Source organism: Neovison vison, chromosome 2 (assembly GCF_020171115.1).
Source record: "Neovison vison isolate M4711 chromosome 2, ASM_NN_V1, whole genome shotgun sequence".
In the NCBI taxonomy this organism is placed as follows: Eukaryota; Metazoa; Chordata; class Mammalia; order Carnivora; family Mustelidae; genus Neogale; species Neogale vison.
In genome coordinates this window covers 112,654,568-112,726,656 of record NC_058092.1, presented here as the reverse complement: position 1 = coordinate 112,726,656, position 72,089 = coordinate 112,654,568, and positions in this window count along the sequence as shown.

The following is a 72,089-nucleotide window of genomic DNA, read 5'->3' as shown; positions in this document are numbered from 1 at the left end:
TCTCACCGGCTGGTGAGAGTCTAGTCTGAGGGACAAGAGTGGAAGTAATTTGCACAGAATACCTGATGGCACATTGAATCAGTGGGTCTGCAATGGTTGGGGGATGCTCCCTGATCAGCAAGTATTCAGGTTATTGGCCTGTGGTTGTGAGACACTGCTGAGCTTTCTGCTAAGTAGTTAATAAAAATTTTTGTGACCCAGGTGTGTTTGTAGGGGGCAGCTAAGGATATGGTTTTGGGCTCAGTGCAGACCCAGCAAGTCCAGGGTCAACCAAACCACAAGTTATGTCATATTCCTGGGGGTGGTAGCCTGGGCCTTGAGAGACTGGGGAAAGACAGAGCTGTGTGTACAAGGGGAATAGACTGAGGACTAAATTATGAAGGCTTGAGTAGAATTCTGGAGGGAAGCTGACCTGAAAATTTATACCTTAACCTGTGGCCAGGGCCCTTCACAATCCACTACAAAGAAGCAGAGACTCTCATTGCTTGGATGAAAGAGCAGGGCACATCAAACTATACACCTTCATTTAAGAGAGAAGACTTGGCTTCCTTCTAATACATAAGAGGGGGAATGTTGGATAATATGGTCATTCTTTTCTCTTTGAAGATATTATTTATTTATTTAAGAGAAAGACAGTGAGAGAGAGCATGAAAGGGGAGAAGGTCAGAGGGAGAAGCATAATCCCCATGGAGCTGGGAGCCCAATGCAGGACTCGATCCTGGGACTCTGGGATCATGACCTGAGCTGAAGACAGTTGCTTAGTCAATTGAACCATCCAGGTGCCCACGACATGGTCATTTTATTTCTATTTTTTTTCAAAGTATTTTCTATCCCCAACGTGGGGCTTAACCTCATGAACCTGAGATGAAATGTCACTATTCTAACTGAGCCAGGCAGGTGCCCCTATGAGGATTTTTTTTTTTTTTGCAAAAACTTGATACTATTTTCCATAGTAGCTGCACCCATTTACAGTCCCAACAACAGAGCACAGTTCCCTTTCCTCCACATTTTGGCCAACGCTTGTTATTTCTGGTCTTCTGGATATTAACCATTCTGACAAGTGTCAGGTGACATCACTTTGGGCTTTGATTTGCATTTCCCTGGTGATGATTGGTGGTAAACATATCTTCTTGTGTTTGCTGCTTCTCTGTGTGTTTTCTTTCGAAAAATATTCTGAACTCTGCTGATTTTATAACTGCTATTTTTTTGAGGCATTGAGTTGTATAAGTTCTTTAATATTTTGGATATGAAACCTTTATCAATTAGGTAGTTTGCTAAACCTTTATCAGTTAGGTAGTTTGCTAGTTTCCTCTTCAGTATGTTGTATTTTCGATGTGTTGATGATTGGACATTTCCTTTGCTGTGTAGAGGCTTTTAGTTTGATGTAGTCCCAGCTGTTTATTTTTTAATATACACTATGCTTCTGATAACAAATTCAAAATATCAGAGTCAAGAATGATCTTGGGTGCCTGGGTGGCTCAGGTGATTAAGAAACTTCCTTGAGCTCATGTGATGATACTGGAGTCCCAGAATCGAATTCCCTATTGGGCTCCCTGCTCAGTGGGGAGTCTGCTTCTTGCTCTTACCCTCTACCCTCTCATACTCTCTTTCTTTTGCATTCTCTCTCTCAATATAAATAAATATAATCTTAAAAAAAAGAATGATTTCAAGAAACATTCTTCCAAAAAAATTGGGTTAAGTGGGTTAAATGAATAGATCTATTCTGATATTTCTGTGCTCCATAGTTTTAAAGGGTTCTTGAATGGCTCAGTCAGCAAAGCATCTATCTCTTGATCTCAGAATCTTGAGTTAAAATTTTGGTCATGGAGATTATTAAAAAAAAGTCGTTGTGTTAATAGCATTCTGTCCAGTTTTCATCTAGGTATTTTATGTGTGTAGCTGTTTTGTTGAAGTCTTTGCTGCATGTTTACTCTGTTTTTGTGGATGGTGTTGGATAGACATTCAGTTGCATTGCTTTACTTGAGGTTGCCCAGAGTCTTGTTTCCAAAGCCACTTATTGTGGAGGCTGTTGCTTCCCCATTTTATATTCTTGGAGCTTTTGTTGGAAATTAATTGACATATATGTCAGTTTCTTCCTAGTCTTTGTACTGTGTTCCATTCATCTGTGTGTCTGTCTGGATATCAATAGTATACTATTTTGATTTCTACAGCTTTGTAATACACGTTGAATTCAGAAAGCATGACACCTCCAGTCTTCTTCTTTCTCCAGATGGCTTTGGCTATTCAGGGCCTTCCATGGTATTATTCATTTTGTATGATTGTTGTTCTTATTTCTGGAAATACTATTAAATGTTGATGGGGTTTGTACTGAACGTTTAGACTGCTTTTTGCAGTATGTACTTTTGAATTACATATATTCTTGGGATCCTTTAATATGGGATGTCTAAAGACTTCATTCTGTCTTCTTCAAATTATTTAATGATTTATGGTTTTCAATATGCAGGCATTTCTCTTATTGATGAAAATACTTTGTAAGTATTTTATTCTTTTTAAGTGATTATCAATTAAAAACTACTTTCTTACTTTCTCTCAGTGATAACTTGTTATTCATGTATAGACATAAAACTCATTTTCATATATTGAATCTGTGTCTTTAAGTTTGACTTAATCCATCTGTTCTTTGAGGATTTTTGTAGAATCATTTTGGGTTCCATATACCATATCATATTCTCTGAATAAGTAAAATAACTGGGAATAAAGGTTGCTGTAATCTAAATTTGAAAAAAAAGAATACAAGTATGCTGAGGTATTGTTTACAAATTGTCTAAAATATTTTGTGTTGAATGTAAGCAAAGGAATCCATGAATGTGGCCTGTTTCTATTTACTGTTTTCTTTCAACCGCATATACAGAGCTGTGGCTTAGACCAGTTATTCCTACACACTTTCCCACCCTACAAGCTGTGCCTCTTGGGAGGCATCCACCATTCTCCCTACTTCCTGTCCTTTGACCTAGGACCTGACTCAGCTGCTCATAAAATACTTCTCAAAATAGCGCACTTGATTTATTCTTCTCCTACCCCCTTAACCCCCCATGTTGCATCTCCACTTCCTCGTATCAGGGAGATCATATGATAGTTGTCTTTCTCTGATTGACTTATTTCGCTAAGCATGATACCCTCTAGTTCCATCCATGTCGTCGCAAATGGCAAGATTTCATTTCTTTTGATGGCTTCATAGTATTCCATTGTGTATATATACCACATCTTCTTTATCCATTCATCTGTTGATGGGATTGGGAGGGAGACAAACCATAAGTGACTCTTAATCTCACAAAACAAACTGAGAGTTCCTGGGGGGAGGGGTTTGGAAGAGGGGGTGGGGTTATGGACATTGGAGAGGGTATGCGCTATGGTGAGTGCTGTGAAGTGTGTAAACCTGGTGATTCACAGACCTGTACCCCTGGGGATAAAATATATATTATAAGTTTATAAAAAATAAAAAAAAATAAAATTTTAAAAAATAGTGCGCTTGAGAAGAAGTCTATTTTTTCATAGACTTCCTAGAAGACATCCCCCAAAACACTGAATTTTACAGAATTGCTTTTGATCTCTCTGGGATCCTTGAAGATATTGAATGTGGCTTGTTTTGCAGACGGGTCAGGGAGCCCTGTGGTACTCCTGCAATATCTCCTGTGGCCACCAGAGGGGGGTGTATGCTCTTATGGAAGACCGGTCTCCACCTCTCCTTAGGTACTTCCATCACAATCTTAGACAACTGCTTCAAAGAGTATTTACTGTAAAGATTATTTGGGATCTACTGACAATTCACTGCAAGTGATAACCTAAGGTATTGGAGTGACTAAACTGTGTCCCTTCGTGCACATGCAGATACACAATTATAAATGACTGAATGAAGGTGGACCCTCCCCTCACATGAGACACAAAATTAATGCCAAATGAGTCACAGACCTAAATGTAAGAGCTATAACTATAAACCTCAGAGAAAAGCCTGAGAAGAAATATTCCTGGCCTTAGATTAAGCATCAGTTTCTTAAAGATGATGCCAGAATCAACAAGTGGAAGAAATGATATATGGGTAAATCTGTCACCAACACCACTGCCTTTCCTCTGGGCCTCACGTGCTCCCAGGCACCAAGTAGGAACTGTAGGAGTCATTTCTTTCTACATCTTACTCATCAGTACCCATTACTATCTCTAATTTAGGGATGTTGTCTGTAGCTTCAGATCCCTGCCTGGGGTCACCCAGCTTCAAAGAGGCTGAGTAGGGGCTAGAACTGCTGTCTCTCTGCACTGGACTCTGTGCTCCATTCACACGGTCCCAACATGGAACTCACAGTTGTGCAAAGCTCCACATACAAACACCCAGTTCTGGAGATCTCAATGAACTCAGGGGACAGTGATACCACTCTGGAGCTTGGCCTGGGTCTGTTGTCTGAGAATGGCAGGTCTTGGCACTGAGGACTCTCCCAGTTCCATCCAGCCTTTTTCTGGGCAGGATGAGGTTTCTCCCTGGGGACCAGACACAAAGGTTCATGTAAACTCAGAGTCGAGAAGTCCCTTCTGAAACATCTGGAATGCAGCCTTCCTGTTATGTGGGGCCAACAAGGGTAGGCAAGGCCTGGGTTCAAATTCTGCCTCTGCCTCAATGTGAAGTATGGGGAGGAGCAGTTTAATAAAGCCTTGGTTTCCATAGTCGTCAAACAGAGACAGAATTTCTACCTTCCTCATGGAATTGTTATAGAGATTGATTGACGTGATTCATGTTCTCAAAGGACATTCAGTCATACCAACCTCTACCTCCTTAGATTACCACTGTGAACCCACTGCTTCCATGGGCTCTGGGCCTCTACCTTACTCTGTCCATTTTGCCTGGCAAGCCTGACACCCCTGACTCAATTGTCTTTCTAGAAAACCTTCATCCGCTCCAGTATGGGTGACCTGTCCTTCAGCTGGGATCCCACCACACTGGTCCTCATCCATCAAATCCAGGCCAGCCCTGCTTAAGGATCTCACCCAGAGCTTGTGTCCTGGATATGAACAATACTTGGTGTGCAGACTGTTGGTCTGAAGGTTCCTAAATTGTCATCTGGTTTTGGAACAAATGCTGGGGTGCCTTGTGATGGGGCTCTTCCCCTGAAAAGCAGGCAAATGAGCTGCCCTCATTTCTATCACGACTGTCTCCTATCTCATCCTATCATATAATTATTGGTACATAGCATCTTAGGCTTCCTTGTTTTCCAGAATGCCAGAACCTTTTGATGGTCAGAGTTCAAAGTATTTTCTGGAGGTGAATTTGGCTTTTGATGGACCTGTTGGTAGGGTGAATCCAGATCACTCCCTACAAACCTACACAGAGCCTGTGCCCCTGACAAATAGGGCAGTGTCCCAGCCCATGGAAGCACTTCCCCTAGTTCTCAGGGCTCTCCTTTCTCACTGAGTCCCCATTCACTGGTGTTTCTCTCTCTTCCTGCAGAGAGAGCCCCAGATGTCCTCTCTCTGAATATGTACCTTTTGTGCCTGATTAGCTCCATCTTGTGGCAGAGAAGACAGGATTACTACCATGGCTTCTCCAGCAGCTTCAGATTATGTGGATGATCCTTACCCAACATTTCGGGAAGAGGGGGATCTCTTCTTCATCTCACATGGTGTCTAAAGCTGGAAGCACAGCTTCCTCTCTCACAGAAGCTGAATTTGAGGGATACCAAGGTTGGGGAAGGCAGGTGTACGGGACCATGTCTAGTGGAGCCTGAGGGCTGTGGACAAACTCTATCCAGTGCCAAAACCCTTGGTAGAGCCTCTCTCCATCCTGCATCTTCCATGAGCAGCCAATGTTCTTTGTAAGGGTCTCTCTTGTTCACACAATTTCATGTGGCTTGCTGTTGCCACTAAAACTACATTTGGATGAACACAAGTCTGTAACTCACTGACCTGTGCTGTCCTTAGAGTTTCTTCCCTGAGAGGATGTGGTCCAGCCAGGAAATACAGGGAGCAACCTGATGGGACTGGACTGGTCTGCACTCCTCTGCTGGCCTGGAGCAGGGCGTGGTTGCTCAAGTTAGAATCTGAGTTACAGAGCACAAGTGGATGGAGTGGCTGGAGCGTATCACCGGACAGGGCCTGGGTGATATGTATTCCAGGATATGGGGCAGGGATGGTTGTGGGGGATAACACATGAGGGGTGTGTGGGAAAGCTCTTCCCTTCTCTATGGTCACTCCCACTACGAATGGACCTACTGCTGGCTTTTCCTCCTTATGGTTTCAGGTCTCATCTATAGACTCCATATTCCTCCTTTCCCAAGGAAGGCTGTCACTGGATAAAGAGAGCATAGATAGAGAATCCTGCAGCATGTCCTCCAAAAATATGGTTAACATGTGTTGCATAAATGGTGCTTATAGGAATCAGACATAAAGAACAGAGATTTGTGACACAGATGTACTTACTACTTTAATGATGTGAGTCAAACAATTGGAAAAGGCTCAGTTGTTCAACAGATGGTGCTTTGAATGCTGTCACTGAGAATGTCGAAGGGAACAGCAGTGACCGTGCCAATCCACTGTAGGGATATCAGGTAGAACAATAGCTCAAACCTAAAACTCTCCCTGCTGCCCGCACTGTCTTTGTATGCACACACACACATGCGTGCAAGCAAGCACACAATTAATCCAGAGGGAAGAGCATGGAAACAGGACACCATCCATTATGGGTGATTATTTCATGGAAGAAGGAATGTGTCTACTTTTATTTATATTTAAATCATTATTTTACTACATAAATATATTCTGCCTAAACCTAAAGAACGATTTACTTTATTTCCTGACTTGTTAATAAAAAATGGGAAGATGTAAGATGTAATGTTAATATTTTTTATAATATGCCAACTAAAATAGATTAAATGTGGCCTATGCAGGAAAATGAAATAATTTAATGGTGTCTCATGGACCCAGACATTTCCCCAGTTTCTGCTTTTCAAGGTATCCTTATTAAAGGGAACACAATTCCAGAAAATGAAAGTAGTTCATTTTCAAGGCTTCCCATGATCATTGCTGCTTCAGAAACATTCGGTGTAATAAAGTGCTTTTTTAATAAAAAAATAAAAAAAGGTTTTTATATCTTTCCTATTTTCTGTAGCCAGACAGAGAAGGCCATAATGTAGGATACCAGCCACATGAAAATCCCAGATGAAGTAAATTACCGAAAACAGAGAGAAAAGCATCAGTTGCTGGGACTGGGGTGAGGGAATGAGCATTGAGTGATACATAGCCCAGGTTTCACTGTGATGGAAATATTCCTCAAGTAAATGGTTGTGCAATACTCTTAAAGTGCTTAATGTCACCTCCATATTCCATTGAAAAGGATCAGAGTAAAATTTTATGTAAACTCAAATTCTACTTTATTTAATGAACAAAATCCATTAAGCTATTATACAAGTGTACACAAAACACAAGAATTACAAAGAGAGCAATGACAGAGGAAGGGAAACCATTCTTGGGGTTCCAGCCCGAAAGAGCTGCTGCTTTGGGCTGAGGGTGGTTGTTCCACTGAGACAGGTGCTGGCTCAAGCCCTTCTTGACCTCATTAGCAGGGGCTAGACCCTGCTGGACCTCCACGTCAGGAAAAAGAGCTGGTGGCTCTTCCATCTAAGAAGAGTGAGTTAGAGCCCTGTCTACCTGCAACGGTCCTTAATGTGTGAGCTCCAGCACCAGGGAGGGTTAGGGCCACCTTTGTCTCCAAAGATGCAGCAAATGCCAGAGTGTGAGTTGGGGTGAGTTCCTGATGTAGGTTGCTGCTCTGGGCCTGGTTTTGTAACTCCATGAAAAAAAGTATCATCAGCACTATTGAATTCCCATGTCCCTTCTTTTTTTTTTAATATTTAATTTATTTTTTTGACAGAGAGAGATCACAAGTAGGCAGAGAGGCAGGAAGAGAGAGAGCAGAGGAATCAGGCTCCCTGCCAAGGAGAGAGCCCAATGTGATTAAGCCACTGAGTGTGGGGTAATGTGGTCACACAGAACTAGGAGTGGGGTACTGATACTGTTCACCTGCCCCAGGCCTTGGCCGTCCCCTTCCTCCCTCCTCCTCGCTTTAGCTTCTGCCAATCCCCTGGGCCTTGTTTCTAACTCCATTGTAGCAATGTCATATTGTTTAAAATCCTCTGCACCATGGTGCCCTCTGCCAGGCTAAATATGCTCTGATTTGTGCAGGGCTGTCTCCTTCTTTTCCTGCCATAGAATTTCTCAATTTCTTCTCAGCACATCTTTCTCACACCCCTCACATGGTGGAGCTCAGGACCCAGTTATAGTCCCTTACTCTTTTCTTATGGGGTAAATCTCTTTTCATTCACCTTTTTGGTTCATGTCTGTCCATCTTACCCTCTATACCCTGAGCTTCTAGAGAGAGAAACTTGTTACCTGATAAACACTGGCACCATCTGATTGCTCAGGGCCCAGAGGCTGAATGAACAGCCTAGAGCATCCAGCCCGCCTTGAACAGCTCTACTGCCAAAGCCTATTTTATTCTCGTCATGTGTAAGATTTTTTTTTCCAGCCCTAAGGAAACTCTATGTTTCATACTGGGCTCAAACACATGACCCTGAGATCAAGTACCACATGCCCTACTGGCTGAGGAAGCTGGATACTTCTCTGGTCATATTAGGTTCTAGGATGTTAACAAATGAAGTTTACTTGTTGATTTCAACATGTTGTTGGTATATCATTGTTATGCCGAATTACCAAATAACTCCCCAAACATTGGTAGCATAAGACCATAAATTTCCTCACATGAGAGTGCTGTGTGAATATTCAGTTTGGAGACAAATCTCCTTCATGTGGTCTTTCAGGGACCAAGAGTCCCTCCACCATGAGCCCTCTCACTCCATGGGCTGTCCTGCACCTCTGACACCATCATCACCATCAGGGGAATAATGACAAATACACATAGGAGGTTGTTTCCATTCGGGTTTTGAAGGCCTAAATATACACCTTTATGCTCAAACTTTAATTTTTTATTTTATTTATTAAAAAGAAAAGAACACAAGAAGGGAAGAGTTGCAGAGGGAGGATAACCAGAGAGTTTCTGAGGTGAGGGCAAGGGGTTCCTTATATGGACTGGAACAGCTTTGGCCAAACAGAGCAAGTCTCCACCAGCTGTGATAGGCCAGGAGTAATGAGTAAACTCAGATCTCTGTGCCCATGACCAGCGATCAGAAGAGACCTCCCAGGGATTCCTTAATGGTGTCAGACAACAATGGGTGATGGGAAAACTTTCCTTTATTTAGAAGGACACAAAAAGTCAATCATGGTGTGGATACATTCTCTTCATGAAGCTACAGCACCAGCCCCAGAACAAGATCCTGATCCACTTCAAGAGCTACATCCATCTCCTACTGAGTTGCATGCTTCAGCTTCAGAGTTTGAGTGGCATGGGTGGGAATAAGTTTTGTGGGTGATACTGGTGTGGATATAGCAGACGGGAGGAACCTGGGCTAAGAGGGCTGCCACAAAGTTTTTTTTTTTTCCAGTTTATTTATTTTCAGAAAAACAGTATTCATTATTTTTTCATCACACCCAGTGCTCCATGCAAGCCGTGCCCTCTATAATACCCACCACCTGGTACCCCAACCTCCCACCCACCCCCGCCACTTCAAACCCCTCAGATTGTTTTTCAGAGTCCATAGTCTCTCATGGTTCACCTCCCCTTCCAATTTACCCAAAAGCACATACCCTCCCCAATGTCCATAACCCTACCCCCCTTCTCCCAACCCCCCTCCCCCAGCAACCCACAATTTGTTTCGTGAGATTAAGAGTCACTTATGGTTTGTCTCCCTCCCTATCCCATCTTGTTTCATGGATTCTTCTCCTACCCACTTAAGCCCCCATGTTGCATCACCACTTCCTCATATCAGGGAGATCATATGATAGTTGTCTTTCTCCGCTTGACTTATTTCGCTAAGCATGATACACTCTAGTTCCATCCATGTTGTCGCAAATGGCAAGATTTCGTTTCTTTTGATAGCTGCATAGTATTCCATTGTGTATATATACCACATCTTCTTTATCCATTCATCTGTTCATGGACATCTAGGTTCTTTCCATAGTTTGGCTATAGTGTACATTTCTGCTATAAACATTTGGGTGCACGTGCCCCTTTGGATCACTACGTTTGTATCTTTAGGGTAAATTACCAGTAGTGCAATTGCTGGGTCATAGGGCAGTTCTATTTTCAACATTTTGAGGAACCTCCATGCTGTTTTCCAGAGTGGTTTCACCAGCTTGCATTCCCACCAACAGTGTAGGAGGGTTCCCATTTCTCCGCATCCTCGCCAGCATCTGTCATTTTCTGACTTGTTAAATTTAGCCATTGTGATTCTGACATTGTGGTTTTGATTTGTAGTTCCCTGATGCCGAGTGATGTGGAGCACTTTTTCATGTATCTGTTGGCCATCTGGATGTCTTCTTTGCAGAAATATCTGTTCATATCTTCTGCCCATTTCTTTTTTTTTTTTTTCAGGTTTTGTACATTTATTCTTCTAATAACAGAATCATACACAGCCAAGGCAGCTACAGAACCCCACGGGCCCTGGCCAGCGGCTCGCACGCCTCGAGGCTCAGTGTGGACGGGGGGCACGCAGCTGAGCCCCCACCCCCACAGCCGCACAAGGTCTAGGTCATGGGTACAGGGTAGGGGTCCCGGGGGTCCCAGGGCCATGCCTCTGCCCCCGACACGAAGGGGTCCGAGGGCCAGAGAGATGAGTTTCGCCACTGACCCCGGTGCAGACCCGTGTCTTCTGCCCATTTCTTGATTGGATTATCTGTTCTTAGGGTGTTGAGTTTGCTATGTTCTTTATAGATTTTGGACACTAGCCCTTTATCTTATATGTCGTTTGCAAATATCTTCTCCCATTCTGTCAGTGGTCTTTTGGTTTTGTTAACTATTTGTTTTTTTTCCCTGTGCAAAAGGTTTTGATCTTGATGAAATTCCAGTAGTTCTTGGTTGCCCTTGCTTCCCTTGCCTTTGGCGATGTTCCTAGGCAGAAGTTGCTGCTGCTGAGGTCGATGAGGCTGCTGCTTGTGTTGTTCTCAAGGATTTTGATGGATTCCTTTCTCACATTGAGGTCCTTCATTCATTTTGAGTCTATTTTCATGTGTGGTGTAAGGAAATGGTCCAATTTCATTTTTCTGCATGTGGCTGTCCAATTTTCCCAACACTAGTTATTGAAGAGGCTGTCTTTTTTCCATTGGGCATTCTTTCCAGCTTTGTCGAAGATTAGTTGACCATAGAGTTGAGGGTCTATTTCTGGGCTCTCTATTCCGTTCCATTGATCTATGTGTCTGTTTTTGTGCCTGTACCATACTGTCTTGATGATGACAGCTTTGTAATAAAGCTTGAAGTCTGGAATTGTGATGGCACCAAGTTTGGCTTTCTTTTTCAATATTCCTTTGGTTATTTGAGGTCTTTTCTGGTTCCATATAAATTTCAGGATTAGTTGTTCCATTTCTTTGAAAAAAATGGGTGGGTTTATTTTTGTTTGTTTGTTTTGTTTTTAAAGATTTTATTTATTTGAAAGAGATCACAAGCAGGCAGAGAGGCAGACAGAGAGAGAGAGGGATAAGCAGGCTCCCAGCTGAGCAGAGAGCCTGATGTGGGGCTCAATCCCAGGACCCTGAGATCATGACCTGAGCCAAAGGGAGTGGCTTAACCCACTGAGTCACCCAGGTGCCCCAAAGTTTGGGTTTTAATAGGAATTGCATTAAATATGTAGATTGCTTTAGGTAGCATAGACATTTTCACAATATTTGTTCTTCCAATCCAGGAGCTTGGAATTTTTTTTTCCATTTCTTTGTGTCTTTCCCAATTTCCTTCATGAGTACTTTATAGTTTTCTGAGCCTATATAGATTCTTAGCCTCTCTGGTTAGGTTTATTCCTCGGTATCTTATAGTTTTGGGTGCAATTATAAATGGGATTGACTCCTTAATTTCTCTTTCTTCTGTCTTGTTGGTGGTGTACAGAAATGCAACTGATTTCTGTGCATTGATCTTATATCCTGACCCTTTACTAAATTCCTGTACAAGTTGTAGCAGTTTTGGAGTGCAGTCATTTAGGTTTTCCACATATAGTATCATATCATCTGCAAAGAGTGATAGTTTGACTTCTTTGCTTATTTGCATGTCTTTAATTTCTTTTTGTTGTCTGATTGTTGAGGCTTGGACTGCTTGTACTATGTTTAATAGCAGTGGTGATCATGGACATGAACCTAGGGGAAAAGCTTTCAGTTTTTCTCCATTGAGAATGATATATGCGGTGGGTTTTTCATAGATGGCTTTGATAATATTAAGGTATGTGCCTTCTATTCCTATACTTTAAAGAGTTGTGATCAGGAAGGGTTGCTGTACATTGTCAAATGCTTTTTCAGCATCTATTGAGAGTATCATATGGTTCTTGTTCTTTCTTTTATTAATGTGTTGTATCATTGTTTGATTTGCGGATGTTGAACCAAACTTGCAGCCCTGGAATAAATTCCACTTGGTCGTGGTGAATAATCCTTTTAATGCACTGTTGAATCCTATTGGCTAGTATTTTGGTGAGAATTTTAGCATCTGTGTTCATCAAAGATATTGGTGTGTAATTCTCTTTTTTGATGGGATCTTTGTCTGGTTTTGGGAGTAAGGTGATGCTGGCCTCATAAAATGAGTTTGGATGTTTTCCTTCCCTTTCTATTTTTTGGATCAGTTTCAGGAGAATAGGAATTAGTTCTTCTTTAAATATTTGGTAGAATTCCCCCGGGAAGCCCTCTGACCCTGGGCTTTTGTTTGTTTGGAGATTTTTGATGACTGTTTCAATCTCCTTATTGGTTATGGGTCTGTTCAGGTTTCTATTTCTTCCTGGTTTAGTTGTGGTAGTTTATATGTCTCTAGGAATGTATCCCTTTCTTGCAGATTGTCAAATTTATTGGCGTAGGGTTGCTCATAGTATGTTTTTATAATTGTTTGTATTTCTTTGGTGTTGGTTGTGATCTCTCCTCTGTCATTCATGGTATTATTTATTTGGGTCCTTTCTCTTTTCTTTTTGAATAGTCTGGCCAGCAGTTTATCAATCTTACTAATTCGTTCAAAGAACCAACTCCTAGATTCATTGATTTGTTCTATTGTTTTTTGGTTTCTATTTCATTGATTTCTGCTCTGGTCTTTTGATTTCTTTTCTCTTGCTGGGTTTAAGGTTTCTTTCTTGTTCTTTCTCCAGCTCCTTTTTGTGTAGGGTTAGGTTGTGTATTTGAGACCTTTCATGTTTCTTGAGATAGGCTTGTACCACTGTATATTTTCCTCTCAGGACTGCCTTTTCTTTGTTCCACAGATTTTGAACCATTGTGTTTTCATTATCATTTGTTTCCATGAATTTTTTCAATTCTTCTTTAATTTCCTGGTTGACCCGTTCATTCTTTAAAAGGATACTGTTCAGTCTCCCTGTATTTGGGTTCTTCTGAAATTTCCTCTTTTGATTGAGTTCTAGCTTCAGAGCATTGTGGTCTGAAAATATTTGGGGAATGCTCCCAATCTTTGGTATTGGGTGAGACCTGATTTATGACCCAGGATGTGATCTATTCTGGAGAATGTTCCATGGGCACTAGAGAAGAATGCATATTCTGTCCCTTTAGAATGCAAAGTTCTGAATATATCTGTGATGTTTATCAGGTATAGTGTGTCATTTAAGGCCTTTATTTCCTTGTTGATCTTTTTGACAAACTATTCTATGTAGAAAATCCGAAAGACTTCACCCCAAATTTGCTAAAAACCTATACGTCAATTCAGCAAGTCCCAGGATATAAAACCAATGTGCAGAAGTCAGTTGCATATCTGTACACTAACAATGAGCCAGAAAAAGAAAAATGAAGTAATTGATTCCATTTACAATTTCATGAAAAAAACATGATACCTAGGATTGACCCTAACCAAAGAGGTAAAAGACCTCTATTCTGAATATTATTGAACTCTTATGAGAGAAGCTGAGGAAGACACCAAATAATGGACAAATATTTCAAGTTCATGGATTAGAAAAACAAATGATATTAAAATATCTATGCTATGCAAAGAAAGTTACACATTAATTGCAATCTCTATCATAATACCATTAACAGGGGCGACTGGGTGTCTCAGTGGATTAAAGCCTCTGCATTCGGCTCAGGTCATGATCCCAGGGTCCTGGGATCGAGTCCCACATCGGGGTCTCTGCTCAAGTGGAGAGTCTGCTTCCCCATCTCTCTCTCTCTGTCTGCCCCTCTGCCTACTTGTGATCTCTGTCTGTCAAATAAATAAATAAAATTTTAAAAAATACCCTTAACATCTTTCAGAGAGCTAGAGCAAACAATCCTAAAATTTCTGTAAAACCAAAAAACAATCCAAGAGGCCAATGGAATGTTGAAAAGGAGAATGAAAATGGGAGGAATCACAATTCCAGACTTCAAGCTTTGTTTTAAAGTTGTAATTACCAGGACAGTATGGTATTCATACAAAACCAGACACCTATATCCATGGAGCATATTGGAAGACCCAGGAATGGACCCTCAACTCTATTGTCTCCAAGTGGTTGACAAAGGGGTATGATTATCCAATGGGGGAAAAAAAAAGACAGTGTCTTCAACAAATGATGTTGTGAAAATTGGACAGCCACAGGCGGATGCATGAACCTGGACCACTTTCTTATACCATACACAAAAACAAATTCAAAATGGATGAAAGAAATAACTGTGAGGAAGGAATCCATCAAAACCCTAGAGCAAAACACAAGCAACAACATCTTTGACCTTGGCAAGTAAAACTTCTTGCCGGAGGCAAGGGAAACAAAACCCAACATGAACCACTGGGACTTCATCAGGAAAAAAAGCTTTTTCACAGCAAAAGAAACAATCAACAAAGCTGAATTGTAGAATATAGAATGGAAGAAGACATTTGCAGCTGACCTAAATGTCTAGTCTTCAAAATCTAAGAAAAGCTCATCAAACTCAATAATCAACCCCCAAAAATGTCCAATCAAGAAATTGCCAGAAGAAATGAACAGACAAATCTGCAAAGAACACATAAATGGCTTACAGACACATGAAAAAAATCCTCAACATCATTCTTCATCAGAGTAATACAATTCGAAACCATCATGAAACACCACCTCACACCAATCAGATTGCTCAAATGCACAGCACAGCACAGAGAAAGGGGAACCCTCTTACACAGCTGAGGGGAATGTAAACTGGTGCCGCCACTCTGGGAATAGAACAGAGGTTCATCAGAAAGATAAAAATAAACTACAATATGACCCAGCAGCTCACTACTAGGTATTTATCCAGAGGGCATAAATATAGTGATTAGAAGAGGCACATACCCCTAGTATTACTCCAGCAATATCCACAAAACCCAAACCATGGAAAGAGCCTTGATGTCCATTCCTGATGAGTGAATCAAGAAGACTTGGTATACATACTCAATGGAATATTACTCAGCCAACAACAACAACAACAAAAACCAAAAACAAAAAAACAAAAAATGGAAATATTTTCCCTTGCAATAGTGTGGATGGAATTGTAGGATATCATGCTAAGTGAAATAAGTCACTTATAAAAAGACAAATACCATAATATTTCATTCCTATGTGGAATTCAATATACAAAACTGATGAATATAGGGGAAGGGAAAGAAAAATGAAACAAGCTAGAAACAGAAAGACAAAACATGACAGACTCTTAACTAAATAGGGTGTATACTGGGTTGCATGAGGGGAAATGGGTTGGGGGATGGGATAATTGCCTGATCTGCATTGAGGAGGGACCTTGATATTATGAACACTGGGTGCTATATAGAACTCATGAATAACTAAATTCTACCCCCTAATTAACAATACAGTGTATGTTAGTTAGCTAATTTGAATGTTAATAAAACTAAAGTATAAATGTAAAAAAAGGTGAAAAAATGTAAAAAAATAAACATTCTTTGCACTAGCTCCTTAAAAATATGTAACTGGACAATTCTTGGGGAGACAAGATGGCAGAGAAGTAGGAGACACCACCATTTCAAGCTGTCCTCTAAATTGAGCTGATTACCTACTAAGGAACTCTGATTGCCCATGAAATAAGCCTGAGATTAGAATTATCCACGTCTGCATCTCTATGGGGGTAGAAGACAACAGTGAGCATGTAAAGTGGAGTGGGAACATTGGACTGATATCAGAAGATAAATAAAAGGGGGAGAGAGTCACCAGAAGCGACCCATTGGATAGTAATACCCCAATACCCTGTGATTGGGGACCAGCATTAACTTGGAGTCTGGTTGAAAGCACTCAAAAAGAGCAAAGATTGTAGGGGGAAATTGGGGGAATTGGGAGGTTAGGTTTAGGGGCTGAAGCAGCCAACCCACGACACCACTACTGGCACTGAGCCAGAGAGAGTGGAGAGAAGAAGCCATGTCTTGTTCCATGAGCCACTGGGAGCCCGAGAGTGTCTGGGTGGCAGTGCCCATGAGGGTGAGGGCGCCTTGCCAGCCAGCAGGCAGAACCACAGCCTTTTGCACTCTCCACGCTCACACTGTGCAACCAGTGTCTAAGTTGCTCCCTACACGCTCCCCTGAAAGAGGTGCGGGCTGGGGCAGGTTGGTGCTCTCTCATACCCCAGAGAGTCTGAGCACTCCCAGCCTGGGGTAGCAGGAAAATCTCAGTGTGCTCTCTGGGGTTGGGACCTCTCTGGCTGCCTGGAACTGCTCAGAGAGCTGCAGCTAGTATTTCTCGTGGTTTTGGGTACAAGAGGGAGTTCCTGTGACTGCAGAGACCATGACTGGGAACATGATCTCCCAGCAGCTGAGGGGGAATTTATGTGCTCTGGAGGCCCCAGAGGGGAACAGACTGAGGCTTCTCTCTGAGAGGGAGGTCTGGGTGCAATTTGCTTTCCTCTAAACCTCCAAAACCATCAAGAGCTGCCAAGAGGAGAGAAAACAAATGAACAAACAAACAAACAAATCTCCAGAGAGCAAAAGCCTGAAAAACCAGTTTCCTCAGAGCTCACCCCCTTGAGGGGGTCAGTAGGACTTAACTCTAGAAACATCACTGACTGAAAACCCACGTGGCAGACCCCTCCCCCAGAAAGTCAGCACCCCTCCGAAAAATAGACAACAGGACAACCACTGCTACTTCATAGATACAACTTTTATTTTTCATTCATTCCCACTATTCTGGTTCTTTTGATTATATATATATATATATATATATATATATATATATATATATATAACTTTTTAACCTACTTACCATCGCAATGAGATGTTCAGTACATCAAATTCCATACTAACCTTTTAACCTGAACTTTTTGATACATATACCTGTGTTTTTTGTTTGCTTTTCTATTTATAAATTTTTATTTTATTTTATTTTTTTTAATATTTATATAGAGATAAGCTTCAATGTAATCCCCTTTCCCCAATTAATGCTACCCCTATAGGTAAACCACTTTTAATCCTCCTTTATTTTAGGAAAGTTAAGTCCTTTAACAAAGATATCAAGGTACATCCAGGAAAAATCAAAATAACCTTCCTCACCCACACTGAGAATTTATAACCACTCTCCCCTCTTTTTCTTCTGTCAGTGTTTCTGTGTATTTATTTTTTGTCCTGGTAGTTCGTAAATCTTATACTTGGGGTTCTTGTTTACTAGGTTCTTCTTTTAATTTATTTTTCTTCTCTTGTCACCTATTTTTTCTGTCTTTTTGCTTGTCCATTTATGTTTGTATACTTCATAAATCTTACCTTGAGGCCCATTTGGGCTAGTACTTCTCCTTTATATTATCTTTCTTCTTTTTTCCTGTCTCTCTCTCTTTTTTTCTTTCTTTTTGGTGGAGACTCTTGATTGCTCAGAAGTGTTCCAGGGTTCACTTTGACGGCACTATGGTCGATATATTCAGCTACATGTCTGTTCCGCCATCTCTCACCAAAATGATTAGGAGGAGGAATGCCCAACAGAAGAAAAATTCAGAGACTGGGCCTTCCGCATAAGAGATTATTGATACGGACATAGACAGTATATTAGAAGGGGAATTCAGGCTAACAGTTATCCAGGCAATAGCTAGGTTAGAAAAAGCCCTTGATGACACAATGCAATTGACTAGGGCAGAAGTGAAAGCCACCAGTGATGATTTGCATAATGTTCTCAATGAGTTCCAATCTAATCTAAATTCTCTAAAACCTGGAGTAACTGAGGCAGAAGATAGAATTAGTGATCTGGAGGACAAACAGATAGAGGAAAAGGATCAGGAGGAAGCCTGGAACAAATGCCTTAGAAACCACAAAAACAGACTTAGGGAAAGAAATGATGCCATGAAAAGTTCCAACGTCAAAATTAATGGAATCCCTGAAGGGAAAGAGAAAGAAAGAAGACTAAAAGATATAGTTGAATAAATTCTCTTTGAAAAATTTCCCAATCTCGTGAATGGAACCAGCATTCATGTACTAGAGGCATGTATGCCCAAGATCATAGAATCTAAAAAGACCTCGAGACACCTGATAATGAAAACGATGAATCATAACTGTAGACAGGAGCTCTTGAAAGCAGCTAGGGCAAAGAAATTTCTTATGTACGGAGGAAAGCCAGTCAGAATAACGTCAGACCTGTCCACAGAAACCTGAAAGCCATAAAGGGCTGGCACGATGTATTCAGGGCACTAAATGAGAAGAAGATGCAGCCAAGAACAGTTTACCCGGCAAGACTGACATTCAAAATGGATGGAGAGATAGAGTTTCCAAGACTGGCATGGCTTAAAAGACTATGCAACCATCAAGCCGACACTGCAGGAAATATTAAGGGGGGGGTTCTATAAATGTGGAAAAAACCCAAGAATATCATTAAACAGACATATATGGAGACAATCTATAGAAACAAAGACTTCACAGGTAACACGATGTCAATAACAACGTATCTCTCAATAATCACTCTCAATGTGAATAGCCTACATATGCCCATAAAACGACACAGGGTTGCAGATTGGATAAAACGACAGGACCCATCCATATGTTGTCTACAGGAGATCCTTTTTGAACCTAAAGATACATCCAGACTGAAAATGAAGGGACGGAGAAGCATCTTTCATGCCAATGGACCGCAAAAGTAGGCTGGCATAGCAATTCTCATATCAGATAAATTAGATTTTAAACTAAAGACTGTCGTTAGAGATACAGAAGGACACTACATCATTCTTAAAGGGACTATCCACCAAGAAGATCTAACAACTGTAAATATCTATGCCCCCAATATGGGAGCAGCGAATTACTTAAGAAAACTGTTAATCATGATAATGACTCATATTGATATGAATACATTAATAGTAGGAGATCTTAACATACCACTCTCAGTAATAGATCATCCAAGCAGAAAATCAAGAAAGAAACAAGAGAATTGAATGACACATTAGACCAGATGGACCTCAGAACATTACACCCTAAAACAGCAGAATATTCATTCTTATTGAGTATACATGGAACCTTCTCCAAAATAGAACACATACTGGGTCACAAATCAGATCTCAATGGAAACCAAAGATTGATATTATTCCCTGAATAGTCTCAGATCACATTGCTTTGAAACTGGAGCTCAAACAAGGAAAAGTTTGAAAGGTATTCAAATACATGGAAGCTGAAGACCACCTTCTTAAGAGTTTTAAGATCAACCAGGAAATCAAAGAAGAACTTCAACAATTCATGGAAACCAATGAGAATGAAGACATTTAGGTCCAAAATCTATGGGATATAGTAAATGCAGTCCTAAGGAGGAAATACATAGCCATCCAATTCTCCCTCAAAAAAAAAAAAAATAAAAAAGGAAAAATCCAGAATACACCAGCTGTTTCTACATCTTAGAGAACTGGAGAATCAACAACAAATTATTCCAACTCCACACAAAAGAAGGGAAATAATCAAGGTTAGAGCAGAGATCAATGAGATAGAAACTAGAGATACAGTAGAGATACTGCAGAATTCATCAATAAAGCTAGAAGTAGGTTTTTTGAAAGAGCCAATAAGATCGATAAACCATCAGTCAAACTAACCCAAAAGAAAAGTGAGAAAGCCCAAATTAATAAAATTATGAATGAAAAGGGAGAGATTACAAATAACTATGAACTTCCAAAATTGAACCTGGAAGAAACTGACAACCTGAATAGCCGATATATAGTAATGAGATTGAAGCAGTGATCAAAAACCTCCCAAAATACAAGAGCCCAGGGCTTGACAAATTCCCTGGGTGGTGCCAGAAATCCCTCACTGCAGTAACTTCCAGAGGACAGATGGTTCTGTCCACTCAGGAAAATACAAACAGAAGTTCTCCCCTGCACTCAGCGGCCTCTGCAATTCACAACTCTTACACATAGAGGTCCCCAAATGACGAGTACTGACCCATAGGTAAGAACAGCTCTATGCCCCTATTCAGCAGGAAGAAGATACAGAAGATGAGACTTTCCTCCTTCAACAACTTTAATGACTGAAGGGTCTAAACTGTTCAGGGGCACAGGAAGAGGGAGAAGAAGGCTAGCTGAGGACAAAGCAGAAGCTTTCACATGCTGTCACCCCCCAGCATGTGATATCAGTGACATTCCTCATGCACTCTGGCTGCCCTAAAGCCAAGGCAACGAAAAAAAAAAAAAAACAGATTGTCCACATATGGAGATCAAAACACTGCCAGACCTGAGTCTCCCTCAGTTTACGAATGTGCTAGTGATTGCCAAGGAAGAGCATTGCTTGTCAATAGGGTAGCTAACTTCCAGAGACCCATACCTCTGTTTCCTGAAGCCCTAAAATCTCCCTCCCCTCCATGACACTGGAGGGAGGCTGAAGCCAAAGGAAATGCCAAAAAGACAGTGTTTCTATTCAAACCTGCAGTCCCTTGAGAAGGACTTGTGAGAAGAGGAAGGTAACATTCCTCCAGGAAGCTCCCAACCATCTTTCTATTAATGCCTTTTTAGAAGGAAAAACCACCTTCACTTGACAAGAGCAAAGCTTCCTGTATCCTGGGTGTCCTCTGTCCTCCCGCAATGTTCTTGCAAAACCTCCCTTTTGCCTGACTTCCCCCAATGCCATCCCAGAAAGTCAGCCTCCCGTCACGACCCCAGCAAGCAATCCTTTCTACCTATGGGTCATATCCCTGTGCTTTAATAAAAATCAACTTCTGCCAGCAAATCCGTCTTAAGACTTCCTTCTTGACCATCGGCCTTGAACTCGAACATCTTTTCGTTCATCAGTCCTGTCTTTTGTAGGGCTCCTTTAGAAACCACCCTGCAAAATGGGCCCATTTCTGTCAACTCTTCCGACTCCATCCAACTAACCCACTACACATTCCGTGTCCTCTGAAAACGGGACACTTCTGTGATTCTTGAACTTAAATCCTCACATGGCACTTCTTTAAGTCCTCGACGTGGTTGAGTTTGCCCACCTTAAACTCCCCAGGATCCCATCCTCACTTTCTTTTTCTCACGTGTTTATCTGGTCCATAGGTTCTCATCACCAATACCCTATAATATGCTTCTGCTCCTGATTAGAGAACTCCATTTCTTTCCTTTGTCATCAAGCTCAAATCTTAACTCTCATATGTTTGTCTCACAACTTTCAAAAATTTTCTTTCGCCTTATGACTCTACAGTTTCTATTCTCCCTTTTGTCAGCCCACCCTCCCTCCTTCCTTCCTTCCCTGCATTACCTTTTGTTCTTTATATTCCTTCCTCCCTCCCCCTCTTTCTGTCTTTTGTTCTGTTATCTTAGTCAACATAGAGTACTTCAGTAGTTTTTGATGTAGTGTTCCATGACTCATTATTTGCATATAAGACCCAGGAGCTCATGGCAATACGTTCCCTATTAAAAAGGATGGATTGAAACTCACAGAGGTTCATCTCAAAGGTCTGCTTCTCTGCAAGTCAATGGGAAGTTTCACAGTAATGAAACCTGGCCTTCCACACTACAATTGGACATGGGGTACACTAAGCATTCACCACAATCTCCTGTCTTCCAAGACACTGAGGAAACGGGTTTTCCTACCAAATATTTGAATAGTTTCATTTCTTGGCTGAAATGGGCCTCAAGTCAAGCCATAAACATGTAGAAAGATCTATCTGAATTCAGGAAAGGAATATTGCACTCAAACAGAAGTGGCATGCAGAGTTTTACACAGATGCTATACCCGAAGGAGGAGGCTGGAATTACTACAAGTCAGGAAGGGAGAACATGAGTGAGCAATCCTTCCACAGCCCCTCCTGTTCTGGCCATTAGCAGAGGGTTCACACTGCACAGGAACCTGGCCAATGCTGGGGAACAGGAGGGAGATTTCTCACATCCCTCAACTTACTCCATGTTTTTGTGTCCTGGAAAGACAAAACTTGTATTTCCTGACAATGAGGAAGAGCCTTCAGCCATGTGTCCCTGGTGCAACTGACATCAAAGCTTGTTCATCCTGTATCACACCACACACATTTCCCCAGTGTGGGAGAGCATTTTGTCAGGGCTCTTATCCCGGGATACACAAGAGAACTCACCCTTCCGAGGAAAGTAGATATGATATGCATGGGGAGAGGAATTCCAGGGCAGTTCTTACCTCTGTACACAGCAAGACCACCAGAGAGGCACCTTAGGGATGGAACAAAGGTGGGAGACCCTTCATTCAGAGAGCTCTGCTCTTATTCACACACAGGACATCACACGGAGTAGAAGCAATGTTGTGGGATTGCTGCACAAAAGCTTGCAGCAACATGCATCCCTTCGAGGCCATGGGCACATTCCCACAGAGAGAAACTGGTTGAATACCATCTTCAGGGGAAAGCATTTAGTCCTACCACACCCTTATCCAGCATCTGGGGAGCCACACCGGCAGAACCCCAATAAATGTGGTCAATGTGGAAGAGCCATTAGATACAGCTCTCACATTTGGAGACACCAGACAACTCAGAGCAGAGAAACCTGTGACTGTTATCACTGGGGTCGCAGTTCCCAGAGTGCCCACCTTTCTCACCACCACAGAAATCACACAGTACAAACCCCATGTCTCCGATCACTGAAGCATTGGCAGAGGCACTGGGAGAGCCTTTTGCCAGAAGTAGGTCCTTTCCCAACACCAGAGAACTTACACGGGGGGAACCACTAGCGCTGTATCCTGGTGGGAGAAGCTTCAACTAGGGCTCAGGCCTGAGCTTCCACTACCATCTCAGAGTGCGCATCATCCCTCACATGGGAATGAAAGTGCAGGCATCTCCTGGGACCCCCTGTATTATTGCAGCCGCTGAATGTTGACAAAATCCATGTGGGAATCCCATTCCTCACGGAGCCAACATGAGAAGGAACTGGGAGCATTTGCACACAAGAAAATCCCCCCAGTGTGATGAGGAAAGGAATGGGCTCAGGTATCCCTTCTTCCTTAGCCAGCAATGACACCCTGACACCAAAGAATCACTGATCTCAGCGCAATGGGGGGAAATTCTTCCCAGGACACTCCCATCAGAAAATCACTGGGCAAACACCTCCCAAGGAATTTCCTAGGGTGACATTGAGATATAAACTCAGACACTGCAAACACATACAATTGTGTCCCGTTCTGAGGAACGTGGTATGATCTCTTCCAGTAACCAATAGCTAGAAATCAAGCACACCTTCTCTGATCCATCAGTACTTGAATAAAGGCCAGGATCACCGAATAGGTGTGGTCTCACAACCGTGCACACTGTGCCAAATAAGAATGGTGGATTTTTCCTTTACGAACTCTCACAACTGACACAGGTACTCTCTCTTGGTAGGAAGTCAGATCACAGGAAGTAACACTGCCTGGGATCCATGAGAACATCGATTGGAGGGTTAACTCAGAATCTCAGAACACAAGGACATAGATGTATGCTCACAAAAACATTAACCTATCGAAATATGTAGATCACAAGGATGAATGGCCAAAAGATTCAACAAACACATCATCTGTGATCTACCTCTCATGTGTCCTTAATCCTACAAATATTGTCCTCACAAATTGCAAAGGATTTACAAAGTAATTACATGCTTAAAAATATATCCATTTACTTCACTTATTTGAGAGCAACAGAGCTAGAGAGGGAGCAAGAACAGATGGGGTCAGGCAGTGAGGAAGAGTGATAAGGGTGCCCAATACAGGGCTTGATCCCCCAGGATCCAGGGATCCTGACCTTAGCCAAAGGCAGATACTTACCCAACTGTGCCACCCAGGGGCTGGCAAATTAATTTCATCTTATACAAGGGTGCTCTTCTGGAAGACCTGTTGCGACCAGGGCAGGAAAACCTCTACAGTTCAGCATCAGGAAGTGAGGGCTTTCTCCCCATCTTTGAGAACGTGGGGGCCAAGGGGTTTTCTCCACCACCAAGTACAGCTATGTATCTCTGGGCCTGAGATGGTGCATGACCACTGCAGACGTGGAAATACTTCCAGATTCAGAAGACTTTAGAACACGAGGGGGTTTGTATGCTCCCTTCCATTAAGACAAAGCATGTTGGGCGCCTGGGTGGCTCAGTGGGTTAAGCCGCTGCCTTCGGCTCAGGTCATGGTCTCAGGGTCCTGGGATCGAGCCCCACATCGGGCTCTCTGCTCAATAGGGAGCCTGCTTCCTCCTCTCTCTCTGCCTGCCTCTCTGCCTACTTGTGATCTCTCTCTGTCAAATAAATAAATAAAATCTTTAAAAAAAAAAGACAAAGCATGTCAAGGAAAGCCTGTGTGGTTCTTACAGTTAAGAGACCAAGTTTTGGGTTTGGCTAAGGTTATAATGTCAGTGTTATGGGATTGAGCCCTGTGTCAGGCTATGCAAAGCATGTGGAGCCTGCTTAAGGGTTTCCCTCATCCTCTGCAACTCCCACTCCCGCCCCCACCAAAAAAAAAAAAAAAAAAGGAGAGGGAGAGAGAAAGAGAAAGAGAGAGAGAGAGAACATGTGTGGAATCCACTCAGGTATCCATTTGTAAAGAAGCCCGGGATTCTTTGCTCTAGATGAATGGCCCAATAAAGCAAGTGTGGGCAGAAGGTCGATCATAGAGAGAATGTCTGTTCATAATGTCAGCCTGCAATATCTCAGGATTCTGCTACCATAGGCAACCTGGAGTTCAGAAGTTTTGTGTGGGGCAGGGACTTCCAGAACCTTCTCCATATGGGCCACTAAGTAATTTTCCCCAAGCATCAAACTCTAGATGTTCTATTTAAGGGTATATCTCTAATTTAATTGACAAGAAGAGGGTACCTTTCCCTCCAGAAGAAAGACAGAAGCCAGCAAGAAAGACACCCAAGTCAAAGCCTGAACCTCAACCAAGGTGGGAGGTTCAGAACCAAGACAACTTACTACTATGATACACATGCACGAGGAAGATGACAGGGGTCACACTCCTGTATGTGCTGCACTTCAATCTGCACTGAAGTGACAGAGGCCAGATGCTTTGGATGCTGCCCATGAGGCAACGTCTCCTGAGCCTCGAAGCACCACCTGTAAAAACAAGGAGAGCATTTAGTTGAGGTCTCAGGGCCCACACTTGGGGAGACAGAGAGTCATCCATGATGGAAAGTAGGCCCCTCCCTCCCAGCAGTGAGTGCAGGCTCAAGGAGGCCAAAACCACAGGGCCCGGCCATGTGTGATAGACCTAGCTTTGCTGCTGGAAGACATTCCCCTAATGCATGTTTGCCGATTTGGCTGCCAAGAATTCCATGAAGCTGAAATGGGCCTCTGGTCTTTCCTTGGTAAGAGATGCCTCTCATCGACCCTGGAACTCAACAGGAAAAAAAAAAAAAAAAAAAAACTACCTTCCACTTCAACAACACCCTTCCACTTCAGGGTTGTGGCTATGGCAGACTTCACACTGTGTGCATTTTGCTCTGATAAACACCAACCCTCCAATAAAGCACAGAGCATAGAGCTAGGCTACGGCACCCCGGTGACCTGGCAGGCTGCTGTGGCTGCCTGGGTCTGCCTGCTTCCGCCCTCCATGGCTCCAGTCCTTTCCTATGAACATCTGCCTGGGCCCTGTGACTCTGGCTCTGCCCAGGAGCCCCAGGCTTTGGATTCAGGCCAGCAAAAACAGTTGAGTAGCCGTAGATCCAGCTGCCTGGCCCTGTGCTCCTCTCAACTCAACCACCGTGGTGACCAACATGGGCCCAGGAGCCAATCGGTCTGGAGCCACCGCCTTCCTGCTCAAACACAGAGGGCACCTCGGAACCAAGGCACATCATTCCCAAATAACCTGCCCCTTAGCCCCACTCCACTGGCCTGGATAGCCCCTAGGGACAGAAGCCCCAGACGCCAAGACAAGTTCCACTCCAGGCAGCACATTTCACTCATCCTCACATTTTGCAAGGGTTGTCTGATGATTCCAGAAAAATCCAACTAATTTATGGCCCACGTGCTGTTGTGATGTTTGGAACACTTAACCTCCCCAGACTTTAAAAGGCCATCTGACCCATTTTGGGGGGCTAGTCCAGGGAACACGCCCACTTCTTCTGCCAGCCTGGGACTCTGCCTGGAGAAGGAATTCCTATCATTGCTGACCAGAGGCATCACACTCTAACTTCCCCAGCTGACCTGAGCAGGAGCCCCCACAAGCGAGGGGAGAAGAAACAGAGCCCTCGGCTCAGAGATGAACCCACATGGTGCTTGATGAGACATGACATCCCTCTGGGAGCCGCCAAAGAAGGGGCAGATATGACAACAAATTAAGGGGCTTCATCACAAAGGGCTATAAACAGGCTTTCTCAGACCTAAGAAGGGGCTGTGACAAGCAGGTCTGGCTGATGTGGATACCGGGTTGCTGCAGGCCCACCTGGCACTGAGGGCCACTGAGCACAGACTTCTCGGAAGTGGCCAAGGTCCACAGATGCCTAGATTTCCCAGGAGGCAGGGCCTCTCTTGGCAGCAGGTCCTGGGAAGTGGGAGGATGCCTCCAGGTGTGAAATAATCTCTCAGTTTTGAGGGCAAGACTGAAAGCATCTCTCTTTCCATTGGGTTGGCCTAGGCCTCCACAGATCTCCTTGTTCCCAGCAATGACCTGGAACCTAAAGTATCCCCTTCCCAGGGTGCCCTGGAACTATACACTTCAACCAGGGTATGCTGCTAAGACCCTGAGAGAGGCAGGCCAGGACTCCCAAAGGACAGGGTCACCCGGAGCATACTTGTCTCACTCACAAACACCTCCAAGGCACACCAGATGGGCTCACGCCAATGCTCTTGGAGGCCATCAGGATGATTCAGAAGTGCCGGTATTTCTTCCCACCTACAGGTGGAAAGAAACACGGGTCAGGGAGTCCAGAACTACCTCCCACTCTTGGAGCCGCACTGAGCTTCTGCAGGGAAAGCCCTGGGCATCCCCAGAGGGTCTGTGTGGAGCGGCATTCTCCTCCTTCCCTGACCAGGGACTTTCATCCACCCAGCACAACAGCAGACCCACCCAGCTCCTCTGCACTCAGGGTCAAGGGGACAGCAGGCTCTTTTCCAGAGGAAGAGCAGAGGCACCAGAACACAACGTCATGAGTCTTGCCATTTCTCCAGAATCTCTCTGTGAGAACAGATGAGGAAAGACCACAGCATCAGAGCAAGAAATGCACTGTTTGGACTCTTGAGTATTTTAAATTAGAAATTTTCCAATGGCTTCTATTTTGCGTTTCTCCTTGCAGTACTAATGAAAATGTCAAAATAAGTGTTCCTCCAAGAATACAAGTCAACCCTCAGGTCTACCCAGAAATGAGACTCTAAGTACCATCTAGATTGGACGTCCTCATGTCTTCTTGATACTGGGATGCAATCTGAAGGCTCAAGTAGTTTGGATGACCCAGGAACTACGAAACTGCCACCTTCCAGGCACAGAAGGGACCCGAAGCAGGTTGCCAGCACCCCAGACAGTGAAAAGGGACAGTAGTAAATCACACTTGGATCATTGCTGTTTTCCTGTTAGAAAGATGGCAGAAAAGAAATGGACGAGAATTCTCAAGGATGATTCATAGCGATGGAAGCTTTGCTAAGATAGCCCCTCTGAAACTAGAGTGTGAAGGTCAATCAGGAAGGAAACCCTAGGCACATTTCCTGTTTCAAGTGTCTGAGCACAATGAACTTTTGACTTCTGGCCCATGGACATGCTCAGTGGTAGATCCACCACCACCTGGTACACATCCATCTTCTCTGGACTGAAAGAGAGAAAACGCAACACCTGTTAACTGCCAGCACTCATCGTTATCCTTGCAAAACACGTGCCTGTGCTTTTCTTTCATAAACCTGTACTCACTGCTCAAAATTGGGGGCACACCTGATTTCTCTCCACTCAGTGTCTCCCAGATGACCGTCCCTATTTCCCCAAACAGAAGTGTACCATTTTTTTTCTTTCTCAGCACCCACTTCTTGACTGACACAAAGATGTACCAATGCAAAGGGCCATGGTAGGCTATTTATACATCGTCCGGTTATGACAAACATGAGAGGAAACTTTCAAATGCCAAAGTCCACCTCAATGTGATGGCCGGTGTGACAAATCGATCAGTGAGGTTAAGAGCATGGTGAAAAGAAATTAAGAGACAAAGAGATGGGGGCAGGAGCAGCACTGAGGATGATGTCCAACAGTACCGATTTTATTCCACATCTTATAATCATTTATAAGGCAGACCACAACGGGAGGAGTAATACATCAGTATCTAGTCAGATGACCACAAGTTTCTATAACAAGTTTACATTAACTACAAGCAAACCTCGTGATGCCAGGTAGTCTTGGCTAAAGCCATTAGCAAGACTATCAACCAGGGAGTGGGTTATGGGAGACACAGGAATGACAAGAACCAACTACGAACTCATGACCCTGACCACATTGTTCCCTTCTGTAGGGAGAGCGTGTGGGAAGTCACATAGGTGAGCACACAACACATAGCAGAGACCCTTTCTCAGTGTTACTCAAATTTCCCATCCTTAACACCTTGTCAAGATGTCCAGACATTAAAGGAGACACAAGTCAGGGCCTGGTTTGATCCACGACTCCAAGCATATCATAGCGTCCAACATCTCCCCCTTCTTTTTTAAATAAAGCAAGCATGTGAATTTGTCCCTGAGCCTGCAGTCGTTGTTGTCCTGTACGAAACAAGGAAACTCCACATCCTACAATCAATATAGCCAAGACAATGAATATAATGATAAAAATCCAAAAGGAATATTTCATTATATTTCTAGGATTAAACCCATGCAACTCATCCAAAATCTGAGATACTGTAGTAGCATGATTTTGTACATCTAGTTGTGAATGTCCTATATTAGCAATTTCCTTTTGCAACTCTGCAGGATCTAGACTTACATTACTATGAAACCATACTCCCTGCAAATGATGTTTAACAGCATCCCAAGAATAATTCAAGGCTTTCAAGGGAGTGACACATATATGTTGAAATCCTCCATGACATACTGAAGACATTTGAACTCTTAACACTGATAATTGCCCCCCCCCCAAAAAATTCTACTGCTTCTTCCAATCTTTCCAACCGGCTTAAAATTTTTTGGTCTATATGCTCCTGAGTCATACCAGGGATCCTCCACTTCCACCAGGAGGAATAAATATGGAGGTTGCATTATTAATATATCATAATGGGGCGTCCTTTTAGAACAGAAGAAGAAATGGGTATGCAATTAGTTAATACACATTCATTACACTCTATGTGATATGTGAGATATTCTCATTTTGGCCCCTTAAACTCCGAAGGTGAAATTGTACCAGGCCCACAACTAATAAAAAGGGGCAGGGAGCACAAGCTTTCACGGAAAATTCCTCCCAAGCAGTTCCATCCAGAGTCTTGTCTCCTACTCTGTGTGTGGCGGGGCCCAAGGAAGCTACCAGCTTACACAGCTCAGGATGAATCATTTCTTCTGTAGCAAAGAGTCTCGAAGAAAGTGTTGTGTTATGAAAGTATAGATGACCTTTTTGAGAGTCTCTGGAAAGATGAACAAAGGGTCTTTTAATTTGAACTTTAGACGCATTAGACCAGTCAGTAATAGTGAATCCAGGAACGCCTAATAATTATGGCGGAGACATAATCTGCAGCACATCTTGTATACGTTCCTTCCAAATGGGACCTGGAACAGAGAAGACTCCCAGGACAAGGTAAATACCTCTGGGGGCACATACCTAATCCACTAAAGGTAGGGTTTTCCTCTCCAACAATTTCATAAATATTCCATTCCTCCATTCACCTAGCAATGGCCCCTGTATGAGGAATTACTTTGAGAGACAACACTATAAGGGGAACTTCTTCAATCATCATGCAGCCATTCATTAAAATTTGCTCATGAGAGGGGTCTTGAAAACAAAAAGGGACTTGTGCCGAAATTCCAGACCAATTCATATAATGTTTGGCATGCTCTATTCCCTCTGTGACAATACCTCCAAAATGTTCTGGGATATTAGTATGAATTCAGGGCGTGGGATCATCCCAAGTAATTTGGTGCACTGATGGAGGTTAAGGAAATTCAGCCCAGTAATGAGTGGCTTGAACCTTAGGCATATTAACTAAAGCCAATAAAACATATAAGACAACCAGAATGGCCTCATTGGGCCGAGCCTGGTTGAACAGGTTCATGGCTTGAATTATAAGATTTCTCATCTGTCCCACGCGAAAGAGGGGTAAACGTCTCCTTTGTTTTCGTCTTCTCTGACTCCTTTGACCCAGAGCCATCGTTGCTATTCTCTGGCATAGCAGCAAGAAGTCGGCAACATCCTTCTGGGAGCCATCGCAGGGTGTCCTCATCCTGAGGGAAAATACAAACAAACCCTCACCCTTTTTGAAGTACTGGGTATGGACCTTTCCATAATCTGGTCAAAGGATCTTTCCACTGGGCATATGGAAGTGGAGAAAAATCAGGATGCCAGAAGCGCTCAGCCACTGTCTGACTGATACCATCCACATTTAAAAAATTTAGAACATATAGGGTTAAAGTTAAATGCACATGTGCAGAATATTTTACATTCCCCTGTAGTATCTCCTCTTTTTTAATTTTAAAGATTTAAGAGTACTATTTGAGTGTTAAACAATGGCTTGACCCTGAGAATTATATGGAATGCGTGTAGAGTGTGCTATGTTGAAAATGACACAAAAGGTTTGAAAAGCTTGAAATGTATAGGAAGTCCCATGATCCGTCTTTATTGCTTTTGGGGTGCCCAGAGTGGCAAATGCTGAAATCAAATTATCCTGAACATCAGGAAAGCATTCCCCAGAGTGTGCCATAGCATGTAAAAATCCAGAAAAGGTATCAATAGAAACATGGAGATACTTAAGTCTTCCAAAAGGGGAAAAATAGTTACATCCATTTGTCACAAATGATTAGGCATTAAGTCTCGAGGATTCACAGCATAAGTTGGTTGGGGATGATGAACAGAGCAAGTGGAGCAGTTCTTAACTATTTGCCGAGCTTCCTCTCTCCTTACCTGAAATTGTTTATGTAAAGCCGCTGCATTTTGATGAAAATGAGCATGATTTGAGCAGCTTGCTCAAACTTAGTGGTTAAGACAATTGTATGTGAGTTAATGCATCTGTAATAGCATTGACCTCAGTTAAAGGTTCAGGTAAGTTTGTATGTGCTCAAATATGCATGATATAAATAGGATTAGCTCTTTTTTGATGCAAACATTGAGTATTTCTAAAAAGATGAAAATGTTCCTCATCATTAGTAAGAATATAAGCAGTGGTAACAACGGAATGGCATGTGCCACATAATGACTATCACTGTATAAGTTACATGGTTCAGGAAATTTCTCCAGGGCTAAATGTACTACTTTTAATTCAGCTCTCTGGATAGACGTAGTGGCATAAAATGCTCAAAAAGACTCATGACCCGAATGAGAAGATTTATAAATGCCAGTATGTCCTCTTTTATCAGCATCTTCATAAACATTAATAGCAGAAGCAAGGGGACTTGTCTGAACAGGATCATTTATTACAATAGAAATGGTAGAAAATAAATGCAATAACTTATCCACTGCAAATGGTATCGAAGTTCTTCTGGGTAATTAGAAAGAGCTATCTGCCATCAAGGTTAAATTTGAATAATGTCGGGGGGGGCAATATGGCGGGGTACTAGGAAGAGGCGTCCTTTCAGCTGGTACCCCAAAGTGAGCTAACTACCTACCAAAGAACTCCGATCACCCATGAAATCAGCCTGAGATCAGAATTATACACGTCTGGATCTCTACAGGGGCAGAAGACGATAGTGAGCAGGTAAAGCGGAATGGGAACAGCGGACTGATATCAGAAGATAAACCAAAGGGGGAGGGAGCCACCAGAGGCGACCGGTGGGAAAGTAATATCCCATTACGAGCGAGAGTGCCCTGCGCCTGGGGACCAGCATTAACTTGGAGACTGGTTGAAAGCACTCCAAAAGAGCAAAGGATTGAGGGGGAAATTTTGGGAATTGGGGCGGCTAGGGACAGGGGCTTAAGTCCCCGGTCCCAGACGGCCTCCCCGGTGCTGAGGCAGAGAGAGTGCAGCGGAGAAACCAGCTCCTGGTCCCTAAGCCACCAGTACGCCCCAGAGCATGTGGGTTCCGGCTCCTGTGAGGGGATGGGAGCTGCGCCAGTCTGCAGAACGCGTGCTAGCCATACCACAAAACTTGAGATGCGAGCGCATGTCCCTCGAGCTCTCCTGGGTTACTAAGGCCCGGGGGCGCTTCTTGACCTGCGCCATTGTTTCAAAGTCTAAGCCGCGCGCGCTCGAAACTCTTCCCTGGACAGAGGCGCGCAAAAGCCCAGCCTGCGGCTTATGGACCAGCGCCCTGTTCTCAGTGCCCCAGACGCCCGCCTGACCCACAGCCACCTCTGAAAAGAGGTGCGCGCAAGCCGGGCACTCCCAGCCCGGGCCAGCGGCAAAATCTCAGTGTGCGATCCCTGCTTGGAACCTCTCTGGCAGTCAGGAGCTCCCAGACAGCCGCCACTGCCTTGGATTTGGGGATGAGCAAAAGATCCTGTGCCCCCAGGGTCTGCAACTTGGAACCTGCTCTGCCAGCGTCCAAGGGGGAATTTATTCAGCTTCTGCACCCAGACTGAGGCTTCTCTCTGAGACGGAGATCAGGGTGCGGTTTGATTTCTTTTAATACTACAAAAACCATCAAAGGCGGTCAAGGTGAGAGGAAAAAAAAGAGAACAAGCAAAAAAAAAAAAAAAAACCGCCAGAGAACAAAAGCCTGAAAAAAACCAGTTTCCCCAGAGCCCACACCCTTGAGGGGGGCGGGGGACTCAACTCAGGAAACATCATTGACTGATAACCCACGTGGCAGGCCCATCCCCCAGAAAACAAACCAAGAAAGAAATAAAAAAAAAAGGACTACAAGAGAACCACCACTACTTCATAGGAAAACTTGTATTATTCACTTGTTTCCACTATTCCGGTATATATATATATATATATATATATATATATATATATATATATTACACATAGGTAATTTTTCTAACCTATTTACCACCACTGCGAGCTGCACAGTACATCAAATTCCATAATACCTTTCTAACCTGAACTTTTTGATACATACACCTATGTTTTTCTTTTGCATTTTTATTTTTTGAATTCCTTTTTTTAAAATTTTAGTTTAGTTTAGTCTAGTATATTCCTTTTTATTTTTATCCTCTAATATTCATATAGAGTTAACTTCAAAGTAATCCCCTTTCCCCAATCAATACTACCCCTCTAGGTAAACCAATTTTTAATCCCCTTTATCTTAGGAAAGTTGAGTCCTTTAACAAAGATATCAAGATACATCCAGGAAGAATCAAAACAACCTTCCTCGCACACAATGAGAATTTATAAGAACTCTCCCATCTTCTTCCACCTGTGTTTCTGTGTTTTTTGAGTTTGTCCTGATAGCATACAAATTTTACACTTGTGGTACTTTTTGACGAGGTTCTTTCTTTATTTCCATATATATATATATATATATATATATATATATATATATATATATATATATTTTTTTTCTTTTCTTCTTTTCTTGTCATATAATTGCATCAGTCTTTCTATCTCTTTTTGTTTGTCTACTTCATAAATCTTACCTTGGGGCCCATCTGGGCTGAAACTTCTCTTTCATCTTCCCTTTCTTTCCTGTCCCTCTCTCTTTTATCTTTTTTTCTTCTTCTTTTTCTTCTTTTCCTTTTATTCTTTTTCTTTTTCTTTTCTTTTGTCTCTCGTTTGGGTGGGGAATCCTGATTGCTCAGAAGTGTTCCAGGGTGCACCTTGACTGCACCAGAGTTGATACATCCAGCTACATCTGTTCAGTCATCTCCCACCAAAATGACTAGGAGGAGGAATGCCCAACAAAAGAAAAATACAGAGGATGGACCTTCTGCAACAGAGCTAATGGCTATCAACATAGACAATATGTCGGAAAGAGAATTCAGGCTAACAATTTTCCAGGCAATAGCTAGGTTGGAGAAAGCCATGGATGACCAAACAGAATTGATTAGGGCCGAACTGAAAGCGACCAGACAGGATGTTCACAATGTTAGGGTGGAGCTTAAAGCTACCAGGGAGGATGTCCACAATGCTCTCAATGAGTTCCAATCTAATCTAAACTCTCTCAAAGCTAGGGTAACTGAGACAGAAGATAAAATTAGTGATCTGGAAGACAAACAGATAGAGAGAAAGGATCAGGAGGAGGCCTGGAACAAACAGCTTAGATCCCACGAAAGCAGAATCAGGGAAATAAATGATGCCATGAAGCGTTCCAACGTCAGAATTATTGGAATTCCTGAAGGGGAGGAGAAAGAAAGAAATCTACAAGATATCGTGGAACAAGTCCTTCATGAAAATTTTCCGAATCTCGCGAATGAAACCAGCGTTCATGTACTAGAGGCTGCACAATCTCCACCCAAGATTATACACTCCAAAAAAACATCACGACACCTGATAGTCAAATTGAGAAATTATAATTGTAGGTATAATCTCTTGAAAGCCGCCAGGGCAAAGAGGCTCCTTACGTACAGAGGGAAGCCCATCAGAATAACGTCAGACCTGTCCACAGAGACCTGGCAAGCCAGAAACGGCTGGCAAGATAAATTCAGGGCACTAAATGAGAAGAACATGCAGCCAAGAATACTTTATCCAGCAAGACTGACATTCAAAATGGATGGAGAGATAAAGAGTTTCCAAGACCGGCAAGGCTTAAAAGCCTATGCAACCACCAAGCCGACACTGCAAGAAATATTAAGGGGGGTTCTATAAAAGAGGAAAAATCCCAAGAATAGCATTGAAAAGAAATATAGAGACAGTCTACAGAAAGAAAGACTTCAAAGGTAACTCGATGTCAATAAAAACGCATCTATCAATAATCACTCTCAATGTGAATGGCCTAAATGCACCCATAAAACGGCACAGGGTTGCAGATTGGATAAAACAACAGGACCCATCCATATGCTGTCTACAAGAGACCCATTTTGAACCTAAAGATACAAGCAGACTTTTGGGTAAATAGGAAGGGGAGATGAACCATGAGAGACTATGGACTCTGAAAAACAGTCTGAGGGGTTTGAAGTGGCGGGGGGGTGGGAGGTTGGGCTACCAGGTGGTGGGTATTATAGAGGGCACAGCTTGCATGGAGCACTGGGTGTGGTGAAAAAATAATGAATACTGTTTTTCTGAAAATAAATAAATTGGAAAAAAAATGAAAAAAAAAAGATACAAGCAGACTGAAAGTGAAGGGGTGGAGAAGCATCTTTCATGCCAATGGGACTCAAAAGAAGGCTGGGGTAGCGATTCTCATATCAGATAAATTAGACTTCAAACTAAAGACTGTAGTCAGAGATACAGAAGGACACTACATAATCCTTAAAGGGACTATCCACCAAGATGATCTAACAATTGTAAATATCTATGCTCCCAATATGGGAGCAGCCAATTACTTAAGAAAACTGTTAATCAAGATAAAGAGTCATATTGATATGAATACACTAATCGTAGGAGATCTTAACACGCCTCTTTCAGAATTAGACAGATCATCGAAGCAGAAAATCAATAAAGAAACAAGAGCATTGAATGACACATTGGACCAGATGGGCCTCATAGATATATACAGAACATTCCACCCTAAAACAACAGAATACTCATTCTTCTCAAGTGCACACGGAAACTTCTACAGAATAGACCACATACTGGGTCACAAATTAGGACTCAACCGATACCAAAAGACTGAGATTATTCCCTGCATATTCTCAGATCACAATGCTTTGAAACTGGAGCTCAATCACAAGGAAAAGTTCCGAAGGAACTCAAATACCTGGAAGCTAAAGACCACCTTGCTTAAGAATGCTTGGATCAACCAGGAGATCAAAGAAGAACTGAAACAATTCATGGAAACCAATGAGAATGAAGACACTTCGCTCCAAAACCTATGGGATAGAGCAAAGGCGGTCCTAAGGGGAAAATATATAGCCATCCAAGCCTTGCTCAAAATAACTGAAAAATCCAGAACACACCAGCTGTCTCTACTCCTTAAAGAACTGGAGGATCAACAACAAATCAAACCAACTCCACACATAAGAAGGGAAATCATCAAGATTAGATCTGAGATCAATGAGGGAGAAACCAGAGATATAGTAGAACGTATCAATGAAACTAGAAGCTGGTTTTTTGAAAGAATCAATAAGATCGATAAGCCACTGGCTACACTAATCCGAAAGAAAAGAGAGAAATCCCAAATTCATAAAATTATGAGTGGAAAGGGAGAGTTCACAACTAACGCCAAGGAAGTAGAAACAATCATCAGAAGTTATTACGGACAGTTATATGCCAATAAGCATAGCTACCTAGATGAAATGGATGCATTCCTGGAAAATATAAACTACAAAAATTGAACCAGGAAGAAATCGACAACCTGAATAGACTGATATCTAATAACGAGATTGAATCAGTGATCAAAAGCCTCCCAAAAGGGACGCCTGGGTGGCTCAGTGGGTTAAGCCGCTGCCTTCAGCTCAGGTCATGATCTCAGGGTCCTGGGATCGAGCCCCGCATCAGGCTCTCTGCTCAGCAGGGAGCCTGCTTCCCTCTCTCTCTCTCTGCCTGCCTCTCCATCTACTTATGATTTCTCTCTGTAAAATAAATAAATAAAATCTTAAAAAAAAAAAAAAAAAAAAAAAAACCTCCCAAAAACATGAGCCCAGGACCTGACGGATTCCCTGGGGAATTCTACCAAACCTTCAAAGAAGAAATAACACCTATTCTCCTGAAGCTGTTTCAAAAAATTGAAGCAGAAGGAAAACTTCCAGGCTCTTTCTCTGAAGCCAGCATTACCCTGATCCCCAAACCAGGCAAGGACCCTACCAAAAAGGAGAATTTCAGACCAATATCACTGATGAATATGGATGCTAAGATTCTCAACAAGATCCTAGCCAACAGGATCCAACAGCACATTAAAAAGATTATACACCATGATCAGGTGGGATTCATCCCTGGCTACAAGGATGGTTCAACATTCGCAGATCAATCAATGTGATACAACAAATTAATATGAGAAAAGAGAAGAACCACATTGTCCTCTCATTTGATGCAGAAAAAGCATTTGACAAAATCCAACATCCGTTCCTGATTAAAACGCTTCAAAGTATAGGGATAGAGGGAACATTCCTGAACCTCATCAAATCTATCTATGAAAGACCCACAGCAAATATCATCCTCAATGGGAAAAAGCTTGCAGCCTTCCCATTGAGATCAGGAACAAGACAAGGATTCCCACTTTCACCACTCTTGTTCAACATAGTATTAGAAGTCCTAGCAACAGCAATCAGACAACAGAGAGAAATAAAAGGTATCCAAATTGGTAATGAAGAAGTCAAACTCTCTCTCTTCGCAGATGATATGATTCTTTATATGGAAAACCCGAAAGACTCCACCCCCAAACTACTAGAACTCATACAGCAATTCAGCAGCGTGGCAGGATACAAAGTCAATGTGCAGAAATCAGTGGCTTTCTTATACACTAACAATGAAAATACAGAAAGGGAAATTAGAGAATCGATTCCATTTACTATAGCACCAAGAACCATTAGATACCTGGGAATAAACCTAACTAAAGAGGTAAAGGATCTGTACTTGAGGAACTATAGAACACTCATGAAAGAAATTGGAGAAGAAACAAAATGATGGAAGACCATTTCATGCTCTTGGATCGGAAGAATAAACATTGTTAAAATGTCTATACTGCCTAGAGCAATCTATACTTTTAATGCCATTCTGATCAAAATTCCACTGGCATTCTTCAAAGAGCTGGAGCAAATACTCATAAAATTTGTATGGAATCAGAAGAGACCCCGAATCGCTAAGGAAATGTTGAAAAACAAAAATAAAGCTGACGGCATCACCTTACCTGATTTCAAGCTTTATTACAAAGCTGTGATCACCAAGACAGCATGGTACTGGCATAAAAGCAGACACATAGACCAGTGGAACAGAGTAGAGAGCCCAGATATGGACCCTCAACTCTATGGTCAATTAATTTTTGACAGAACAGGAAAAAATATACAGTGGAAAAAAGACAGTCTCTTCAATAAATGGTGCTGGGAAAACTGGACAGCTATATGTAGAAGAATGAAACTCGACCATTCTCTTACACCGTACACAAAGATCAACTCAAAATGGATAAAAAACCTCAACGTGAGACAGGAATCCATCAGAATCTTAGAGGAGAACATAGGCAGTAATCTCTTTGATATCAGCCACAGCAACTTATTTCAAGATACGTCTCCAAAGGAGAACCCTCCTACACTGTTGGTGGGAATGCAGGCTGGTGCAACCACTCTGGAAAACAGCATGGAGGTTCCTCAAAATGTTGAAAATAGAACTGCCCTATGACCCAGCAATTGCACTACTGGGAATTTACCCTAAAGATACAAACGTAGTGATCCAAAGGGGCACGTGCACCCGAATGTTTATAGCAGCAATGTCCACAATAGCCAAACTATGGAAAGAACCTAGATGTCCATCAACAGATGAATGGATCAAGAAGATGTGTTATATATACACAATGGAATACTATGCAGCCATCAAAAGAAACGAAATCTTGCCATTTGCGACAACATGGATGGAGCTAGAGCGTAATTCATGCTTAGCGAAATAAGTCAAGCGGAGAAAGACAACTATCATATGATCTCCCTGATATGAGGAAGTGGTGATGCAACATGGGGGCTTAAGTGGGTAGGAGAAGAATCCATGAAACAAGATGGGATAGGGAGGGAGACAAACCATAAGTGACTCTTAATCTCACGAAACAAACTGTGAGTTGCTGGGGGGAGGGGGTTTGGGAGAAGGGGGGTAGGGTTATGGACATTGGGGAGGGTATGTGCTTTTGGGTAAACTGGAAGGGGAGATGAACCATGAGAGACTATGGACTCTGAAAAACAATCTGAGGGGTTTGAAGTGGCGGGGAGGTGGGAGGTTGGGGTACCAGGTGGTGGGTATTATAGAGGGCACAGCTTGCATGGAGCACTGGGTGTGGTGAAAAAATAATGAATACTGTTTTTCTGAAACTAAATAAATTAGAAAAAAAAAAAAGGTACGTCTCCAAAGGCAAAGGAAACAAAAGCGAAAATAAACTTCTGGACTTCATCAAAATCAAAAGCTTCTGCACAGCAAAGGAAACAGTCAAAAAAACAAAGAGGCAACCCACGGAATGGGAGAAGATATTTGCAAATGACAGTACAGACAAAAGGTTGATATCCAGGATCTATAATGAACTCCTCAAACTCAACCCACACGAAACAGGCAAACACATCAAAAAAATGGGCAGAAGATATGAACAGACACTTCTCCAATCAAGACATACAAATGGCTATCAGACACATGAAAAAATGCTCATCATCATTAGCCCTCAGGGAGATTCAAATTAAAACCACATTGACATATCACCTTACACCAGTTAGAATGGCCAAAATTAACAAAACAGGAAACAACATGTGTTGGAGAGGATGTGGAGAAAGGGGGACCCTCTTACACTGTTGGTGGGAATGCATGTTGGTGCAGCCTCTTTGGAGAACAGTGTGGAGATTCCTCAAGAAATTAAAAATAGAGCTTCCCTATGACCCTGCAATTGCACTCCTGGGTATTTACCCCAAAGATACAGATGTCGTGAAAAGAAGGGCCATCTGTACCGCAACGTTTATAGCAGCAATGGCCACAGTCGCCAAACTATGGAAAGAACCAAGATGCCCTTCAACGGATGAATGGATAAGGAAGATGTGGTCCATATACACTATGGAGTATTATGCCTCCATCAGAGAGGATGAATACCCAACTTTTGTAGCAACATGGACGGGACTGGAAGAGATTATGCTGAGTGAAATAAGTCAAGCAGAGAGAGTCAATTATCATATGGTTTCACTTATTTGTGGAGCATAACCAATAGCATGGAGGACAAGGGGCTTTAGAGAGGAATAGGGAATTTGGGTAAATTGGAAGGGGAGGTGAACCATGAGAGACTATGGACTCTGAAAAACAGTCTGAGGGGTTTGAAGTGGCTGGGGGGGTGGGAGGTTGGGGTACCAGGTGGTGGGTATTATAGAGGGCATGGCTTGCATGGAGCACTAGTGTTGAAAAAAATAATGAATACTGTTTTTCTGAAAATAAATAAATTGGAAAAAAATAATAAAAAAATAAAAATAAAAAATAAAAAAATAAAAAAATTGAATAATGTCTGCACACAATCAATAGTTAACATTGGTAAAATTAAACAATCAGTTTCTTTACCTGGAATATGAACAATTTGCTGGTGAACCCTAGTGATCAGTTGCATTAACAATTCTATTTGCCCGGTAATAATATGCAAGTGATGTAGTGCTAAATGGATCCATTCCAGGGGTCCTTGAATTTGCCATATCACTGCAAAGGGTAATTTTGATGGCATTAACAATAGTAGGTATATAGGTGTGGTAGGATCATATTGATAAAGTTGTGCTGGTGACAATTTATCATTGACTAATTGCAATGCTGCCTTAGCGCTGTCAGTTAAAACTTGAGGAGTAAAAGGAGAACCATGTCCTTTTAGGATATCAAATAAAGGTTTCATATCAACAGCTGTTAAATGTAGAAAGGGCCTAATCCAGTTAATATCTCATAATAATTTTGTTTAAATTTATTTTCAGCATAACAGTATTCATTGCTTTTTGCACCACACCCAGTGCTCCATGCAATCTGTGTCGTCTCTTATACACAACACCTGTTTCCCCCAACCTTCCACCCCCTTGCTGCTTCAAACCCCTAAGATTATTTTTCAGAGTCCATAGTCTATCATGGTTAACTTCCCCTTCCAAATTCCCCCAACTCCCTTCTCCTCTATAACTCCCCTTTTCCTCCATGCTATTTGTTATGCTCCACAAATAAGTGAAACCATATGATAATTGACTCTCTCTGCTTGACTTATTTCACTCAGCATAATCTCTCCCAGTCCCATCCATGTTGCTACAAAAGTTGGGTATTCATCCTTTCTGATGGAGGCATAATACTTCATAGTGTATATGGACAACATCTTCTTTATCCATTCGTCTGTTGAAGGGCATGTTGGTTCTTTCCACAGTGGTGACCGTGGCCATTGCTGCTTTAAACATTGGGGGTACAGATGGCCCTTCTTTTCACTACATCTGTATCTTTGGGGTAAATACCCTGGAGTGCAATTGCAGGGTCATAGGGAAGCTCTATTTTTAATTTCTTGAGGAATCTTCACACTGTTCTCCAAAGTGCCTGCACCAACTTGCATTCCCACCAACAGTGTAAGAGGGTTCCTCTTTATCCACATCCCCTCCAAGATATGTTGTTTCCTGTCTTGATAATTTGGGCCATTCTAATTGGTGTAAGGTGATATCTCAATGTGGCTTTAATTTGAATCTCTCTGATGGCTAGTGATGATGAACATTTTTTATGTGCCTGATAGCCATTTGTATGTCTTGATTGGAGAAGTGTCTGTTCATATCTTCTGCCCATTTTTTGATATGATTGTCTGTTTTGTGTGTGTTGAGTTTGAGGGGTTCTTTATAGATCCTGGATATCAACCTTTTGTCTGTACTGTCATTTACAAATATCTTTTTCTATTTTGTGGGTTACCTCTTTGTTTTTTTGACTGTTTCCTTTGCTGTGCAGAAGCTTTTGATTTTGATGAAGTCCCAGAAGTTTATTTTCGCTTTTGTTTCCTTTGCCTTTGGAGACGTATCTTGAAAGAAGTTGCTGTGGCTGATATTGGAAAGGTTACTGTCTATGTATTCCTCTAGGTTTCTGATGTATTCCTGTCTCACGTTGAGGTCCTTTATCCATTTTGAGTTTATCTTTGTGTACGGTTTAAGAGAATGGTTGAGATTCATTATTCTACATATAGCTGTCCAGTTTTCCCAGCACCATTTATTGAAGAGACTTTTTTTTTCCACTGTATATTTTTTCCTGTTTTGCCAAAGATTAATTGACCATAGAGTTGAGGGTCCATATCTGGGCTCTCTACTATGTTCCACTGGTCTACATGTCTGTTTTTATGCCAGTACCAAGCTGTCTTGGTGATCACAGCTTTGTAGTAAAGCTTGAAATCAGGTAATGTGATGCCGCCAGTTTTATTTTTGTTTTTCAGCATTTCCTTCGCGATTCTGGGTTTCTTCTGGTTCCATAGAAATTTTTGGATTATTTGTTCCAGCTCTTTGAAAAATACTGGTGGAATTTTTATCGGAATGGCATTAATAGTATAGATTGCACTAGGCAGTATAGACATTTTAACAATGTTTATTCATCTGATCAAAGAGTATGGAATGGTCTTCTATCTTTTGTGTCTTCTGCAATTTCTTTCATGAGTGTTCTGCACTTCCTCGAGTACATACATATCCTTCACCTCTTTAGTTAGGTTTATTCCCAGGGATCTTAAGCTTCTTGGTGCTATAGTAAATGGAATCGATTCTCTGATTTCCCTTTCTGTATTTTCATTGTTTGTGTATAAAAAATCCACTGATTTCTGTGCATTGACTTTGTACCCTGACACGTTATTGAATTGCTGTATGAGTTCTAGTAGTTTGGGGGTGGAGTGTTTTGAGTTCTCAATATAAACAATCATGTCATCTGCGAAGAGAGAGAGTTTGACTTCTTCACTGCCAATTTGGATACATTTTATTTCTCTTCGTTGTCCGATTGCTGTTGCTAGAAATTCTAATACTATGTTGAACAAGAGTGGTGAGAGTGGGCACCCTTGTCGTGTTCCTGATCTCAATGGAAAGGCTACAAGCTTTTTCTCATTGAGGATGATATTTGCTGTGGGTCTTTCATAGATAGATGTGATGAAGTTCAGGAATGTTCCCTCTATCCCTATACTTTGAAGTGATTTAATGAGGAATGGATCCTGGATTTTGTCAAATGCTTTTTCTGTATCAATTGAGAGGACCATGAGGTCCTTTTCTCTTCTCATATTAATTTGTTCTATCAAATTGATTGATTTGTGAATGGTAAAACAACCTTGTAGCCCAGGAATGAATCCCAACTGACCATGGTGGATAATTTTTTTAAAATAAATTCTTTTTTTTTTAAGATTTTATTTATTTATTTGACAGACAGAAATCACAACTAGGCAGAGAGGCAGGCAGAGAGAGATGAGGAATCAGGCTCCTGCTGAGCAGAGAGCCTGATGCAGGGCTCGATCCCAGGACTCTGAGATCATGACCTCAGCTGAAGGCAGAGGCTTTAACTCACTGAGCCACACAGGCGAACCCATGCTGGATAAAGTGTTTAATGTGCTGTTGGATCCTGTTTGCTATGATTTTGTTGAGAATCTTAGCATCCATATTCATCAGTGACATTCGTCTGAAATTCTCCTTTTTGGTAGGGTCTTTGCCTGATTTGGGTATCAGGGTAATGTTGTCTTCATAGAAGGAGTCTGAGAGTTTTCCTTCTGCTTCAATGTTTTTAAACAGCTTCATGAGAATGGGTGTTATTTATTCTTTGAAAGTTTCATAAAATTGCCCAGGGAATCCATCAGGTCCTGGGCTCTTGTTTTTTGGGAGCTTTTTTTTAAGATTTTATTTATTTATTTCAGAGAGAGACAGTGAGAGAGAGCATGAGCGAGGAGAAGGTCAGAGGGAGAAGCAGACTCCCAATGGAGCTGGGAGCCCAATGCCAGACTCGATCCTGGGATTCTTAGAAAGGGGAACCCTCCTACACTGTTGGTGGGAATGCAGGCTGGTGCAACCACTCTGGAAAACAGCATGGAGGTTCCTCAAAATGTTGAAAATAGAACTGCCCTATGACCCAGCAATTGCACTACTGGGAATTTACCCTAAAGATACAAACGTAGTGATCCAAAGGGGCACGTGCACCCGAATGTTTATAGCAGCAATGTCCACAATAGCCAAACTATGGAAAGAACCTAGATGTCCATCAACAGATGAATGGATCAAGAAGATGTGTTATATATACACAATGGAATACTATGCAGCCATCAAAAGAAACGAAATCTTGCCATTTGCGACAACATGGATGGAGCTAGAGCGTAATTCATGCTTAGCGAAATAAGTCAAGCGGAGAAAGACAACTATCATATGATCTCCCTGATATGAGGAAGTGGTGATGCAACATGGGGGCTTAAGTGGGTAGGAGAAGAATCCATGAAACAAGATGGGATAGGGAGGGAGACAAACCATAAGTGACTCTTAATCTCACGAAACAAACTGTGAGTTGCTGGGGGGAGGGGGTTTGGGAGAAGGGGGGTAGGGTTATGGACATTGGGGAGGGTATGTGCTTTTGGGTAAACTGGAAGGGGAGATGAACCATGAGAGACTATGGACTCTGAAAAACAATCTGAGGGGTTTGAAGTGGCGGGGAGGTGGGAGGTTGGGGTACCAGGTGGTGGGTATTATAGAGGGCACAGCTTGCATGGAGCACTGGGTGTGGTGAAAAAATAATGAATACTGTTTTTCTGAAACTAAATAAATTAGAAAAAAAAAAAAGGTACGTCTCCAAAGGCAAAGGAAACAAAAGCGAAAATAAACTTCTGGACTTCATCAAAATCAAAAGCTTCTGCACAGCAAAGGAAACAGTCAAAAAAACAAAGAGGCAACCCACGGAATGGGAGAAGATATTTGCAAATGACAGTACAGACAAAAGGTTGATATCCAGGATCTATAATGAACTCCTCAAACTCAACCCACACGAAACAGGCAAACACATCAAAAAAATGGGCAGAAGATATGAACAGACACTTCTCCAATCAAGACATACAAATGGCTATCAGACACATGAAAAAATGCTCATCATCATTAGCCCTCAGGGAGATTCAAATTAAAACCACATTGACATATCACCTTACACCAGTTAGAATGGCCAAAATTAACAAAACAGGAAACAACATGTGTTGGAGAGGATGTGGAGAAAGGGGGACCCTCTTACACTGTTGGTGGGAATGCATGTTGGTGCAGCCTCTTTGGAGAACAGTGTGGAGATTCCTCAAGAAATTAAAAATAGAGCTTCCCTATGACCCTGCAATTGCACTCCTGGGTATTTACCCCAAAGATACAGATGTCGTGAAAAGAAGGGCCATCTGTACCGCAACGTTTATAGCAGCAATGGCCACAGTCGCCAAACTATGGAAAGAACCAAGATGCCCTTCAACGGATGAATGGATAAGGAAGATGTGGTCCATATACACTATGGAGTATTATGCCTCCATCAGAGAGGATGAATACCCAACTTTTGTAGCAACATGGACGGGACTGGAAGAGATTATGCTGAGTGAAATAAGTCAAGCAGAGAGAGTCAATTATCATATGGTTTCACTTATTTGTGGAGCATAACCAATAGCATGGAGGACAAGGGGCTTTAGAGAGGAATAGGGAATTTGGGTAAATTGGAAGGGGAGGTGAACCATGAGAGACTATGGACTCTGAAAAACAGTCTGAGGGGTTTGAAGTGGCTGGGGGGGTGGGAGGTTGGGGTACCAGGTGGTGGGTATTATAGAGGGCATGGCTTGCATGGAGCACTAGTGTTGAAAAAAATAATGAATACTGTTTTTCTGAAAATAAATAAATTGGAAAAAAATAATAAAAAAATAAAAATAAAAAATAAAAAAATAAAAAAATTGAATAATGTCTGCACACAATCAATAGTTAACATTGGTAAAATTAAACAATCAGTTTCTTTACCTGGAATATGAACAATTTGCTGGTGAACCCTAGTGATCAGTTGCATTAACAATTCTATTTGCCCGGTAATAATATGCAAGTGATGTAGTGCTAAATGGATCCATTCCAGGGGTCCTTGAATTTGCCATATCACTGCAAAGGGTAATTTTGATGGCATTAACAATAGTAGGTATATAGGTGTGGTAGGATCATATTGATAAAGTTGTGCTGGTGACAATTTATCATTGACTAATTGCAATGCTGCCTTAGCGCTGTCAGTTAAAACTTGAGGAGTAAAAGGAGAACCATGTCCTTTTAGGATATCAAATAAAGGTTTCATATCAACAGCTGTTAAATGTAGAAAGGGCCTAATCCAGTTAATATCTCATAATAATTTTGTTTAAATTTATTTTCAGCATAACAGTATTCATTGCTTTTTGCACCACACCCAGTGCTCCATGCAATCTGTGTCGTCTCTTATACACAACACCTGTTTCCCCCAACCTTCCACCCCCTTGCTGCTTCAAACCCCTAAGATTATTTTTCAGAGTCCATAGTCTATCATGGTTAACTTCCCCTTCCAAATTCCCCCAACTCCCTTCTCCTCTATAACTCCCCTTTTCCTCCATGCTATTTGTTATGCTCCACAAATAAGTGAAACCATATGATAATTGACTCTCTCTGCTTGACTTATTTCACTCAGCATAATCTCTCCCAGTCCCATCCATGTTGCTACAAAAGTTGGGTATTCATCCTTTCTGATGGAGGCATAATACTTCATAGTGTATATGGACAACATCTTCTTTATCCATTCGTCTGTTGAAGGGCATGTTGGTTCTTTCCACAGTGGTGACCGTGGCCATTGCTGCTTTAAACATTGGGGGTACAGATGGCCCTTCTTTTCACTACATCTGTATCTTTGGGGTAAATACCCTGGAGTGCAATTGCAGGGTCATAGGGAAGCTCTATTTTTAATTTCTTGAGGAATCTTCACACTGTTCTCCAAAGTGCCTGCACCAACTTGCATTCCCACCAACAGTGTAAGAGGGTTCCTCTTTATCCACATCCCCTCCAAGATATGTTGTTTCCTGTCTTGATAATTTGGGCCATTCTAATTGGTGTAAGGTGATATCTCAATGTGGCTTTAATTTGAATCTCTCTGATGGCTAGTGATGATGAACATTTTTTATGTGCCTGATAGCCATTTGTATGTCTTGATTGGAGAAGTGTCTGTTCATATCTTCTGCCCATTTTTTGATATGATTGTCTGTTTTGTGTGTGTTGAGTTTGAGGGGTTCTTTATAGATCCTGGATATCAACCTTTTGTCTGTACTGTCATTTACAAATATCTTTTTCTATTTTGTGGGTTACCTCTTTGTTTTTTTGACTGTTTCCTTTGCTGTGCAGAAGCTTTTGATTTTGATGAAGTCCCAGAAGTTTATTTTCGCTTTTGTTTCCTTTGCCTTTGGAGACGTATCTTGAAAGAAGTTGCTGTGGCTGATATTGGAAAGGTTACTGTCTATGTATTCCTCTAGGTTTCTGATGTATTCCTGTCTCACGTTGAGGTCCTTTATCCATTTTGAGTTTATCTTTGTGTACGGTTTAAGAGAATGGTTGAGATTCATTATTCTACATATAGCTGTCCAGTTTTCCCAGCACCATTTATTGAAGAGACTTTTTTTTTCCACTGTATATTTTTTCCTGTTTTGCCAAAGATTAATTGACCATAGAGTTGAGGGTCCATATCTGGGCTCTCTACTATGTTCCACTGGTCTACATGTCTGTTTTTATGCCAGTACCAAGCTGTCTTGGTGATCACAGCTTTGTAGTAAAGCTTGAAATCAGGTAATGTGATGCCGCCAGTTTTATTTTTGTTTTTCAGCATTTCCTTCGCGATTCTGGGTTTCTTCTGGTTCCATAGAAATTTTTGGATTATTTGTTCCAGCTCTTTGAAAAATACTGGTGGAATTTTTATCGGAATGGCATTAATAGTATAGATTGCACTAGGCAGTATAGACATTTTAACAATGTTTATTCATCTGATCAAAGAGTATGGAATGGTCTTCTATCTTTTGTGTCTTCTGCAATTTCTTTCATGAGTGTTCTGCACTTCCTCGAGTACATACATATCCTTCACCTCTTTAGTTAGGTTTATTCCCAGGGATCTTAAGCTTCTTGGTGCTATAGTAAATGGAATCGATTCTCTGATTTCCCTTTCTGTATTTTCATTGTTTGTGTATAAAAAATCCACTGATTTCTGTGCATTGACTTTGTACCCTGACACGTTATTGAATTGCTGTATGAGTTCTAGTAGTTTGGGGGTGGAGTGTTTTGAGTTCTCAATATAAACAATCATGTCATCTGCGAAGAGAGAGAGTTTGACTTCTTCACTGCCAATTTGGATACATTTTATTTCTCTTCGTTGTCCGATTGCTGTTGCTAGAAATTCTAATACTATGTTGAACAAGAGTGGTGAGAGTGGGCACCCTTGTCGTGTTCCTGATCTCAATGGAAAGGCTACAAGCTTTTTCTCATTGAGGATGATATTTGCTGTGGGTCTTTCATAGATAGATGTGATGAAGTTCAGGAATGTTCCCTCTATCCCTATACTTTGAAGTGATTTAATGAGGAATGGATCCTGGATTTTGTCAAATGCTTTTTCTGTATCAATTGAGAGGACCATGAGGTCCTTTTCTCTTCTCATATTAATTTGTTCTATCAAATTGATTGATTTGTGAATGGTAAAACAACCTTGTAGCCCAGGAATGAATCCCAACTGACCATGGTGGATAATTTTTTTAAAATAAATTCTTTTTTTTTTAAGATTTTATTTATTTATTTGACAGACAGAAATCACAACTAGGCAGAGAGGCAGGCAGAGAGAGATGAGGAATCAGGCTCCTGCTGAGCAGAGAGCCTGATGCAGGGCTCGATCCCAGGACTCTGAGATCATGACCTCAGCTGAAGGCAGAGGCTTTAACTCACTGAGCCACACAGGCGAACCCATGCTGGATAAAGTGTTTAATGTGCTGTTGGATCCTGTTTGCTATGATTTTGTTGAGAATCTTAGCATCCATATTCATCAGTGACATTCGTCTGAAATTCTCCTTTTTGGTAGGGTCTTTGCCTGATTTGGGTATCAGGGTAATGTTGTCTTCATAGAAGGAGTCTGAGAGTTTTCCTTCTGCTTCAATGTTTTTAAACAGCTTCATGAGAATGGGTGTTATTTATTCTTTGAAAGTTTCATAAAATTGCCCAGGGAATCCATCAGGTCCTGGGCTCTTGTTTTTTGGGAGCTTTTTTTTAAGATTTTATTTATTTATTTCAGAGAGAGACAGTGAGAGAGAGCATGAGCGAGGAGAAGGTCAGAGGGAGAAGCAGACTCCCAATGGAGCTGGGAGCCCAATGCCAGACTCGATCCTGGGATTCTTGGATCATGACCTGAGCTGAAGGCAGTCATCCAACCAACGGAGCCACACAGGCCTCCCTTTGTGGGAGGTTTTTGATCACTGCTTCAATCTTATTACTAGATATCATTCTATTCAGGTTGTCAATTTCTTCCTGGTTCAATTTTGGGAGTTTATAATTTTCCAGGCATGCATCCATTTCAACTAGGTTGCTTAGATTATTGGCATATAACTGTTGATAATAACTTCTGATGATTGTTTTTACTTCTTTGGTGTTAGTTGTGATCTCTCCCCTTTCATTCATAATTTTATGAATTTGGCTTTCTCTCTTTTATTTTGGATTAGTGTGGCCAATGGTTTATTGATCTTATTGATTCTTTCAAAAACCAGCTTCTAGTTTCATTGATACATTCTACTCTATCTCTGGTTTCTACCTCATTGACCTCAGCTCTAATCTTGATGATTTCCCTTATTATGTGTGGAGTTGGTTTGATTTATTGTTTATTCTTCAGTTCTTTAAGGTGTAGAGACAGCTGCTGTGTTCTGGATTTTTCAGTTTTTTTTTTGAGGGAGGCTTGGATGGCTATGTATTTCTCTCTTAAGACCGCCTTGCTGTATCCCATAGGTTTTGGACCTAAGTATCTTCATTCTCATTGGTTTCCATGAATTGCTTCAGTTCTTCTTTGATCTCCTGGTAGATACAAGCATTCTTTTTTTTTAAAGATTTTTATTGATTTATTTGATAGACAGAGAGAGATCACAAGTAGGCAGAGAGGCAGGAAGAGAGAGGGGGGAAGCAGGCTTCCTGCTGAGCAGAGAACCCGATGTGGGGCTTGATCCCAGGACCCTGCAATCATGACCTGAGCTGAAGGCTGAGGCTTAAACCACTGAACCACCCAGGCGCCCCCAGATTCAAGCATTCTTAAGCAAGGTGGTCTTTAGCTTCCAGGTGTTTGAGATCCATATGAATTTTTCCTTGTGATTGAGCTCCAGTTTCAAAGCATTGTGATATGAGATTATGCAAGGAATAATCTCAGTCTTTTGGTATCAGTTTAGTCTTGATTTGTGATTCAGTATGTGGTCTATTCTGGAGAAGGTTCCAGGTGCACTTGAGAATAATGAGTATTCTGTTGTTTTAGGTTGGAATGTTCTGTATATATCTATGAGGTCCATCTGGTCCAGTATGTAATACAATGCTCTTGTTTCTTTATTAATTTTCTGCTGTGATGAACTTTCTATTTTTGAGAGAAGTGTGGTAAGATCTCTTACTATTAATGTATTCATATCAATATGACTCTTTATCTTTATTAACAGTTTTCTTCATTCTCATTGGTTTCCATGAATTGTTTCAGTTCTTCTTTGATCTCCTGGTTGATCCAAGCATTCTTAAGCAAGGTGGTCTTTAGCTTCCAGGTGTTTGAGTTCCTTCTGAACTTTTCCTTGTGATTGAGCTCCAGTTTCAAAGCATTGTTATCTGAGAATATGCAGGGAATAATCTCAGTCTTTTGGTATTGTTTGAGTCCTGATTTGTGACCCAGTATATGGTCTATTCTGGAGAATTACCATGTGCACTTGAGAAGAACGAGTATTCTGTTGTTTTAGGGTGGAATGTTCTGTGTATATCTATGAGGTCCATCTTGGTCCAATGTGTCATTCAATGCTCTTATTTCTTTATTGATTTTCTGCTTCGATGAAGTGTCTATTTCTGAGAGGGGCGTGTTAAGATCTCCTATGATTAGGGTATTCATATCAATATGACTCTTTATCTTGATTAACAGTTTTCTTAAGAAATTGGCTGCTCCCATATTGGGAGCATAGATATTTACAATTGTTAGATCATCTTGGTGGATAGTCCCTTTAAGGATTATGTAGTGACCTTTTGTATCTCTGACTACAGTCTTTAGTTTAAAGTCTAATTTATCTGATATAAGAATCGCTACCCCAGCCTTCTTTTGAGGTCCATTGTCATGAAAGATGCTTCTCCATCCCTTAACTTTCAGTCTGGGTGTATCTTTAGGTTCAAAATGGGTCTCTTGTAGACAACATATGGATGGGTCCTGTCATTTTATCCAATCTGCAACCTTGTGCCGTTTTATGGGCACATTTAGGCCATTCACATTGAGAGTGATTATTGATAGATACGTTTTTATTGACATCGAGTTACCTTTGAAGTCTTTCTTTCTGTAGACTGTTTTCTTATGTAATTGGCTTCTCCCATATTTTGGGCATAGATATTTCAAATTGTTAGATCATCTTGGTGGATAGTCTCTTTAAGAATGATGTAGTTTCCTTCTGTATCTCTGACTACAGTCTTTAGTTTAAAATCTAATTTATCTGATATGAGAATTGCTACCCCTGCCTTCTTTTGAGGCCCATTGGCATGAAAGATTCTTCTCCATCTCTTCACTTTCAGTCTGGGTGTATCTTTAGGTTCAAAATGGGTCTCTTGTCGACAACATATTCATGGGTCCTGTCGTTTTATCCAATCTGTAATCCTGTGCCATTTTATGGGCGCATTTAGGCCATTCACTTTGAGAGTGATTATTGATAGATACGTTTTTATTGACATAATGTTACCTTTGAGGTCTTTCTTTCTGTAGATTGTCTCTATATTTCTGTTCAATACTACACTTAGGATTTTTCCTCTTTTATAGAATCCCCCTTAATATTTTCTGCAGTGTTGCCTTGGTGGTTGCATAGTCCTTTAAGCCACAACAGTCTTGGAAAATCTTTATCTCTCCATCCATTTTGAATGTCAGCCTTGCTGGATAAAGTATTCTTGGCTGCATGTTCTTCTCATTTAGTGCCCTGTATATATCTTGGCAGCCCTTTTTGGCTTGCCAGGTCTCTGTGGACATTCTGATGGTCTTTCCTCTGTTAGTAAGGAGCCTATTTGACTTAGCAGCTTTCAAGAGGTTATATCTACAATTATGATTCCTCAATTTGACTATCAGGTGCCTAGATTTTTTTTTGAATCTATAATCTTGGGTGGAGACCATTCGGCCTCTAGTACATGAACGCTCATTCCATTCATGAGATTGGGAAATTTTTCATGAAGGACTTGTTCCACGATATCTTCTAGATTTCTTTCTTTCTCCTCCCCTTCAGGAATTCCAATAATTCTGACATTGTAACGTTTCACGGCATCATTTAGTTCCCTGATTCTATTTTCGTGGCTTCTAAGCTGTTTGTACCAGGCTTCCTCCTGATCCTTTCTCTCTTTCTGTTTGTCCTCCAGATCACTAATTCTATCTTCTGTCTCAGTTACTCAGGCATTGAGAGAATTTAGATTGGGTTGGAACTCTTTGAGAGCATTGCATACCTCATCCCTGGTAGCTTTTAGCTCTGCTCTAACATTTTGTACACCATCTCTTGTTGATTTCAGTTTGGCCCTCATCAATTCCATTTCATCATCTATGGCTTTCTCCAACCTAGCTATTGCCTAGATAATTGTTAGCCTGAATTCTCTTTCCAACATATTGTCTACGTTGATAGCTGTTATCACTGTTGCAGAAGGTCCATCCTCCGTATTTTTTTTTCTGTTGGGCATTCTTCCTCCTAGTAATTGTGGTGAGAGATGGCTGAACAGATGTACCTGGATGTATCAACAGTGGTGCAGTCTAGGTGCACCCTGGAACGTTTCTGAGTAATCAGGATTCCCCACCCAAACGAGAGAAAAAAGAAAAGAAAAAGGGAAAAGAGAGAGAGAGAGAGACAGGATAGAAAGGGAAGATAAGAGAATGTTCAGCCCAAATGGGCCCCAAGGTAAGATTTATGAAGTATACAAACAAACCCGACAAAAAGACTGATAAAAGTATATGAGAAGAGGAAAAAAAAATATATATATATGCGCAAATAAAGGAAGAACCTCGTTAAAAAGAACCCCAAGTATAAGATTTATATATCATCAGGACAAATAGAAAAACAGAGAAACACTGGTGGAAGAAAAAAGATGGGAGAGTGGTTATAAATTCTTAGTGTGGGAGAGGAAGGTTGTTTTGATTCTTCCAAGATGTGATATCTTTGTTAACGGACTCAACTTACCAAAGATAAAGGGGGATTAAAAATTGGTTTACCTATAGGGGTATTATTGACTGGGGAAAGGGGATTATGTTGAAGTTTAACTCTATATGAATATTAGAAAATAAAAATTAAAAAAGGAATAAACTAGACTAAACTAAAATAAAATAAAAAAAAGGAAATTTAAAATATAGAAATGCAAAAGCAAAACACAGGTGTGTGTATCAAAAAGAGAGTTATTATGGAATTTGATGTACTGGACAGCTCACTGTGATGGTAAATAGGTTAAAAATTATCTATATAAAAAATGAGCCAGAATAGTGGGAACAAATTAAAAATAAATGTTGTCCTATGAAGTAGAAATGGTTGTTCTCTTGTAGTCTTTTTTTTTTTTTTTTTCTTTCCTGGTTGGATTTCTGAGGAAGGGACCTGCCAGGTGAGTTTTCAGTCAATGTTCCCTGAGTTAAGTCCTCCCGCCCCCCTCAAGGGGGTGGCCTCTGAAGATACCGGTTTTTTCAGGCTTTTGTTCTTTGGAGGTTTTTATGTTTGTTCATTTTTTTTTCCTCTCACCTTGACCGCTTTTGGTGGGTTTTGTAGGTTTAGAGGAAAGCAAACTGAACCCTGACCTCCCTCTCAGAGAGAAGCCTCAGTGTGGCTGCAGAGCCTACATAAATTCCCCCTTGGTCGCTGGCAGAACAGCTTCTGAGTCGTGGTCCCCAGGGACGCAGGATCTTCTGCTTGCACCTAAAACCACAGCAGTGGCGGCTGTCTGAACAGCTCCAGACTGCCAGAGAGATTCCAAGCAGTGATCGCACACTGAATTTTTCCCACTGGCCCAGGCAGGGAGTGCCTGTCTTTCTGGGTCTAAGAGCGCCCAGCTTGCAGGCACCTCTCTCAGGGGAGGCTGTGGGTCTCGCACATGTCTCAGGTTCTGAGAGCGGGGCACAGGTCCAAAAGCACCAGGCTGTGCCTTCATACACCTCTCTTAAGGGAGAGTTTGGGGCATGCCTCTCAGGCTCTGAAACAATGGCACAGGTCTAAGAGCACCAGGGGGTTCTTTGTGCACCTCTCTCAGGGGAGGGTGTGGGGTGTGCGTGTCTTAGGCTCAGTAGCAGGGCTTGGCATTCTGCCATTTGGCATGCCTCCCAGTACCTCTCAGGAACCAGACCCCACACAATCTCTGGTGTGCTGGCGGCTCAGGGACCAAGACCTCTTTTCTCCCGCACACTCTCTCTGGCTCAGCACCAGGGGAGGCTGTCCTGGGTCCAGGGAGTTAAGCCCCTGTCCCTAGCTGCCTGGATTCCCACAATTTCCGCCCCCCCCCCACAGCGATCCTTTGCTCTTTTGGAGTGCTTTCAACCGGTCTCCATGCTAATGCTGGTCCCCAGATGCAGGGCACTCTCATATTAGTGGTATTACTTTCCAATCAGTCGCTTCTGGTGGCTCGCTCCCCCTTTTGTTTATCTTCCGATATCAGTCCAACATTCCCACTCCACTTTACCTGACCACTGGTGTCTTCTGCCTCTGTAGAGATCCAGACGTGTATAATTTTGATCTCACGCTGATTTCATGGGTGATCGGAGTTATTTGGTAGATAATCAACTCACTTTAGGGTACAGGTTGAAAACGCGCCTCCTCCTACTTCCCTGCCAACTTGTCTCCCCCCTCTCCTAATAATTTTTGAAAATTATTTAACATACGTAAAGACTGCATTCTCAAAGAGATTTGTTTTTAAGATTTTATTTATTTATTTATTTGACAGAGAGTTCACAAGTAGGCAGAGAAGCAAGCAGAGAGAGAGGAAGGAAAGCAGGCTCCCTGCTGAGCAGAAAGCCCAATGCGGGACTCAATCCCACAATCCTGAGATCATGACCTGAGCCGAAGGCAGCGGCTTAACCCACTGAGCCACCCAGGTGCCCGCTCAAAGTGATTTTTTGAGGGTGAATTCTTTTATTCTCAATGATGTAACCCAAATATTCAAACGGTTCCATTTCTTGTACCTTTTCAGGAGCTATAATTAAATTATATTGTTGTAGTGATTAATTAAAAAGACAAAAGCACTTTGTGAAATGTCTTCTGTTTCAGCTGCCAATAAAATATCATCCATATAATGTATGCAATAAACCATTAGTTCAAATTGTACTCAAAACGGGGCACTTGCAGGAGACACAAACTCTTGACACAAGGTGGGGTTATTAGCCATACCTTGGGGCAAAACTTGCCACTGAGATCACTTAGCAGGCTCCTTATGATCAGTGCTATGAATAGTAAAAACGAACCGTTTGCAATCCTGAGGGGCTAGAGGAATAGTAAAAAAGCAATCTTTTAAACCTAATATTATCAATTTATATTGAAGAGGAACAGCTGATGGTGTAGGTAAACCAGGCTGAAGGGCCTTCATAGGTTTCATGGTAGCATTTACGGCTCTCAGATACTGTAATAACCTCCAGTTTCCTGATTTTTTCTTTATCACAAATATAGGAGTATTCCAAGGGATACCGGACTCCTTTAAATGACCCAAAAGCAGATGCTCTTCTGTCAGGGTAGCCGCTGCTGCCAGCTTTTCTGAAGGCAAGGGCCACTGATCCACCCATACAGAGTCATTAGATTTCCACTCAATAGGCAGCGCATGGGAGGGGTTTTCAGTGCCCTGAAGAAAATCGGACCCCGCTTCTGAAGGTTGTGATTATAAATGAAGCACATGGGCTTTTCCCTGTAAATCTTCTCTTAATCCCTTACCTGAAATATATCCTATTTTTTCCATTAAAGGCCATTGTAACTGAATGCTGCTTAGATCTGGAGATAGGAACTATTGTCAAAGAAACACCCATACCTGTTAAGACATTACGTCTCCATAAATTAAGATCAATTTGTAGCACAAATGGTTGGAATACTCCTTGATGACCCTCATCAGTGGACCAATTTAAAAAACTAGCACTTAACTTAGGACGATAGGCTTGTCCTACATCTCTAATAGAAGTATCTGAATCTACAAGAGGCCAGTATTTAGGCCAGTGCCGGGAGGCGATTACTGAAACATCTGCTCCAGTGTCCACCAATCCTGAAAAGGCTCAACCCTGAACAAATAAGGTCAAATAAGGTTTGTCTACATTAATTAAATGAGCCCAACAAACATCAGTAGAGCCAAAACCTCTAGTTCCTCGCTTGCCCTTCACAAACTGGATTATTGGTTTCCAGCCGTGGCATAATAATTAATTGTGCAAGAGGAATCCGAGGTTGTAGTGAGAGCACTCCTTCTCTTTAAGTGGCCATAATTTTAATTATAATCCTCATTTATGACCCCAGGATGGACAGATAGTCCTTTCATTGTCCAACTAGATCTCCCTAATAATAATCCCCAAGTCCCCTTAGGTAATGGTCCCCAGATTCCGGTTGTAATAGCCTTGGGAGGTTCCCCAGCTTCCATGTAAGCAGGTGTATCCGGGGCCAAGTCTAATGCTGCAGTGGATGGGGTACCTAGATATAATTTGTTGATGCCTGGGAGGTCAGCAGTATTGGCCCTGACAAGGGTGACTGAGGAATCATTGATGATATTATTTGTTGGGGCTACAGTGAGCCACATTTCCAGTTTCCCTAAATAGGGCTCCCAAATTTGTCCCTTTGGGAATGACAGATTTGCCCAATGAAATCCTCGGTGACAACGAGGACATAAGGAACTGGGAGCAGACTTTCTCCCAATATTAAAGGAGGAAGAAGTTCCTGAAGAAATTACTCTCAACTGTGGGCTCTGAGCCTTAAAATGCCCAGGTTGTCCACATTGAAAATAAAGATGTTTTTGTAATTGCTCCTTTGTAATCATATGTCTTTGCATTTCTGTTGGAGAAATACCCTTCAGTGCAGCCACTAAAGTTGCCCCTTGGATATAGGATGATCCGACCTCTGCACTTAAGTGAATATAATCCTCTAAAGTACCCGTTTTCTTCCATGGACGGATAGCAGCTTGACAGGCAGAATTAGCATTCTCAAAGGTCAATTGTTTGACAAAAATAGTTCCAGCTTCTCCATCTACCACAATTCTACCAACAGCCTTTAAGAGCCAGGCTACAAAATCCTGATAGGGTTCACCTGGGCCCTGCTGAATTTTTGACAATTCCTCAGTTCACACTCCTGATGAAGGAAGACCCTTCGATGCCTTTAAGGCACATTGCGAAATTTGTTGATAGGCAATTTCGGCATAATCAATGTGTGTTTGTACCTCAGCATAAGCCCCATCTCTTATTAACATTTCGTAGGATATTGGAATATTAGTTCTCCTGTTATATATAGCAATTTCATTAGTCTTTTCAAGGAACTCTGTTTTCCATAAAATATAATATCCCCCTGAAAGACATGCCTGTGCTATGACTTTCCAATCTCCAGGGCACAAGGCTTCTAAACCTACGCTATCCAGTAGAGACAAAGTGTATGGAACAGTAGGCCCATATTGTAAAGTGGATGCTTTAATTTCTTTTAGCATTTTAAAACTTACAGTATTATAAGCCCTTCAGCCATCAGGCAGTTGTGTCACAGGGTACGTGGAAAAAGCGGAAGTATCCTCTCCTGCTTGTTTGGCTTGACAAAGTGACCACTTTAACAGCATAGTTTTTAGTGGTTCAGCTCCTTCACGAAGTTGTTTTGGATAATTGATTGAGTTTGGACTCACGGGAAACATACTTTAAGGTACAGGCTCCCCAACTCTGTAGGCCACGCCAGATTGAGGATTCAGCATTACTGGAAATCCTACACTTGAGTCCTTAGGGGTAAAAATCTTAAGGGATTCTGAGTCTGAGTCTGAGTTCGTCTATGTGTCATGAAGTTTGTTTGAACCCCGATAGACTCAAATTTTTTCCAAAGTGTGGATACTCTGGCTGACAAACAGAATGGCTGGGGTCTACAGGGGCAGAGGCAAGAAATACGTCTTTATCATCATTCAGAGGCACTCCATCTCCAGGAGTATCAAAAGGATGGGAATGAGAATCGGTGAGGCCAGCAACTAACTCAGAAGAAATACCAGCACCAAGATGTTCATACTTATTCTCCAATTCATCTATGGCCAAATTACAAAGAGAATAATGAGAAGCTATAGAGGTTAAATATATAGAATGTTGCATATCTAAAGTCTCTTGAATATATTCCCAAACTTTCATGGTTCCTTCAGGGAAAGCACATGGTCCTCTAATTTTCAACTGATTTTTAATCTCTTGCCCTACTTTCTACCAAATTTGTAAATTTACCATTCCTCCTTTAGGGAACCAAAGACAAAGATCAGATACACCAAAAAATTGCTGTAAGGCCTTCTTTGAGTGCTTAGAGCACTTCTGCTTTAAAAGGGTCTGCAATTCCATAACAAAAAGATCCTCCTCTTCCATAAAATGAGACTGCCCCATATAATTTTACTCCTGCCATCGCCTGTCAACCTTGGCTTCTCTAACCGAAATCTTGATAACCACTCACCTGTACTTGGGCACTCCCTTGAAACGTGGCTATGGTCCCTGTTCAGGAGCCACTTGTTGTGGCCGGTGCGACAAATCAACCAGGAAACGTGAGGGTAAGATCATGGTGAAAAGAAATTAAGAGACAAAGAGATGGGGGCAGGAGCAGCACTGAGGATGATGTCCAACAGTACCGATTTTATTCCACATCTTATAATCATTTATAAGGCAGACCACAACAGGAGGAGTAATACATCAGTATCTAGTCAGATGACCACAAGTTTCTATAACAAGTTTACATTAACTACAAGCAAACCTCGTGATGCCAGGTAGTCTCGGCTAAAGCCATTAGCAAGACAATCAACCAGGGAGTGGGTTATGGGAGGTACAGGAACAACAAGGACCAAGTAAGAATTCATGACACTGACCACATTGTTCCCTTCTGTAGGAAGAGCGTGTGGGAAGTCACATAGGCGAGCACATGACACATAGCAGAGACCCTCTATCAGTGTTACTCAACTTTCCCATCCTTAATACCTTGTCAAGGTGTCCGGACTTTAAAGGAGACACAAGTCACGGCCTGGATTGATCCATGACTCCAAGCATGCCATAGCCTCCAACACCTCACCTTAAATTCAGATTCCTGAAATCAATGGGTTCCGATTCAGGTTTTTTTGAAAATTTCTTTCCAAAAACCAGCCCTGGCTGTCGGAAAGAAAACACCTATCTTGGGGGTGCTTGGGTGGCTCAGTGGGTTAAGCCTCTGCCTTCAGCTCAGGTCATGATCCCAGGGTCTTAGGATTGAGCCCCACATTGGGTTCTCTGCTCCGCAGGGACCCTGCTTCATCCTCTCTCTCTCTGCCTGCCTCCATCTACTTGTGATTTCTGTCTGTCAAATAAGTAAAATATTTTTTAAAATGTCTATTTTGACAACTGTGGGTTGCTGGGTGGAGGGGGGTTGGGAGAAGGGGGGTAGGGTTATGGACATTGGGGAGGGTATGTGCTTTGGGGTAAATTGGAAGGGGAGATGAACCATGAGAGACTATGGACTCTGAAAAACAATCTGAGGGGTTTGAAGTGGTGGGGGGGTGGGAGGTTGGGGTACCAGGTGGTGGGTATTATAGAGGGCACAGCTTGCATGGAGCACTGGGTGTGGTGAAAAAATAATGAATACTGTTTTTCTGAAAATAAATAAATTGGAAAAAAAATAAAATTAAATTAAAAAAAAAGTCTATTTTGACAGAACATCAGAAATCCATCCAATTTCCTCCATCGTATTCTCTAAGTTACTCTAAATAGCTATACTAGTCTTCACACCACCACCACCAAGGAAACCCTCATCAAGTCGTAAACTCCAATTAATTGTTATCTGACATTTGCCAGAATGACAGAGATTACTTGATATTATCCAAAACTTAATTTCTTTAAACGTGCATATTTTCATAACATCATTAAGAAAGTTTTCCAAAACTGTGCCAGAAAAATGTTCTATTTAGATATCAATTGGATAAAAGGGTATAATTGTGTTACCTGAAGCAGCATGACGATTGTCTTGTCGTGTGTAAATATATGCTGTTACTCGTTTGGTTTTGTTCCCCCTCCCATCATATTATGTTGCAGAACTCATAAAATATCTTCATTTACATTTCATTTTTATTAACTTGTTTATTTTGTAATGATTTTACTCACTTCATTGGCAGAGAGACAGAGCTCCCAAGCAGGCAGAGTGACAGGCGGTGGCAGAGGGAGAAGCAGGTGCTACTCTCCTGAGCAGGGAGCTTAACACGGGCTGGATCCAGGGGCTGGACCTGAGTCGAAGGCAACGGTTTAAGCGATTGAGAAACCCAGGTGCCCCAGATAGAAATTATTTTAAAGAAATCACGTTATATTTGCTGCCTGTAAATGCCTATATCCCCTGGGTTGTTGCCAAGGAGTTCTGAATTGTCACTTTCCAAGAGACCACACGGCAGTGGCCAGGCCCACAGGGACTTACAATGGATGTGACCCCTGAATGCAAAGCTCCAGGGAGTACAGGATAAGGGGTGAAGCCAGCAGAGAGGTTTTGGGTCCAAAGACTCCAGAGTGCACAGACTGACCTCGGCTGCCAAGAGGGTCCTACCCAACTGTCATCTGACTCATCCTCTGTGTCCATGCAGGGACCACACATATGCATGCCATGTATGCAGGCCCCAGAGGTGCCATCCAGTGGTGGAGACGACCCACTGTCCACAAAGGGAGACCCTCCCTGCAGACCGGAAAAGGAGGATGGGTGGCAGGCAAGAGGGAGGTCAGTGCACTAAGGGCCTTTGAAATCGGACACACAGGGAGAATCCAGTGTATTCAAAGTGTGTTTCTCCATCCCCTGCAGAAAAGGCACCTTGGGATCCAAAATAATGCAACTCACTGAAAAATGACAGACATATGTTTGTATCCTTAGCTCATGGCTCAGGCAGTCCGCCTCACAGACAATATTAGTAACTGTCACCCTTGGCTCCAAGGGGCTCCTGGAAGGAACACAGGGCATTCCTGGGGAGGGGAGCCCCACATTAAGCACTTCTTTTTTCTTTTTTTAACATATTTTCCATATTGGACACAGCAGGTATGACTTGGTTGAGGGGCAGAGGGAAATGTGCTATCACTGAGCAGGGAGCCTGATGCTAGATTTGATCCTGGACTCCAAGAGTAGGACCTGAGCCTATGGCCAATATTTAACCCACTGAGCCACCCAAGAACTCCTAGAGAGAGTCTGTGGAACAATCTCATTTAAATAGGAGTTTTCCAGAGAGGCAGATAGTAAAATGAGGATTTAAGTCTCCTATGTGCCCTCATTAGTTTCATTTTTTTGAATGCCAAAAAATGTAGTTAGTTAACTTACAGTGCAGTATTGCATTCTGCAGTAGAATTCAGGAACTCATCACTTCTCTACACCACTCAGAGCTGGTCACAACAAGGGCCTTCTTCAATGCCCATCATCCATCAACCCCTCTCCAACCCATTTCCCTCCATGACTCCACAGTGTGCAGGGATACCTGCTCCCTGAGAGTTCTTTCATGAACCACCACCATGGTAACCTGATGACACACACCCATCCTTCTGTTTCAACGGTCACTCTGTTAGCCAAGCCACTTGCAGTTTGGTGAAGACTTGTAAAGGTCCCCACAATGGGAAATCTCAACTGCTGTTTTATGGGTGTGTGCCTATCGATTTTCTCAATTCTCTTCTCTCAAGAGGTGTAAAGGTCCCCACAATGGGAAATCTCAACTGCTCTTTTATAGGTATGTGCCTATCGATTTTCTCAATTCCCTTCTCTCAGGATGGTTGCCTCCCTTTTGCAGAGGCCATCTTCTTCTCTTTGGCTTTTCCTTTCCACCCTCTGATTTATCCTCCTGGTTCAGTGCCTGTGTTTGTTATTTTTTCTGGGTTATTTCATTGGAATTTCTTGGGGAAGCTGCCTTCCTTAAATCACTTCTATGTTCAGAAAATCATACTCTTTCTGAATGCCAATTTCAGACACAGTTATATAGGGAACACACCCAGGTCACATACAAAACTGTTGTCCCTGGATCAGGAGAATCTTGGTGCGACCCAGGCAACACATTTGAGGGGAAAGAATTGCCGGTAGCCTCTTCCCAATGGAGATGACAAAATCGGAGGAATGGTCAACAGTTGAAATGCAGCTGTTTTTAGGAGAGATACTTGAAGATATCAGGGTGTTTTCATGGGTTGAGGTGGAGGGTTTCACAGGCCATCTGCTTGATGCCTGGGAGTGGACAGGAACGGGCTGTGCCACCAGGTGGGTGGAAAAAAACAAACGGAAGCTGCACAGTGAACTATCTGCTGTTCTCAAAGATAGTGCTGGCCTGGGTTTTCAGGGCCTGGCCTAGGGAGGGAGACAGAAGAATGTCCCCCAAACCTACAGTCTCCAGTCTCCAGAAGGTATCAAGAGACCTGCGAGTAGACATAGGATGTTGGGGAAGAATGAGAGAGTAGGGGGGAACTCACTCCAGCCAGGGTAACCTCACTTCCACCCAGGCTCCTCAGAACAGTCCTCACATCAAGAGTAGGCCATTCAGCATCATATATCTCCTTCCTGAAACAAACCATCCCCAGCCCATATGGCCAACTCCATGTTTGTTCATACCAGGATCTGCTTCTCCATATTGGCCAGATCAAGGCAAGCGAGTTCTCAGTGGGGTCATTGTGTGACCACTGGGAGTGGAAGGCAAGCAAATTCTCGGTGGGGTCCTATGTGATTATTGAGAGTTTGAATCAGCTTTGGAGCCAAGCAGAACACCAGTAGCTGTGGGGTTCAACTGGCCTTCAGGATGGCTGTGGGTGATTGTGCTGACCTTTCAGAGAGGTGAGGGAAAGTGACCAATGCTACATGTTCCTTGTCCTTCACTAGGGCTCCATTTGGAAGAAACCACAACATATTTTATGCCAAGACCACAAACACAGAGGTGAGTGAGGACTGAGACTGGTCTCGTGTCACTCACTCTCTCCTGCAGAAACACTGACACAGGGGGGTTTGAGATTGTGAGGGAAGCTCTTTGTTCAGGACTTTAGGACACTTTCTCAGTGGCCCTTTGTGGGTTCCAGGGGCTCGGGGATCTCTATCCACAGGGAAACGATGACATTTCTGTCCCAGATTCATCCCTCATCAGGGTGGCAACTCAGGACAGTCCCTTTACCACCCTACATTTAAGGGCCCTCCACTGTCCAATGGGCTTCCAGCCCACTGCCACTACCATCATTTATGCTGTGGGGAGGACAGGAGAAAGGGACACAGATTCTCTGTTGGCTGTCAATCATCGTTCTCATGGGAAAGATAAAGAGGGTGCTTCCATCCTCCAGTGCAGTGGAGCCATCCCAAGTCCCAGGTCTGGCTTCACCCACAGCCAGCCATCTAGCTGAGTCCATAGGCAGTCCGTTCCTCAGCACCTGCCAAGCAACTGGGAAGCATCCCGTCCTGCCCTAGGTTCCAGGCACTCCTTGGACTCAATCACTTGGGACACCGTGATGGCACACTAACGTCTAAGCCAGAGGGCAGGGAAACGGGGCACAGAGGGTTTTTGGGAACACTCTCAGGTAGGTGTGGCTGCTCAATTGGATGTAAACCCAGGCCATTATGTGTGCTCACAGCACTCTTCTCTGTTTCTGTCATGTCTGTGTTCAATACAAGCCATTGCCCACATTACCTGTGGGTGTGGGAGGGGGTGGAATTCAGAGCATAGCACACGGCGATCTCTTCCTAAGTCCCAACTGGAGGGAAGAATGCCTGCTGGTGCAGTAGGAGCAGCTGGTGAGTAGGAGCAGGAGACGGTTGGACTAGAAGTAAAAAATGTCGCATACCCCTATGGTCTTCTGATAACAAGATGCCTACACTGCTCTCTATTTCTATGCATCTCCAAGCAATTTGGGTGGAGCCTCTACCTGAGGATGTGGAGCTGCCCACAACCACACCAGCCCCTCCACGACCACCCAAGAAGAAAATCTGGTTCTCCTCCACAATCAGGTCTACTCCATTGCGACAGCAAGCAAGTTACCTTGGAGATTGACTCATTACGTTGATTGGAGACGCATTCTTTCGTTCAGTAGCAGAGACATAACCGAAGCTTTTAAAACTGCTGAGACACATTTTCCTCTGATTTCACTCGTAGCCATTTCCCTCTATGCCGTCCGTCCCCGTTAAGTCCACAAGTCACGATGAAATTCTCATTCAAACTGGATCCAAGGGACATGGGAAAAAAGCGTCTACTAGCTGAAGGGATGGATCTTATGTCTTTCTGGAAAACACAGGTCCCTATAGGTCTCTCCAGGAAACATGGTTCTTAGATGTGTACGAAGAAAGAGACTATGTTTTCCACCAGCAATGCTGAAAGAAAAATGGAACAGAATACGACAGGAGGTTTCACCATCTCCCCCCTCTACTTCCGCCCATAAGCCACATCTTACATGGTGTGCTATGTACCTTCTAAGGAACAAAATGACCTCACAACATTTGGGGAACTCAAGTACCCAGTACATACCATGTGTTTACCATTCTACAATTTGGGCCAATGCATTCAGTGACATCTTCCTATTCTGGAAACAGACAGAAATCTGTGCAGTAAGGTCTCACACAGCTAGGTTCCCAATAGCCACAGACAGGCACAGCCCCCAAATCCATCATGGGAGGAAAGGACACATTAAATGGCATCTATACACATCATGGTGTGCAATTCAGGCATAAGAAGAAACAAAGTTTTCCAATATTTTAGGAGAGAGACAGACCCTAGAAACCTAACACACAATTTGAAAGCAAGCACACAAGATAAGAGGTACATTACATGATCCCAGGCTTTGAGGACACTAGAGTAGGGCATTTGTAGACCCAGAAATTGGAAGGGAAGGTTCAGGGAGGATAGGGGGAGGGCCGGTCATGTCATCATGGGTACAGTTTCCATGAGGTAGGATGGCAATGTTTTCCTCATAGATGGCAGCGCTGTCTAAAAAGCATTAGGGATGTGAGCAGTGTCATTGAATGTACACATACTAACAAATACAACATCCACATTACTTAGATTCCATCACCGAAAAACTCACTACTCCAAGGCAATAGAGGACTGATAGTGTCACAGCAGAGGTTCAGGGAAGACAGATGAACAGGTCCTATGACCAGGTGAAGTAGTGACAATCTGGCTTGGCTTCACAGTGGGCAGGAGGGCTCAGGGACTGTGCCATGAAACCCAGTGTGCCTTGAGTGTTTCCCAGATGGACGTTAATGAGTTCCAACTGATGACATCCCCTCTGATTGAAAGTCAAGGCCCTGTTTCCCTTTTCCATCCTGCTCCCCTCCTCTGTGTTTCTATGTACACCAAGGAAGTGGGCCCAGCAGCACGTCAGGCCTTGCTTGGTCCCTCTTCATATCCATTCACTCTGGCCTCCCATCCACATCCAGAAGACTTAACTTTCCTAGTCATTCCTGAGTAGTGCAGCCAGTGTCCTGACAGCTCCTCTCTGTTCTCCTAGACCCTGTGGAGGGCCAGTCCAAGGGCCTTCCCAGGGGCTGGACAGAGGAAGGTGCCCCAACTCTCCTTAAGGTAAGCTCACCTCTCTTTCTCAGAGACAGTAATGGTGCTTCCTTGATTTTTTCCATCAGTGGAGTTTGATGAAAACTGGCATTCCCAGGGGAAGGGGGCAGCAGTCTCCCCTCGTGGAGGAATGCTGAGTCCGACCTCTTATGCACAGTAGACCCAAAAGTGGTGATGACACAGAACAGCCTTAGTTACAAACTCGATGGGATCAAACACCTTCTTCAGCAGAAAAGGATTCTTCTTGAAAAAGAACGTTCTGTCTTTTGATCAGAATGGACTTTGGAGATATGCCATGAACAGCTCCTGCATCATTCAAACTGTCCTCTTCAACTCGGGTGGGGGGGTATGGTCTCAACCATGGGACCTCATCCAATTAACTGCCTGAAATCCTCCCCAAACCAAAGAGCTGGACCAACAGTGAACAGGATTCTGGGATCCTCACTGTGTTTCCTTTTCCCCAATCGCAGGTAGACGCTGGGAGGAATGACAGCTGTATGTATTTAACAACATAGGGCTCTTGGAGGAAATCTAGACAAAAAATCAGCCTGCTGGGGGGGACAAGATGGCGGGGTACTAGGAAGAGGCGTCTTTTCAGCTGGTACCCCAAAGTGAGCTGATTACCTACCAAAGAACTCCGATCACCCATGAAATCAGCCTGAGATCAGAATTATACACGTCTGGATCTCTACAGGGGCAGAAGACGCCAGTGAGCAGGTAAAGCAGAATGGGAACAGCGGACTGATATCGGAAGATAAACAAAAGGGGGAGGGAGCCACCAGAGAGACCGGTGTGAAAGTAATACCCCAATACGAGCGAGAGTGCCCTGCGTCTGGGGACCAGCATTAACTTGGAGACTGGTTGAAAGCACTCCAAAAGAGCAAAGGATTGGGGGGGAAATTGTGGGAATCGGGGAGGCTAGGGACAGGGGCTTAAGTCCCCGGTCCCAGATGGCCTCCCCGGCGCAGTGGCAGAGAGAGTGCGGCGGAGAAACCAGCTCCTGGTCCCTAAGCTGCCAGCGCGCCCCAGAGCGCGTGGGTTCCAGCTCCTGTGAGGGGATGGGAGCTGCGCCGGTCTGCAGAACGCGCGCTAGCCCTACCACAAAGCTTGAAATGCGTGTGCACGTCCCTCGAGCTCTACTGGGTTACTAAGGCCCGGGGGCGCTTCTTGACCTGCGCCATTGTTTCAAAGTCTAAGCGGCGGGCGCACGAAACTCTTCCCCGGACAGAGGTGCACAAAAGCCCAGCCTGCGGCTTACGGACCAGCGCCCCGTTCTCAGTGCCCCAGACGCGCGCCCGACACACAGCCGCCTCTGAAAAGAGGTGCGTGCAAGCCGGGCACTCCCAGCTCGGGCCAGCGGCAAAATCTCAGTGTGCGATCGCTGCTTGGAACCTCTCTGGCGGTCAGGAGCTCCCAGACAGCCGCCACTGCCTTGACTTTGGGGACGAGCAAAAGATCCTGCACCCCAGGGTCTTTAACTTGGAACCTGCACTGCCAGATCCAAGGGGGAAATTATTCAGCTTCTGCACCCAGACTGAGGCTTCTCTCTGAGACGGAGATTAGGAAGTGTTCCAGGGTGCACCTTGACTGCACCAGAGTTGATACATCCAGCTACATCTGTTCAGTCTTCTCCCACCAAAATGACTAGTAGGAGGAATGCCCAACAGAAGAAAAATACAGAGGATGGACCTTCTGCAACAGAGCTAACGGCTATCAACATAGACAATATGTCGGAAAGAGAATTCAGGCTAACAATTATCCAGGCAATAGTTAGGTTGGAGAAAGCCATGGATGACCAAACAGAATTGATTAGGGCCGAACTGAAAGTGACCAGACAGGATGTTCACAATGTTAGGGTGGAGCTTAAAGATAAAAGGGAGGAGGTCCACAATGCTCTCAATGAGTTCCAATCCAATCTAAACTCTCCCAAAGCTAGGGTAACTGAGACAGAAGATAGAATTAGTGATCTGGAAGACAAACAGATAGAGCGAAAGGATCAGGAGGAAGCCTGGTACAAACAGCTTAGATCCCACGAAAGCAGAATCAGGGAAATAAATGATGCCATGAAGAGTTCCAACGTCAGAATTATTGGAATTCCTGAAGGGGAGGAGAAAGAAAGAAATCTAGAAGATATCGTGGAACAAGTCCTTCATGAAAATTTTCCGAATCTCGCGAATGAAACCAGTGTTCATGTACTAGAGGCTGAACGATCTCCACCCAAGATTATACACTCCAAAAAAACATCACGACACCTGATAGTCAAATTGAGAAATTATAATTGTAGGTATAATCTCTTGAAAGCCGCCAGGGCAAAGAGGCTCCTTACTTACAGAGGGAAGCCCATCAGAATAACGTCAGACCTGTCCACAGAGACCTGGCAAGCCAGAAACGGCTGGCAAGATATATTCAGGGCACTAAATGAGAAGAACATGCAGCCAAGAATACTTTATCCAGCAAGACTGACATTCAAAATGGATGGAGAGATAAAGAGTTTCCAAGACCGGCAAGGCTTAAAAGACTATGCAACCACCAAGCCGACACTGCAGGAAATATTAAGGGGGGTTCTATAAAAGAGGGAATATCCCAAGAATAGCATTGAACATGGGGCGCCTGGGTGGCTCAGTTGGTTGAGCAACTGCCTTCAGCTTAGGTCACGGTCCTGGAGTCTCGGGATCGAGTCCCGCATCGGGTTCCCAACTCCATGGGGAGTCTGCATCTCCCTCTGACCTTCTCGCCGTTCATGTTCTCCCTCACTGTCTCTCTCTCAAAATAAATAAATGAAATCTTAAAAAAAAAGAATAGCATTGAACAGAAATATAGAGACAGTCTACATAAAGAAAGACTTCAAAGGTAACTCGATGTCAATAAAAACGTATCTATCAATAATCACTCTCAATGTGAATGGCGCAAATGCACCCATAAAACGGCACAGGGTTGCAGATTGGATAAAACGGCAGGACCCATTCATATGCTGTCTACAAGAGACCCATTTTGAACCTAAAGATACATGCAGACTGAAAGTGAAGGGGTGGAGAAGCATCTTTCATGACAATGGGACTCAAAAGAAGGCTGGGGTAGCGATTCTCATATCAGGTAAATTAGACTTCAAACTAAAGACTGTAGTCAGAGATATAGAAGGACACTACATAATCCTTAAAGGGACTATCCACCAAGATGATCTAACAATTGTAAATATCTATGCTCCCAATATGGGAGCAGCCAATTACTTAAGAAAACTGTTAATCAAGATAAAGAGTCATATTGATATGAATACACTAATCGTAGGAGATCTTAACACGCCTCTTTCAGAATTAGACAGATCATCGAAGCAGAAAATCAATAAAGAAAGAAGAGCATTGAATGACACATTGGACCAGATGGACCTCATAGATATATACAGAATATTCCACCCTAAAACAGCAGAATACTTATTTTTCTCAAGTGCACACGGAACCTTCTCCAGAATAGACCACATACTGGGTCACAAATCAGGACTCAACCGATACCAAAAGACTGAGATTATTCCCTGCATATTCTCAGATCACAGATCTTTGAAACTGGAGCTCAATCACAAGGAAAAGTTCCGAAGGAACTCAAACATCTAGAAGCTAAAGACCACCTTGCTTAAGAATGCTTGGATCAACCAGGAGATCAAAGAAGAACTGAAACAATTCATGGAAACCAATGAGAATGAAGACACTTCGGTCCCAAACCTATGGGATACAGCAAAGGCGGTCCTAAGGGGAAAATATATAGCCATCCAAGCCTTGCTCAAAAAAATTGAAAAATCCAGAACACACCAGCTGTCTCTACACCTTAAAGAACTGGAGGATCAACAACAAATCAAACCAACTCCACACATAAGAAGGGAAATCATCAAGATTAGAGCTGAGATCAATGAGGGAGAAACCAGAGATACAGTAGAACGTATCAATGTAACTAGAAGCTGGTTTTTTGAAAGAATCAATAAGATCGATAAGCCACTGGCTACACTAATCCGAAAGAAAAGAGAGAAATCCCAAATTCATAAAATTATGAATGGAAAGGGAGAGATCACAGCTAACGCCAAGGAAGTAGAAACAATCATCAGAAGTTATTACGGACAGTTATATGCCAATAAGCATAGCAACCTAGATGAAATGGATTCCTAGAAAAATATAAACTACCAAAATTGAACCAGGAAGAAATCGACAACCTGAATAGACCGATATCTAATAACGAGATCGAAGCAGTGATCAAAAGCCTCCCAAAAAACAAGAGCCCAGGACCTGACGGATTCCCTGGGGAATTCTACCAAACCTTCTAAGAAGAAATAACACCTATTCTCCTGAAGCTTTTTCAAAAAATTGAAGCAGAAGGAAAACTTCCAGACTCTTTCTATGAAGCCAGCATACCCTGATCCCCAAACCAGGCAAGGACCCTACCAAAAAGGAGAACTTCAGACCAATATCACTGATGAATATGGATGCTAAGATTCTCAACAAGATCCTAGCCAACAGGATCCAACAGCACATTAAAAAGATTATCCACCATGATCAGGTGGGATTCATCCCTGGGCTACAAGGATGGTTCAACATTCGCATATCAATCAGTGTGATACAACAAATTAATATGAGAAGAGAGAAGAATCACATGGTCCTCTCAATTGATGCAGAAAAAGCATTTGACAAAATCCAACATCCGTTCCTGATTAAAATGCTTCAAAGTATAGGGATAGAGGGAACATTCCTGAACCTCATCAAATCTATCTATGAAAGACCCACAGCAAATATCATCCTCAATGGGAAAAAGCTTGCAGCCTTCCCATTGAGATCAGGAACAAGACACGGATGCCCACTTTCACCACTCTTGTTCAACATAGTATTAGAAGTCCTAGCAACAGCAATCAGACAACAGAGAGAAATAAAAGGTATCCAAATAGGTAATAAAGAAGTCAAACTCTCTCTCTTCGCAGAAGACATGATTCTTTATATGGAAAACCCGAAAGACTCCACCCCCAAACTACTAGAACTCATACAGCAATTCAGCAGCGTGGCAGGATACAAAGTCAATTTGCAGAAATCAGTGCCTTTCTTATACACTAACAATGAAAATACAGAAAGGGAAATTAGAGAATCGATTCCATTTACTATAGCACCAAGAACCATAAGATACCTGGGAATAAACCTAACTAAAGAGGTAAAGGATCTGTACTTGAGGAACTATAGAACACTCATGAAAGAAATTGAAGAAGACACAAAAAGATGGAAGACCATTCCATGATCTTGGATCGGAAGAATAAACATTGTTAAAATGTCTATACTGCCTAGAGCAATCTATACTTTTAATGCCATTCCGATCAAAATTCCACCGGCATTCTTCAAAGAGCTGGAGCAAATAATCCTAAAATTTGTATGGAATCAGAAGAGACCCCGAATCGCTAAGGAAATGTTGAAAAACAAAAATAAAGCTGGCGGCATCACCTTACCTGATTTCAAGCTTTATTACAAAGCTGTGATCACCAAGACAGCATGGTACTGGCATAAAAACAGACACATAGACCAGTGGAACAGAGTAGAGAGCCCTGATATGGACCCTCAACTCTATGGTCAATTAATCTTCGACAAAACAGGAAAAAATATACAGTGGAAAAAAGACAGTCTTTTCAATAAATGGTGCTGGGAAAACACGACAGCTATATGTAGAAGAATGAAACTCGACCATTCTCTTACACCGTACACAAAGATCAACTCAAAATGGATAAAAGTCCTCAACGTGAGACAGGAATCTATCAGAATCTTAGAGGAGAACATAGGCAGTAATCTCTTTGATATCAGCCACAGCAACTTCTTTCAAGATACGTCTCCACAGGCAAAGGAAACAAAAGCGAAAATAAACTTCTGAGACTTCGTCAAAATCAAAAGCTTCTGCACAGCAAAGGAAACAGTCAAAAAAACAAAGAGGCAACCCACGGAATGGGAGAAGCTATTTCCAAATGACAGTACAGACAAAAGGTTGATATCCAGGATCTATAATGAACTCCTCAAACTCAACCCACATGAAACAGACAAACACATCA